Below are 67,749 nucleotides of genomic sequence, written 5' to 3' on the forward strand. Positions count from 1 at the left end.
AAAGTAGGATAGGACATGTGACTGGCAAAGTTGGTGCCTAGGTCATGGGATTCCAAGGTCCAATTAAGAATAAGTTCCACAGTGGGAGTCAGCATTGGTCCTGGAGGGTCCCACAGAGATGGCCCCTGGCAGTTTCCATTCATTCCAATCACTGGACCTGAAAGCCCTAAGCAAGGGCTTTCTGACTTAGCAGACAGATTTGTCATCTCTCCTCAGGGTATTTGGACTGGGAACACGGTAAATTGATACAGGTATGCCAGAAAGGAAGAACTGAGGGGAAAATATTAATAGTAATGATGAATATTGAAGTTGTCTTGGCCTGAGATCTATACTATCAGAGGAAATCCTGGGAGAGGTGGAGGAGGCAGGAAGTTGGATGGGATCCTATTAACAAGGTGCTTAGGTTTACATTGAGAGATGTGGCTTACAGAATTGCTGGCTCTCAGGATTCCAGTTTTAGAGTCAGAAGGACCCTGAGAAGCCATCTAATCCAGCCTTCTCATGCTACAGATGAGGCAACTGAAGCCCAGAGAGGGTCTATGCCTCAGGTGGCATACATATTACACTTTAAAGTCAGGATTGGAACCCAAGGTTTCTGACTTCAGATCAAGCCGTTTTCTTACTATGACATACTTAAGAAATCATAGCTAGGAGGGTCCTCTTCTCCAACCCCCTTATTTTATGGATGAGGAAACTGAGGCCCAGGGAGGTTGTAATTTGCCCAAATCATTCAGGTAGTAAGTAACTGGAGAAGACAACAGAGAAGAGTGTATACACACGCACACACACACACACACATATATAATACATACATATACAAATATATATATCTATAAACAAATAGAGACAGTTGGAGCACTTGATCTATGGATGTGGGTCCTGACTCCAAATATCTGCTACCAGTTTCTTTGGTTAAGTCTTGAATCCAAGCTTTGAAACTAGAAGGGACCTTAGAGGTAATTAATTACTCCAATCTCCTCGTTTTTACAGATGAGAAAACTGCGGCCCAGCCTAGGGAGGTTATAAGTGATCCAAGGTCACACAGGTGGCCCATGGCAGCCCCAAGCATTTAGGCCTACATCTTCCAATTCTTCATCTAGTACTCTTTACATTCCACAGTACCAAAGTATTCAAAGATGGTGGGTGATTGTTTGCTGTAGATTGGAGTATCCAGTTCCCTCTGTTTTACTCAATGTCCTCATCTGTGAAATAGAGTTAATACCTGCATTACCTACCTTATAAGACTATATAATTTTAAAGTATACTCTATAAACAAGATTTTGGCCTTAAACTTGGTAGAAATAAGATCTAGGATTTGTTCCATAGATTTGACAGTTTAAAATTTTGATCTTAATTTTTATAGGTAAGTTTAACAACCTGTTGATACTTCTTAGACTATATTTCAGGTCCAAGAATTGATAGGCAAAGGTTTGAATAAGCCTTTAGCCAATCCATACCGATTTCCATAGTTTAAGGATTCCAAGCATGGTGGATAGAGCACCAGTCCTGGAATCAGGAGGACCTGAGTTCAAATTTGACTTCAGACACTTGACCCTGGACAAGTCACTTAACCTCAACTGCCTTGCCAAAAAAAAAAAAAAAAAAAGACAAAAAGGATCCCATGTACGGGTTAACATAGTATAGCGAGGTAAGAGCTAGATTATGAGTCAGAAGGTCTGAGTTGGAATCCTTTCTTGAGCCCTTTTCTATCTGTGGGATCTTGGGTGAATGGCTTGGCCTGTCTGGCTTCTCTGAACCTCCATTTCCTCATCTACAAAATGAGTGGGTTGGACTAGAAGGCCTTTAAAGTCCCTTCTAATTCTGAATCTTTCATCCTAAGATTTCAGCAAAGTGCCCACACAGATGGCAATTCTGCTATGCCTCACCAGGTGCTTTTCATGGATTGTTGCTGTGTGATGCACCTGCTAAAGGGTTGGACCTGGAGACAAGAAAGCCTGTTTTACATTCTGCTGTGTGACCTCTGGAAAGTCACTTAATCTGTCTGCCTCAGTTTCTTCATCTGTATAATGGAGATAATAATTATACCTATCTCCCAGGGTTGCTGCGAAGATATAATGATATAATATGTGTAAAGGACTCTATACCACAGAAAATCACCACATAAAATTATTGCTGTGGCAAAAAAAAAAAAAATTCCCTCTTGGGCAACCTTCTGGTGATGAGACATGTCATGAGGCCATTAGGCAAAGTCTTTCCTGCTCAGTAAGACCTGTCAGAGCTTGTACTCATGTGGCATCGCCTTCCAGAATTCACACTCACCTTCACATCCTGATGAGACATGGCAGAAGGAGTTTAACGTTGTTAAAAACAATGCCTGGTAGAAACACATCAAAGAGGTACAGACCTGTTGGAGCAGATGTGGGAGAGATCACTGGTGGAAAGCAGGGAAGGCTTTCCGAGTTAAACTGATGGGTGTAGAGGGCAAACTATCATATCAATGGAACAAATCCTAGATCTTATTACTACCAAGTTTAAGGCAAAAGGAAGTAAGGCCACAGAGAAAATGCAAGCTCAGGAGGAAAAGAGTACTCCCGTTTGAATAAGGATTGCAGGTATGATGGAGTATAATAGGAGATTATGTGTGAAAGGCAGGTGGTACCACCTAGTGATGGGGCTTGAGTTCTATGCTAAGGAGTCTGACATTTACTTAACAGTAGGGAAATATTAAATATTATTATTTAATTAAATTGAATTAAAAATGAAATATTAAAAGATTTTGGGCATAGGAGTAAAATAACCAGATCTATGCTTAAGGAACATTAGTAGTGTGAAGAAACAGGTTGGAGGAGAATGATAGAGGAGATAGGGGCAGTAGGAATACACACAAGTAGTCCAGATGGGTTGGGACGAAGGGGCTGTCCTAGAGTGGTGGGGGGTGGGAATAAAGAGGAGGTGACACGTAAGAGTCAATTGTTTAGCCAGTCAGCAGGCAGCTGAACTCTAAGGGAAAAGTACGAAGGAGACAATAAAGAGAGAATAGGTTGGTGAACAAGTATTTATCAATGAGGGCTAGAAGAACGATGAACTCTTTTGTGCAGCCGAGATAGACCTTCCTCAAGGTACAAAGATTCGTACGATTTTAGACTTAAACATTACCTTAGAGATGATCAAGATAATAATTCTTAATCTTTTTGGTCTCAAGACCTCTTTTAAAATGATTGAGGATCCCCCAAAGAGCTTTTGTTTATATGGGTGATATCTATCAATATTTATCATGTTAAGATTATGATGAAAATAACTGACCTTGTGGACTCACTTAAGTGGTCTCAGGGATTGACTGCCAGGAGTTCACATATACTTGGAGAATCAGGGAACTAGCTCAATCTCTTAATTTTATATATAACCTGTGGTCTGGCATTCCCAGCTCTGGGTTTACAGAAACTGGGTTCAGTCTTGAGATCAGCCCCCAGATAACATCACTTTTACTTGTTTTGTCTCCAGAGTTGCCTCTGGAAACTCTTATAATATAATTCAAATAGAGCTTGTGTGAATAAAACCATTCCCACTGATTTAAGATCTGTAAAGGGTTATACATTATTATCTCACTGTATCCTTACAAGGACCTTGTAAGGGAGGTGCCAAAATTCCATTACCTTCTCAGAGGGCCAGGGAGCATAAGATCTTTCGGCTGGTAAATGGTTGGATGTAGGTAACTGGGTAGGGGTTTTCCTGGTCCATGAAATCTTTAAGAAAATGATGTGGCTTGAAATTCCCTTCCAGGTCTAAATCTATGACAAAGATCACAAAGCTGAATGGGTTCCGTAACTGGGCAGTAACCTATAATTTGCCTGCCTATGTATAGTACGTACCCTGAGAAACCTCAGTCCTGTAGTCAGGTTGCATTTATAAACAACTTGCCTGTGTATGAGATGAAGGATGAAGAGCCTGAACACTTGAGAGATATTGGGGAAAAGTTGCAAGGCTTTGGTTCCAAGAGGACTCCCAAGTCCTAGTAAGGTGTACGTGGTACAGTGGATAGAGTGCTGGATCGGCAGTCAGTAAGACTTGAGTTTAAATCCCATCTCAGACACTTTTTAGCTGGGTGACCTTGGGCAAGTTACACACTACTATTTGCCTCAGTTTCCTCAACTGTAAATGGGGATAATAATATTACCTGTTTTGCTTGGTTGTTGAGAGATTCAATTAAATAAACATTTATTAAGTCCTTGCTATGTGCCAGGTACTCTGCTGGGGATACAAAGACGAAAAAGAAAGACAATTCTTGTCCTCAAGGAGCTTACAATCCAATGGGGAAGATAACCCATAAAAGAAAGCTGAAAAAAGAGGGGCTGAGGCACCAGGGAGTACCCAGCTCAGTGGCATGATGTTCCTTGCAGCCCAAACCAGGTAGAGCTGTTGATGGAAAGTTCTGATTCAGAGTCTACAAGGGAAGGATTTGGGAGGGGTTTTGTGCCTCATCACTAGCCTTCCAATTAGAGGGAAGAGACCACAGGTGATGATCATCAAAAACTGAGTCAGTCAGCGTGATGATGAAGTTTCATGTGATCAGGTATCTTCGGTGGAGCATTCTATTCCCTGGAGACCTGATGGAAAGTGGCCAGTTACCTGGAAAATTCTGACAGTTCAAAGGTCAGATGGGATAATATTTGTAAAGTGCCTAGCATGATGCTGAGAACACAGCAGATATTATATAAATAAATGATTCTTTCTTTCTCTTCTCCTAGTAAGAGCTTTATAAATGTCTGTTGACTGGCTGATAGCAACAGCATATGCTAAATGCCTCAGAGAGGTCCTGAATCAGGAGCCATCTATGTAAAGTGGAGGTGATTACATCCTGGAGGGATCTGGGAAGACTTCCTGGGGAGGGAGGTAACTGAATTAGTCATCTGTAAAGCAGAGCTTTCTAGACTTAGGCCACAAGGTAGGTAGACAGGCAGTGACAGACTGTATCTGGATTTTAAAGTGAATGGAGGGGGTAGTTGGTGACATTGTAGATAGTGCACCAGCCCTGGAATCAGGAGGACCTGAGGGCAAATCTAGCCTCAGGCATTTAGTAGCTGTGTGACCTTGGACAAGTCACTTCACCTAGATTGCCTCAAAAAAAAAGTGAATAAGAGAAGTCTAGATAATCTGGTGGTTTGTTGGTTGTTGCCCTTTCTTGAAGAGGACCAAAATGACATCACTATGCTAGAATCAAGTTACGGTGTGTCCGAATGTGGCTGATCAGACCAATATGAGTTCAAAATGCTCTGCCCGAAGTTGGACACAAGTAGACCATGTGAACCTTTGGGGTGGAGTCTTTAAATTTGCACATCTCATGTTTCTTTTATGCTACTGCAATTTTGCTTTGCTCAGAGCACAGCATGCCATGTTTGGCGGTCCTGTGCTAGTGTTTTCTATGTCACACGATCAATTAGATTGTATAGGATGGAAAGCTGAGTAACTTGAACTTTATAGGCAATAGGGAGCCACAGAAATTTTTTGAGGAGGGAGGCACAATAATACAGTGGAAAGAACTCTGGATATAGAGTCAGAGGACCTGCCTCCGACATACTTATATGAGCTGGGACCCATCACTGCAACTCTACGGGAGGGCCTCAACTTTCTTGTTAGTAATAATAATAGCTAACATTTATATAACACTTACTATGTGCCAGATACTTTGCTAAGGGTTATACAATTTTTACCAATTTAATTTGATCCTCAATGCAACCCTGGTAGGTAGGTGCTATTATCACTCCTATTTTATAGACAAGGAAACTGAGGCAAACAGAGGTGAAATGCTTGCCCAGGGTCATAGAGCCAGAAAGCATCTGAGACTGGATTTGAACTCAGGTCTTTCTGACTCCAGACTAGGTGCTGACTTTTAAAGGCCCTTCCAAATTATTACTTTTAAAAATGTACATGTATTTTTTTTTCAATTAACAAATATTTATTTCCTCTCCATCCCTGAAAAACAAAACAAAACTTGGTAACAAATGGCCCCTTCCAATTCCAAGTTTGTAATGCTACAACAAAATATTACCAGATGTCTTATATGCAGTGTGTGCTAAAAGTCAGTGCAGTTTCACTTTTGGCACACCCTGTATAGGTATGCATAATATATAGTTTTATATTTCACCTCAATGCCCTCCTTGCCTAACCTCTCCAGCACATAGTAGTACCTCCCATGTGCTATGCACAAAAAAAGATTTGTTGAATTGAATGGAGAATAAAAGAGGAGAATCCATTATTATTATTTCTCTGATTAAGGGAACTTTATGCTAAAATCTCTTGCTGATACTATATGGTATTGAATCTTGAAGCACCACAGCCTCTGAGAAATCCGAGTGGCAGTCATCCCAAAAAGGCAACAGAGGTTAGGCTCAAGAATTTGGAGAACAGTAGCACCCACTCACCCTGCTTCAAGCCTGATCCCAGGCATCATCCCAGGGAGTAACTCCTGTGGAGAGGGAACCTGGCCACTTGCTCTGGAACTTGGGCTCCAGGAAACTCATCAGCCACAGCTTCGGAAGACCCACAGAAGAAAGTTCTTCCCACCAAAGTCATTGGCATCATCAAATGGTTCAAAAGATCTGATTTCATCAATGGCAATGATGTTCATGATGAGGCACTACCATCCGTTCGTCATTGGACCCTAAGGATCAATCAGTGGCTTTTCCAATTTTACCTGCAGCTGAAACCTCCTGTCAGTTTTGGGAGCTGATTGATAGAAGTCTTCCTTTTTTATTTCTATCCCCAGCTTTTAACACAGAGATAGGCCCAATTCTGATCTTTCTAGTGCCTACTTTCTACTGGTTATTTATTTATTCTGCATATAGCTTGTTTGATTCATGTTATTTGCACGCTGTATCCCCCCATTAGACTGTGAACAGGGCAAGGAGTCTTTTGCCTTTCTTTGCATCCTGACCATTTAGGATATTTCCAGGTATAGTAGGCACTTAATAAATGCATATTGATGGTTATAGAAAGTGTTTAATAAGTGCTTTTTCATTCATTCACTTACTCATTTATAGTGGGCACAAACAGGCTAGAGTATCTTTCCAACTATGACCTATGGATGTGGTCTAAAGAATATCAGAGTTGCCTGATTAGGAAAGGAGGTGAGCCAGTCCTTGTAATGGGAGAAAGGTGTAACAGATGGACAGCTGGAGCATTCCCTAGTAGCCAGCAATGCTTACAAGACCTAGAGGAAGGCCTCCAGTCTATCAGACAGATCCTCTGGAGGGTTTCTGGAAGAATAGACAAGAATCTCACAGTTTTGAGAAGGGAGGGGTTGCCATCTAGACTAGTACATGCATTGTACAAATATAATACTAAGTACTGAAACATGTAGGAAAGAAAATTTTAATATTAATTTTATAAAACAACTGTCCCAAAATATTATTGGATGATATTCAGAGCGGCATGTTTCATCATTAGCCCTATTCTGCCTAAGAAGGAACTGTTCCTTGTATCCCAAGTACAACACAGTCACTCAGTCCATACTTGTTGACTTTACCTGGCTCTTTGGCCAGGGTTCCCCCAACCAGTCACTGGCTGAGCTGGGAGTCGATCCCAGAGAAGAACTTTTGTCTGTTCTCTTCGCTCTGAACCTTTGGCATGGTTCCACAGTGGACCGAGCTTTGGAGATCACTGTATGTGTGATCCTGGGTAACTTTTCTGGGCCTCAGTTCCTTCACGTGTAAAACGAGGAGGTCGGACAAGGTGAGGCCTAAGGCCCCTTCTACTTTCTGATCTAGAATCCTATTTCTAGAAGGGAGATATTGCTAGGCATAGGTAGATTAGATAGATGGACATTTGTAGATTATGGGACAGTGAATAGACTGGAAGGGACTTCAAAGCCCATCTATTCTTTCCCTCTTAGTTTATGGATGAGGACCCTGAGGGCTGAGAGAGTTACCTGTTTCAGGTCATACAGAAAATACTCAACTTCCAAGTGGGTCCTTTTTTATTAGTCTTTCTTTTTTTCTGTGAGATCCCAGGGTTCTTCCCTGCCTCAGTGCATTATACTAATACCTACCCTGGACAAGCAAGATCTCTAGTGGAATACTTACAGGATTGATTGGGGGCCTAGGGACCTGGGTTTTAGCTCTGATTCTACCATTAACATCACTTTTGGTGACTCTATTTCTTACTTCTGTGACTGTGGGTAAATAATTTCTCCTTTCTGACTGTTTCCTCATCTGTAAAATGATCTGAATGAAATTAATAATCTTCTAAGATTACTCTCCCAGGCGAAAATACCATTTATCTATGATCTCTTTTCCCCCAGCCCTTTTCTTTCTTTTTTGGGAGGTGATCAGGGTTAAGGGACTTGCTCAGGGACACAGCTACTAAGTGTCTAAGGCCAGATGTGAATTCAGGTACCCTTGTATTCCAAGGCTGGTGCTCTATCCCTTGTACCACCTACCTGCCTCTGCCTCCTCCCCTCTCCAAAGACCTTTTCTTCAAAACAAAACATTTGGTATCTTTTGTAGTTACATCACATTTCCTAATATATATCCCTCTGCCCTTGCCCTCCCAGAGAGCCACTCTTTAAAATAAGAAATAAAAGGGTAGAGAAAGAAGTTTGGCCAAACTAGCACATCCATCAGGCCTGACATTAGATGATGCTTCCTATACATATTCACAGACCCCCATCTCTGAGATAAGGATGGGAGGTGAAGTCTTCAGTACCTTGTTTTGGAGGCAGAATGGACGGGGAACTGGACTTGGAATCAAGAAGCCCCGGGTTGAAATTCTCCCTTTGATTCTTAAATGTTGACCCTGGGCAAGTCACTGAACATCCTTGAGCCTCAGTTTCCTTACCCTGTAAAAGGAAGGGGTTTGAGCACATGGCCTTTCAGCTCTCATCCATGGGCTGGGGTCTCTTCTTTCCCATCCCTTTTCTAGAAGACCCACCTTTCTTCCCAGAGGGACAGCTGAGTGGGAAGTGTGGGGGTGGGGATCCACTGCTCCCTTCCCTTTGAAAGCTCTTCTGCCTTTTACACACACAAAGGGTTTTTTAGGCTCCTTATCTCTACTTCTCCATTCCTTTGGAACCCAGTTTTTGCCAGTTCTGGGAAAAAGGATAGCTACGAAATAAAATCTCCCAAGCTCCCTGGAGGGAACAGGATGCGATTTGGTTTGACTTGGGGCTTTTTAAAAGAAAACGTTTTCAAGATACTTCCTTTTGGTTTAAGAATCCGGCCCTCTCTGGGCTCCTCAACTAGAAGAAGGAAGTTTTTTGTTGTTGTTTTTTTTTTTTTAGGTGGTGGGGGGAGGAAAGAATGGTGGAGTGGAGGAAGGGTTATCTCCTGTCTTAGAAATCGCATCCAGCTAAGAAGCCTCCTACTCCGTTTGCACAGGTGGGATTCTCCAAGAGAATAGGACTGTGGTCTCCTTCTCCCACCAGGATCTCTCCACCTTGGTCCCATTCTCCCACCACTCCATCATCAAAGGAGTCCTACAGCAGGAAGGCTTCAGTTTAGGGAGCTAGCCTTCTCTGCTTGAGAGTCTGGGGGACAGAATCTAAAGTGGGGACATTTATAAACTCCATGTCCTCTTCCCCTTCTCTCTCCCTCCCTTCCCGCCTATCTGGTCTTTGCGATCTTAGAACAAGCTAGTCAGGGATGAGGTACCTGTGGCCTCGAGGCCACATGTGGCCCTCTAGATCCTCAAGTGCATCTTACTTGAGGATCTAGAGGGCCACATGTGATTTTGAAGCCACAGGTCCCCTATCCCTGAGCTAGAGCATAGGGCCTTCCTTGTAAACATTAGGTGCTTAATACATGTGCATTGAATTAGATTGAATAACATTTGTGACTTTGGACAAATCATTTCCCCACTTGGAGACTGACCTTTCAGAGCTAATATTAGGAAAATCCTTGGCCAGCTTTGAACATGTTATAAAAATGCAGATTCCTAATTTTCAAAAATCTGGAATGAAATTGCAGTTTTCAGTTCTATAAGCTGACTGGACAAAATAAGGGAATCTGAATGCGGAGTGAGGATAAAGGAGAAGAGAAAGAGAAACTTCCTTATATGAAGAGGTGTGTGGGAAAAAGAGGCTCTTTCCCCTGTTCAGCAGCTCTCTCCTTCCCTTGAACCTAAGGCAGCTCACCTTCTCTGGACAGGGAACATTCTCCTCCTAGGCAAAGGGCAATAATCGATCAGACTTGGAGTTGGGAAGGGACCCGGTCTAAATCCTTGATTTCATCAGTGAGGATGCTGAAACAGTGAGGAGTGATTTGCCCATGATGGCACTGTCAATCAGTCAACAAGCATTTATTAATCACCTGCCACATGCCAGGCATAGTGCTAACAAAGAGGAAAAGACAGTCTGAGGGAGGAACCAACAAACAACCTACTGCATATACTCCAGCTGTATATGGGATAAATAGGACATAATTAACAGAAGGAAGGCACTGGAATTAAGAGGGGTTAGGGAGGGAAGGCCTTTGGTAGAAGATGAGATTTTAGTTGGGATTTAAAGGAAGTCAGGGGAGACAGTAGTCAGAGATGAAGGAGGGTCGACCAGACTTGGGGGACAGCCAGAGAAAATGCCTGGAGCAGAGAGATGGAGCCTGGAGGCCACAGACTAGAGATGGCACCAGGGGATGTGTACCTTGGTTGTGTGACCCCAAATGCTCTCAGCTTGGTCCCATGCACCGCCTTTCTTCTCCTTAATAATGACTTAATAGGTAAAACTCCCTTGCACAAGTGGGAGGGGAGTCTACAGGTGTGGAACATTGCGTATAAATGTCAGATTTGTTTCAATGGTTTAGTGAATTTTTTTCTTTTTTGTCTTATTCTTTTAAAAAATTTCTTTGTTATAACATAATTGAGGGGAGGAAGGGTGACAGGTAAAGGGAGGGATCTTGGTTATGGAAAAACAGCAGCTATCAATATTTAAGATGGCAAGAAAGGCATTTATTATCCCTATTTCAGAGAGGAGGAAACTGAGGCCAAGAGTTCTGAAGTCTGAGAGGAGACTCAAATTCAGGCTTGCTACTTCTTTTTGCTAAATCACCTGTCTCATTAATGCTTAGAAAGCATCATTAAAGTTTAAAAAACTTTTTCTTCACAAGAGTTGGGGTACCTGGATGTTATTTTTATCCTCATGTTACAGATTCAGAAAATGGAGGCTTAGCAAAATTGAGCTATTTGTCCCAGGTGTCACCCAAGTAAGCACCCTCTAGATGCTGGTGCCTCTCCTTTCCAGAATTGGGTCTTCTCTACCTCTGAATCTGGAGTCAAGAAGATGCAAGTTCAAATATGATCCTAGCCATTAGCTGGGAGACATAAGCCTCTATCAGCTTCAACGTCCTCACTGGTAAAGTGGGGGTATTCAGGGCTGTTAACAATAACAGGAGCACTTATAGAAACCTCTAGAGTTTGCTAGGTGCTTCACAAATATTACTGTACTTGATTCTCACAACACTGAGTGGTAGGTGCTATCATAATCCCCATTTTACAGATGAGGAAATTGAGGCTGCGAGGTGGCTTAGTAGATTAGAATTCCAGACCTGGAGTTCAAATCTGACCTCAGACACTAGGGTGGTGTGACCCTGGACAAGTCACTTCACCCTGTTTGCCTCAGTTTCCTCGTCTGTAAAATGAGAAGGAAATGGTGAATCACTCCAGTATCTTTGCCAAGAGAGCCAGAAAGGGCGTGACAGTCGGACACAATGAAAAACCTGACCCAAGTCACATAGGTAGTGTCTAAGGCAGGTCTTCCTGATTGCTGGCTCTCGGCACCACATGGCTTACTTGATTGATAAGGGGAGATAATATTGGTAAAGCATTTTGCAAACCTTAAAGAATAATGTAAATTATTTATTAATATTATTGTTACTTTTTTTTAGCTTTAATTGTTAACATTATTTCTTTTGTACACGGCCCCCTGGATGGAGTGTAAAGCAGATGCTTCCTTCCGCAAGGGACATCTCCTAAGAAATTAACAAATGCGTGCTAACTGCAGTGACGTCAGAGCTCAGCCCGCTAGGGTCCCAATCCACAGGTCTCCTCTACAGGAAGAACAAGGTCCTAGGGAGGAGGCTGGGAGAGAGGAAGTGTCTTTGCTCACTGCGCATGCTCAACTAGCGGGAGGGACTCGGGTGAGCTGGGCGGGGCGGAGGGAGGAGGAAGAGAGATGGAGGCTTCTTTTGCGGCTGCGCAGCCGCTTCCCCGGCCCTGAGGCACCTCCTCCACTTCCTCCTGCCCTCCCCAGACAGCCTTTGCGCCGGCTGGCGTGCGCGCTGACGTCAGAGGCGTGCCCCTGCCCGGGAGCGGAGGAGACCCCGCGCAGTGCTGCCAACGCCCCGGCGGAGAAGCTGAGGTGAGTGCTGGGGGCCCAGGGGCTTCTTTTGGGGGGTGAATCACCCCTTTCCCCCCGACCCGAGTCCCGTCGCCTTCCGCCCCGCGTTCGGTCCCCGGCGCCCGTCGCGAGCGCGCGAGGACGCTGGCACGACCCTGGGCGCCTTGGCGGCGAGGGCAGGTCCATCCGGGGCGCCGAGGGGGGCCCTGCTCGGGCCGGGCTGTCACTGGCCGCGGCGGAAGCAGGGGGAGGGGAGGAGAACGGGAAGCGGGGTACCTCTCGTTCGGGTCTCCCGGACCGGGCCGCCGCCGCCCGCCTGCCCTCCCTCTCGCCCGGCTCTCACTTCCTGCTTCGCCGCCCGCCGCGGACATTTTGCTGCGCTGGGGGAGGGGAGCGGAACCGCCGCCGCCGCCCCGGGGAAGCGGGGTCCGGGGGCCCCCCGAGCTGGGGCCGAGGCGGCGACGCCCTTCCTGCCCCACCCGCGCCACCTTGGGCAGCCCTGGGCTCCCTCCGCCCTGCCGGGCCGCGAGCCCCCCCTTCCCCTCACTCTGCCCATCCCAGGTCCTGCGCTGCCCAGGACGAGGGCGAGCGGAAGCCCCCCAGGTGCGGCGACCCTGCCTCCAGCCCCCCCTCCGCAGAACTCACCTGATCCCCGCCCGTGGGCGCACCTCCTCTTTGTTCCTTTTATCCTTTTTTTAAAGCGCTCTAGGAGTGCGGTGCAAAGATGACGTCATTGCCGAGAGCTGGGGTGAGAGGGTTAACTCTTTGGTGGGGTCCTGCCCCGTTAGCTTGCGGCTCCGCTCGTTCTGGGGGGCCTTTCTCTCCAGGCGAGTAAACCTGGAGCCGGGGGGCTGGGGAGGGTTCATCCATTGCTCGCTCACCTCGCAGCCCGGCCCAGGTGTGTGGTAGGGCCGGGTCGGACCGGGCGAGGGTGAGGTTCCCTGGCGGGGCTGCGTTAGCTCCAGGCCACTTGTATAGGGGCCCGGGATTCTTGACTGAACCGGACCGAGTGAAGGTGGTTTTTGTTCCGAGACAACCTCCCCCTCCCTGGAGGAGCCTATTAAATTGCATTTATTTGATCATCGGGCTAAAGGTTTTTTCACTTTTATTTTATTTTTTGCTGCAATCTAGGTGGTGAATGTGAAACGGCTTATTTCACCCATACTTTGTTTACTGTCTGTGTTTGGTAGTTAAAAATGACGTTTGAGAATTTTTAAAATCATGAACTCCAAAAAGAAGTCAGGAGTAGTCCTTGAGCTGGTTAGTTTTTATAGACACCAGGGTCAGGAATGAGCTAATGGCTAATCTTTTGACTATAAAATGCAGTAATAGAGAAGTGTGTGTACTTTTGAAAACTCGACACTCGTGTGATGCGTTAAGTAGGGTCCACTCATGTTTGAACATGTAGCTTGAACTGGTTTTTCCTTTGTGTGCCTGAGAAGAACTTGAGCCTAAGGACTGAAGTCGCACAGGTTTGAGTTTTGAGACGAAATTTTCGAGCATACTTTTTGCGGTGTGTTGTGGCTGATGATCCTTGAGTTGGGATTTTTCACGTGGTCTTGATATTTTGAGGAAGTCCGGAGATACAGCTTGGAAAAGAGTAGTACCTTGTTTTAGAAACCTTAAACTAAGACTCTTACCTGTTTAATAGTTACATATTTCCCTTCTGTGGTAGTAGCATCACACAGTTTAGATTTAGTCACTGGTAGATGACTGTAATCAGCAACTGTGGGTCAGCAGATTCGTTAAAAACAAAATTTCTACAAACCCAGAAAATAAGCTTTGTTGCTGCTGCTTAGTGTGGTGAAATAGAGTGTTTGGTCTTGGGACCAGAAAGATTTGGGTTCAGAATGTTCGCAGTCATTTAATAGCTGTCACCCTGGGCAAGTTAATAATTTCGCTGTACCTTTATTTGTAAAATGAAGGGTTTGGTTTTGATGGCTTCCGAGATCCCTTTTACCTCTAAATTGATGATTCTGTGATTATTTTTGAACTAATTACTACTTAGAAACACCTGTAAATGCTACAGCTGTGCCACTAATTATGCCCCCTGCTGTGCTGAATTAACTCCTTTAGGTTAACTGATCATGAGGGTTTTTTTGTAGGAAGTTGAGACAGGGATCCAGTTTTAGAACTAAAGAAGGCAACCTGGAGGATTTAGGGAGAGCTAACACCAGACAGGTATGGAGTGAACCTCAGTGCTTGGAAATACTTAATCTTGGTTTTAGTAGCTTATTTTTTATTAGTTGTTTGTATCCCTTTCAGGTTATTGTTGAAGTCTCACTAGTTTTTTTAAATGATAGAAGAAATAAAAGGAAGAAAATGTTTTGAATTTGCTTTTCACATCCAGAGAATGTTAAGGAAAGGTCTTAGAAATTCACGATTAACTATGTTGTTGGCTGCATGCTCATAAAATCTCTCAAATACATCTTTCATTGATGCTGTTTCTTCTGTTTGCCTGCCTTGGGGTCATTTCCCTTTTCCTCAAGAAAGGAAAATGGATTGATTCAACTTCCTATGACTAGGAGTGTAACTTTTCTAACTATGTTAGAATTGCTGAGTATGCCTAGCAGTTTCTCAGATGTGGTAGAGTTTAGCCCCAGTCCCAACCCCTCCAGCTTGAGAATTTTATCTAAGCTTCCTTAGGCTGGTACTTTCAAAAACTCATCTGCTTTCTATTCTAGACTTTGATGGTATTGCTTCATTCTAGTTTATCTTGTATAATGGAAAGAATACTGATCTAGAGTCAGGGGTCCCTAGTTTCTTATTGAGACTTGCCCCTTAAGCTTTGTCAACTTTGAGGGAGTCATTTAACCTCTCTTGAACTTTTATCCTGTGTAAAACTAATTCCTGTGTAGACTTTTAAAATAGTGTTGTAGATGGAGTGAGGAGTATTTTTACACCACTTTACTGTTGTAACTCTTTACTGACTTAGTAAAGTCCCGTTAATGCTGTAAAGACCTTGCCAAAAGGGTAGGTAGGTCTTGTATTGTCGATTTTCTGTACTTTTCCCTTAACTTTTAGGATTCTTAAGTAACTGTAATTTGATTTTGATTTTCATATGGTTCTTCCTAATCTTCCTTTCACCATTGTCTCCTGCTTCCTGTCACCATCCATTGATTTTACTATGACCTCAAAAATATAGTAACCCATTCCCTTGTTTCTTCTAGGCTTAAATTATCTTCACTGCCTCATCTTCTTGGTCATTTTAAAATTAATAGGCTTTTTAATTTTGACCATAACACTCGTGTCAAAGTTCCCCTCCTCCCCTTTTAAAACCCAGAATCTAATTCTTGCTTAGAGTCCCCTTTTCATCAGTCATCTAAAATATTTCATCTAAAATCTTCATCACATCTTAGATACTGAAATCTTCGTGTACGTTATGTTGCTTTATTTTCTCTTCCCTTTTTCACCTTCCTTGCTTCTAGAAGGGAATCTCTAGGATTGTGACAAGCTTTTCCAAGTAGAGAAATAAGTCAGTGTTCTGAATAGCTTCCAGACGTGACAATACAGATAAGGTAACTACTAAGGTCTTAGGAATTCTCAGTAAAGTTAGTGAGAAATATAATTGTTGTGGCAAAAATGAGATAAGCCACAGTGCAGATCACCTATATTGTACCAACTATTTTTGTTAGATTTGATTTGTTTGCAGCAAGGGTTTTGTTAGTAGAAAGGAAATCTGAGGTTTCTTTAAAAAAAAAAATATATATATATATATATATATATATATAATATATAACTTAAATTCTTATTAGGGATGACTTGAGAATTTTTCGGAGTATGGCATATAAAGAATTCGGTTGCTTCACTGAGTGCCATGAGTTTCAGTGTCTAAAGTGGTTTCTGACACCATTGGCATGTTCAACCTAAAGTCTGTCTTAGTTAGCCTAGTAAATACTAGATTTGATATAAATGTTTTTGAACTATTATTCTGGGTTATTTTACTTTTGGTCCCTTAAGTTATTTATTTAGCTCTGCTCATTATATAGCTATTGGGAGTGACTCATTAGCATTTAAATATAATTTGGTAAGTGACAGATAATCTTTGTGGGGGTGAGGGGATAGGTGCAAGAGGAGGGTTCTGTTAGTTAAGGCTGTTTTATAGGTTTAGGAATCTCTTTTTAGACTCAGTGGTAAGAGCAATTCCTGTGAAAGAAGAGGTGATTTTTACCTTGCTTTTGCTTCTGCCTCCTAATAGGTACTATGTCCTACTGAAGAGAGGTTTATGGCTACCCTAATTTGGAATTACTTGGGAGGAGTGTAGTATTTTCTAGGTTAAAGAGATTTAGTGGCTGAATGGAAGCAATGCAGAAGAAATAGACCTGACCTGGGAAATCTTTCCATTCCCAATCTTCTACTCATCCTATTCGGCTCAAATGAAATAGCCACAATAGGGTTGGTTCCTCACCTATAGTGACTTTGGGTCAAGGTGCCAACTTTTAAGGTGTCCTGGATTTTAGCTTTCCTGGAACATTAACAGTAAATGGCTTCAGTCCTTTTCAATCTTTTGAATGGAGTTCTGTAATAGTGTGGTACAATGGAAAAAGTGCTGGAGTTGGAGTCAGAGGACCTGGTTTAAATTCTGGCTCTGTCACTATTTATGTGAACTTGGGCAAGTCACAGAACTTCCTGTGGTCCCCAGTTTCCTCATCTGTAAAATAAGAGTAGAGGAGAAGCTGGACTAGGTACACCTTCCATAATTAAACCTATGATTAGTCAACAGCCTTTAAGTACTTGGGACAGCTTTCTTGGCTCCCTTAAGTCTTCTCCAGTTCCTTCCTTTGATGCTTGAATGGCATGAGCTCAATGTACTCTGTCATCCCAGTTGCCCTCTAGCTTAACACTTTTTCTGTCCCAAATGCCCTTCTGACTCAAAGCTGATTTGCATCTTCACCTCTGTTGTTGTTGTTGTTGTTGGAGTATGGGGTTAGGGAGCAAAACAGCTTTCAGAATGTTTGGTTCTGAATTTAGCACAAGAGCTTTTCTTCCTGAATGCTTTCTGCTCTCTGGTGTTAAATGGTCATGGACTTCGGTAGTTTCAGTTGGGTTGTTCTAGGTTAGGAATGGAAGGTGCTCTAGGGGAAAAGACTGATCACACTTAGGGTGAATGGAGGAAAAGGACTTGAATAGTTCCCCATCCATGTATATTTTGTATTCAGATATGGTATTGTATATATGTTTTTCACTTATATCCATTGTGCTTCAATGGAAAGGGCTCTAGAGTCAGAGCTTCTGTGTTCAAATTCTGCCTATCACTTTTACTACCCCTTTGGCCTTGGGCAAGTCATTTCACTTTCTTAAGCATCGATTTCCTCATCTGTAAAATCAGAGGGTTTGTCTTTGAGTTCTCTTCCAGCTTTCCTACTGTTGTGGTTGAACAATCAAGTCTGTATTTTGGTTTCTCCATGTAGCAGATTTCAGGTCTTGCTACAATTCTTTCTTTAAGGTACGCTGCTGGCTAACTTTTTTTTTTTTCAGTTATTTTAAACGTGTCTTAAGAGCACTAGTCTTGGACACATTGCTTCTGAGGACCAGACTAGCTATGGTTTGTAGTAGTTCATCACCAATAACTGGGTGAATTCTTGGCCTGTGGCTACCTCATGAAACAAAGAAAAATGTAGAAAAGGCCCTTAGCCCTTTGCTCCTGCATTGAGGGACAGAGAGTGGAGAGTGCTAAAATCAATCTTTAAACTGCCTATAAATAGTATCTTAAAAACTGAGATCCTTGTTCAGTGATGAAAGAGCAGACAAACCTACTGGAGGAGCTGAAGGAATCATCAATTTTGGTGTTCTTGCCACAAATGAAACTAGAAGACAAGTATGTTGCCCCTTTTTGAATAAGGTTTGTAAAGGGGTTGCAACGATCTACTATGCATGCAAAACCAACAAGATTTATTTCATAGGATATTTTCTCATCTTTTGTTGAAGTGCTCCTAATTAGCCTTTCCAAAAAGGATAACCAAGATAATTGTTATTCATGTGCTACTCTGTTAGATGAGGAGGTAGATAGTTCTACTGGAGAGAAAACTATGATCTTCCAAATGAAATAATCATATTCTTGGTGACCTTGATGCATAGTTGGGAAGGGCTTTGGAAATATGTTGGAAGATAGGGGTCAAGGAGTAAGAAAGGAGGCAAAATAGTACAGGACGTCCTCTCTGCAACACTGTCCCTGACTCTTCCTCCCCCTCCCCCAATTACATTGATTTGTAGAGCAAGTGTTCTCAAACAGGATGCCTTCCCCACCCCCAAGAGCTTTCTTTATGTGGGTTATATCAATAATTTGCAAAGCATTTTACGTAGTAACTCATTCGAGTATGATGAAAATACTTTGACCTTTGATCTTGAGACTTCCTTGAAAAGGGTTTTGTGAATCTTTCAGAGGTCTCCAAACCACACTCCAGGTGAGAAAGCTCACTCAGCATGTGAAGATCAGCATCCATTTTACTTCCTTTGGGGGGGGTGGTGGCAGGGAGGATGGGCATGGAGTTGGGGCTTAACTGAGATTGCAAAGAGTAACACAGCCAGTGAGAGTTATCTGAGGGAGTTGAATCTAAGTCTTGATGGTTCTCTAGTAACTCTAACTTGCTGCCTCTCTACTGCTTTATGTCATGCACATCTGATGGTGGTGATGGACTTAACATCACAAGAAAGTTTTGCAACTCTCTTTAGCAAATAATGGTTGTCTATATAGTCTTATCCATTTCCCATTTTTCTCATCTTGTTTAAATGAGTCACATTGGAATCACCTCACTTGCATTTATATGTATTTTTCCTCATTTTTATTCTGTTTTCGGTATTGGTTTTGCTCTTTGTCCAGCTTGTGTCTGAAATGACTCCTACATCAACCAGTTATTTCCTGTCTATTAAGTGATTATTATCAGTTGCCAAAAAAGAAATCCAAGGAGCCTCGCCTCAGCCAGCAGAAGATTGTCTGGAAAAGTATGGCAGCCACTGGCAACACCAGTTTACAATAAAATTGTTTTAAAATTCTTACTTTGGAGTATTTTTTTGGTGTCTCCTTTATAAACAGCAAGTAGGTTTCTAGAAAGTTTAGTGAGAGACCTAATTAAGCTATAGGACCTTTAATAATAAAACTGGAACAGATAATGATCACAATAAAAGTGGAGCAAAGAATTATGAAGATTTCTATAACTTTTTGTCTCCATTGACAGTAATGGAACTACCACATTTGAACTCAACAGTTCTTGATGTTCAACATGAGCAAGTAGAAATGATCTTAAAGTACGAAAAGATTGGGAAGAGCAGCTGGAAAATACAGTGAAACGCACAAGAGACCCCTGTTGAGGGGGGTGGGGTGTAACTTGATTTTGGTTTATTGAGAATTTGAGTCTGTATAGCTTGAAGATAAAAGGGTACCAAACTCTTTGCAAAGCTAATGGTCCATTTTAAAACCACAAAAATGTAACCAAGAAATTATGAAAATTTCTTGACCCATATACTTATTTTTCCATTTCTCTAATTTTTTTCCTAATGGAGTCAGGAAGACCTGAGTTGAAATCTTGCTTTTACACTTAATGACCTTGATCCTGATCAAGTCATGTAAATGGTAATCTAAGTGACCCTCTAAGACTATTATATTACTGCATTAGGAAAAGAAACCTCTTCCCTGGCAGACTCCTTAAACTGATAAAGTCACAAGTGTAGGACCCCCCAAAAAATCTCAGAAGGTATGAGAACAAAATAAATCAGGCTTTCCCAAAAGATTACTTAGAGCTGATTGTGTATACAGTTCTCACTGGGTGTAACAGAGATCTTTTTATTAATTAAAAGCAAAGGCATAAAGTGAGAGATGTCTGTCAAAGATATTTGTCAATCACTTCATGAAGGACAGCTCATTGCAGACCCCAAATGGCTTAATGTTGAGTCCAAAGAGCTCAGCTGTCCAGACAGGAAAAAAAAAAACTTAAGTGGATATTATCCATCTGATTTGATGCTCACAATTGAATTGGAAGGTAAAAGTGGCTGACTGCAAAGCTGTTTTGAAATAATTAGATTGCAAATAAGGTGAAGGGCAAAGGAAAGCAGCACTTTGGATGTTTAATAACTTTCCTGTGAGCTCATGTATTACCTGAAAAGGAGTTAAGGCTGAACTTGTAACCAGACTACACCTGTTCAGCGTTATATGTACTTCAGTACCATTGAGATTAAAAGGTGAAGAGGAAGGCGAAGCCAGTTGAGTTGATTCCCTTAATGAAGGCTTTATGGATGGCACAGGGTATGTATGGAAAGTGGTAGTCCACAATTGCTGTGGTTTATGAAGTTAAATTTTATTATGTTCTTAAAGCATTACTCAGTTTACCTCAATTCATTGTATTAAGGAATTTGTGCTGGGAAGCGTTATTTTCTTTACTTAGCTAGCCCTAGGAATGTAAAGCCTACTAGGAATGGTAAAACAACAAATCATTTTAGTGTTGTTAGATTTATTGTCCTGTTCCTCCCAGTCCCCTACCCCCAAATCTGATTTCATAGATCAGGAAGCCTGAGTATTCCATGTGTTGAACCCCCTATTACTTATAAAACCCTCAAAAAATATTCTAGTACCCTCAGCTAAAAGCAGTTTCCTAGTGGTTAAAAGCTGTTCAGGAGATAAGCTGTCTGCTGGAGACATCTATCTCCTCCTGTTCCCTCTCTGCCCCCCAAAAAAGGAACAAAACACTTTTTATATTCTGTCTAAAGAGTCCATAGTTGGTTCCCATATTGATTCACCCGGGGTGAAGTTAACCCATATTGCTGTAGGTTTGTGCTACAACTACAACTTTTGCCCTCAGTCCAGGCTAATTTTTTGTGAATATGTGAGATTAGCTCAAATCTCCTGAATTCCACACGATGACTCAACAGATTTATGTTCATTACAGCCTCATTGGTAATCTTGGTCCTTTTTTATGTTAAGGATAGCTTTCAGTTGATGTAAAAAGTCAAAGTTCCAGGTGGGACTGCTTGCTAGCTTGTGGGGGTCTTGTAGAGTCTTGAGTTAAAATGCTTCCATAATTTGGTTCCAAAGTTTGATTGTTTACCAGACTTAAAGCCTTTCTTACAGTCTGCTACCTTCTTAAAAGAAGGGAGGGGAGGTAGTTTTTCACATCTTTTTTGGAACCATCTTGATTATTATAATTATACAACATTCAGATTTTTTCCCCCTGATGCTGTTGTCATTGTTTATCTTTAGTGGTTCAACTTGCTTCATTTTGCATCAGTTGATACTAGTATTCCTGTATTCCTTGGAATTCTTCAGTCATCTTTTTTGTTACATTCATGTACTGCAATTTATTTATCTTTTTATTGTTGAATGAGTTATCTACTTGGTTTCCAGTTCTTTGCTACCACAGAATGTGCTGTTGTAAATATTTTGGTATCTGAACCTTTTTCTCATTGACCTCCTTAGGGCAGTGGTGGTGCCTAGTGGTGGTATCTGCATGAGATTGATACTTTCTTAGTCTTAGCATTTCACTGGTCAAATAAAAGTGACCTATGCTTTAATAATAGTCATCAGTGTGTACATTTTCTTAGGCAATGAAGATTTTTGTTCCTTTTAGAAATGGGGAAGGGGGCTAGATTTGTGATTTCATGGATCTGGGAGTTCTGAGATGTAGAAACTTTTTTAGAGTCTTTCGAGGTTAAGTGGTTTGCCCAGGTCACACAGCCAATATGTGTTAGAACCCATGTCTTTTTGGCTCCAAAGCTAGAACTCGGTCCATTATTCAGCAAGTTGCCTTGTATCTCTTATGAACTTCATATTTGGGTCAGGACAACTCCATTATTCTGGGTCTTCTGGGTTAGCCGAATTAAGCATTGTTTACTTCTCTGATGCCTTACCAAGTTCTGTTTCTTGCTTCTCCCTTAGTTCATCTGTATCATGGCAGTGGTGGTTGGTTTATCGCCTCAACTTCTCTTATTTTCACTTTTCCTGGTAGTTACTCAGTAAGCATTCATTAAGCATCTGCTCGGCTCCAGGTACTGAGCTAAGTGCTTAGATTAGGAAGGACAAAAGATAGTTCCTGCTCTCAAGGAATTTATGGTAATGGGAGTGACAACATCAAAACTTACACATATTCGAATGAAATCAACAGGATACATTTGAGATAATTAATAGGAGAGACAGCACTAATGTTACTTAGAGTTAGGAAAGACTTCTGGTAGAGAGTGGAATTTTAGCTGGATCTGGAAGGAGGCAACTAGAAGGTAGAGCCAAAGAGGGAGAGAATCCAAGTCATGGAAGACAGCCAGGGGAAAAAGTCAGGAGATGGAGTGTCATGTTCAAGGAACAGTAGGGAGGCCAGTGTCACTGGAGTATGGGAGTGAGGTATAAGAAGACTGGAAAGCAGAAAGGGACTAGATTGTGAAGGGCTTTAAATGTCAAACAGGATTTTCTTTTTTTATTCTGAAGGTCATAGGGAACCTCTGCACTTTATTTACTCTATGACCATGGTCAGGAAGGTTAATTTGACTTATGAATGGAAGAGACTGGTAAGAAAGACAACTGAAGGTTATTGAAGTCATGGATGTGAGGTGATGAGGGTTGCACTAGGGTGGTAGCAGTGTCTAGAGGAAAGAAGGTGTTTGTTTACAAGAGATGTTAGAAGATAAAATTGACTAGCTTTGGTAACAGATTGGATATGGGGAGGGGGTTAGAGAGTGAGGTGTTGAGGGGATGGTACAAAGATGACATAAAGCTAGGGGTTGAAGTGTCCAACAAGTTAGAGAAGGAAATAGCAAACGGGGATCTGAAGAGTCAGACCTAACTGGAAATGACCACCAACCTAGGTTGACCTGGGGGACTGGGAGGATGATATTGTCCTCACAGTAACAGGGAAGTTTGGAAATAGGAAGTGATTAGAGGGGGAGAGATAATGAATTTAGTTTTGGACATGTTGAATCTCAGAAGTCTAGGGAACATCAAGTTTGAGATGTCCAATAGGCATTTGAAGGTTTGGAAGGAAGTTAGGGCTGGATATGTAGATTTGAGAATCCCCTTATTAAATCCATAGAAGCTGATGATCAAGGAAGTGTAGCGTAAAGTGAGAAGACAACTGTTGCCAGATTAATCTTCCACAATATCTCTTTGATGATTCTTTTATACACACTTTAAAATGACTTTGTGTGGTCTCCTCCATTGAGTCTCAGTTTCATTGCTTTGCTTTTTAAGGCCTTCCCTCTATAATGTAGCCCCACCATATATTTCTAGCCACTGCTGAGGACCGATCCATGTCCTCCATGTAGGCTGTTTGCAGTTTCCTTCCTCAATTGACAAGCATCTATTAACAGACATTCTACTGGAGATATTAAAAAAGAATGCAATTAATTTCTACCTTCAGGGAGCTTAATCTAATTGTCTGAGGTACACATATAAAAGTATATATAGTTTAGTTATAAAATGCATGCCTGATTTTTTGAGGAAGGCATTAGTGGATCAGGAAAATAAGTCATGTAGAAGGTGGCACTTAAGCTGAATCTTGGGGAATGGAGAGGAGTGGTGTGCGGGAAAGCTGGAAAGGAAGTTGGAGTAAGGTTATAAAGACCTTTATATACCAAACAGATGGGTTTATATTTGATTTTAGAGGTAATAGCCTTTGGGCTTTGATGTTTTCCCTTATCACTTGACTCTCAGTGCTATTCTTCTGGAATTACTTCCTTTTACACTGTAATATCTTGTATGTAAATATTGTCACATCCATTAGACTATGAACTCATTGAGGGCAGGACTCTCTTTTATTTTTTTACTTTTTTTGTATTCCCAGGGCTTATGTCAGTGCCTGAGATGCAATAAGAGTTTAAAAAATGCTCATTGATTGGTTGACTTTGTGGAGAATGGATTGAAGTGGTTAGAGACTTGAGATACAGTGAATAGGAACGGGACTGACTTTGCTACTCTTTCACAGGCATAAAGAACTACCCTGCCTGGTGAGGAAACTACCAGTCCAGGTAGAGTTTCTTAGCAATGCCTAGAGCACTGAGAGGTTGTGACTTAACCAGTTTTACAGTTATTATGTGTAATGGTAGGACTTGAACTCAGGTCTTCCTGCTTCCAAGGCGCCCCCCCACCCCCACTTTCTACTCACTATATCAGTGCTGACTGCAATCCAAGCAGGGATACTATTGCTGAAATCCAAATAAGACTTAAGGAGCGTCTGAGGAGGTTATGTGATTCAGGATTTGAAAGATATGAACGTAAAAATTACACAGATTTGGCAACTATGGGTGAATATGCAGACTGAAAGAGAGTGAGGGGTTGGGATGACTGACGTTGTGACCCTGAGTTTAGAAAGGTGACTGAGCAATTAGAAAGATAATGTTGCCTTTGAGAGAGTGTGGGTAAAGTTTTGGAAGAGGGGTGGGTTTTGAGGAAAACACGGTTCAGCTTTGGACATGTTGAATTTGAAATGTCTAAAGAAGTTCAATTTCAAATGTTTCCTGTGTATCCCTTACCTTAAATACTAACTTTTTCTGCATTGTCGGATTACGACATAGGCCAGGTTAATGGTCTTAATGTGTTGGTCTTATCTGCTTAAAAAGACTATAAATTCTGAGATCCAAATTCATAATTGGCACAGTTATAGTTCTGAGCACATAAGTCCTTAATAAATATTGGACTAATTTTCTTTGTGCTTTGCCACTGCTAAAAGATGTCATTCTATCATCTGCTTGTAGACTTTTAAGTTTGTTCTTGAGCAGTAAAAATTAGATACCATCTCTATATACCTGTCCTTGCTCCAGTCTGTTCCTTTGGTGACCAGCTATACTCCTTCAGAGTAACAGGTGTAATTCAAAATTCTTGTTGAATTTTGTTAAGTAAAGGGAAGGCACTATACATTTATGTTTTTATATTTATTTAGTGCCTGCTTATGTCCCAGGCACTGTGCTGAGTGCTTTAGAGATAATATCATCTGAGATAAAGAGCAGAGTTAGCTGCCCAGAGCCTGCCTCTGCTAATAGTGTCAAATGTTTTTGACAACATTATGGTACAAGCAGATTCTGCTTCAAGTTAACTTTTTGGTGGTAGGGAGAAAATGTATTTGTAATGAGGGACTGAGAACTACTGAAGTTGAGGGGAAGTTTGTGATACTGAAAGGTGGATTATATTAACTACCTTTTATTGACTACGTTACAAAGTTGTGCTGTTTACTTTCTGTTGCTTGTGCAGTTATCTTTTAGCAAAGATTAGTCTTGCTCCTTGTTCTAGTCTAAAAGCGACATTGATTTCTCCTGGAAGCATCTTTAGGTAACCAAATCCTTAACTGATTGTTTCAAAGCACGTGCCTTGAAATTAGTAGGGGCTCAGTAAATATTTGTAGAAAGACCTAAATAATTGAGAATTAGTTTAAAAAAAAAAAGTGTAGAGGAAACTTACATGCCTCAGTGTAAAATTATAGAACATCCTTTTGGCTAGAGCTTTAGCTTAAGGCTGTACGTAAGCCATTCGTTGAGATTCCAGTTCAGGGATTTCAGATAACATGAACAAGTTAAGGTAAGAGCTGCCAAAGAAATCACTTTGAAAAAATATTTTTTTATATTGTCTAAATTTCTTCCAGTCTCCATCCTAGAAAGCTGTCTCATTTAACAAATGATATTTTGAAGAAAAAATGGAAGAAGAGAAATAAATGAGCAAAACCAATTAATACTTATGTGTCTCCTACCTCTGCAAAGGAGTCCAGGGACACATCTTATATTTCTCCTAGGAGTCATGCATGTTTTTTGTAATTATGAAACATTTACTTAAAAAAATTTTTTTATTGATATATATATTTTTACATTGTTTAAATTCTAGTATCTTACCCCTTTGCTTCTTCCAGGAGAGCCATATAACGGAATAATTCTTTTCTTCCTATTCCTTCTCAGAACATTGCTGGATTGTCTTCTAGGTTACGTCAGCTAAACATAAGTATGCACCAGGGCTCTGTCCTGGCCAGGACTTTTCTTTATTTTCCTCTGCTGATAGTACTATTTTAGCTAGTGATTGCATCAGCTTTTGTGGAATCTGGTGTCACCTCTAGGCTGATGATTGTCAAATCTGCTTATGAAGCCCTAGCCTCGTTGCTGACCTCCAATCTCCAGCTGCCAATTGGGCATCTCAAACCGAGTGTCTTAAACTTGGCATGTCCAAAACTGAATTTCTTGTCTTTTCCCCCAAACATATTCCTCCACCTAACTTTCCTGTTACTGTTGAGGGCACCACCGTCCTTCTGGCCAACACAGGCTTATAACCTAGGTGTCCTTAACTCCTGATGTCCAATCTATTGCCAAGACCTGTCAGTTTTACCTTTGGAACAATTAGACCCCTTTCGTGGAAGCAAAAATATGCCTATACTTTACCTTCTCAAACGTTAGGGCCAGAAGAAATATTTTAACTGTGAGGCATTTGAGCACTTCATGTATCATGGGAGCACAGGATCTTAGAGTTAGAAAGGGATCCTAGAAATCTAGTCCATTGTTTTATAGAAGAGAAAATAGACTGAGCTCTGTGAGGCCCAAAGGGAGTAAGTGATTTGCAGAGTTACATAGGTAAATGAGTGGTAGAGCAAAGGAATCCCTCAGGTCTTCAGATTTCAGATCTATTTTGTTTCCATTATGCCCTGCTTGCTTATGTAGTAATGGTACATACATCATAGGGGTTTGGGGAAATAATAACATACAAAACATGTTCCCCGCTGTCATGTAGCTGAGATTTTAGTTGAGAAAGGAAAACTGACAATCAAGCATTTTAATAAGTACTTATTATGTGCTTGGGATACAAAGAATGGCAAAAGCAGCACCTCACCTCAAGAAGTTTATATAATGAGGGAGAAAACATTTAAAAAACTAGTAGGTCCATACAAGATCAGTACACAATAGATGGAAGAAAATCTGAGAGGGGTAGGAACAACTGTCTGCTGAAGATGGGATTTGTTGTTGCATTTTGGAGGAAACGGGGGAAGCTAAGAGGTTGAGGTGAAGGGGTCAGAACCTACCAAGGGGCAAAGGCATAGAAACCAGAGTTGGGGAAATGAAAATGTTCTCCTATTAGAGAGACTGCTGGGAGGACAGTGTAGTTCTGTTAGTAGTAAAGGTGTGAGAAGTCTGGAAAGGGGCCAGGTTATAGTTACATGGCAGTGGCATTAAACATTTGATCCTGGAGTTGTTCTAACTAAAGCTTATGAGTGGGGGGAGGGAGGAGAGGTGAGTTAGATCTGCAATTCAGAAAAGTCATCTCCATAGACTGTATTGTCCAAAGGGTTTTCTTGGCAGAGATACTGGAGTGGCTTGCCATTTCTGTCTCCAGTGGGTTAAGGCAAACAGATTAAATGACTTGCCCTGAGTCATACAGGGCTCTATCCACTGAATCACCTAGCTGCCTCCTGGCACGTAGTAGGTACTCATAAATGTTTATTGATTGATTATTGGCTCATGTTGAATACGAGATACATATGAAATATTGAGGTTAAGATTTCTGCGAGTCAGTTGGGGATTCATGACTGGCTCAGCAGAAAGATTAGGACCAAATAGGTCTGGGAATCATGTGCAGAGAATACCAACCATGAGTTCTAATGAGATCACTCTGTGTATAGTATATAGACTAGAAAGGTAAGAGAACCAGGAGGGAACAGTGTCACAGAAATCTAGAGAGAATATGGGGAAGGTGATCCCTTCAGAGTTTGAAATTGAGAAATGCCTATTTGATTTGACAGTTGGTGACTTTGGAGAGCAGTTTTATTTGAAGGTTAAAAAATCCAGGAGCCAGATTGCAGAGGCTTTAGAAGACTGAAAGGGTGGGGAGATAGCCGATGTAGACAGTTTTCTCAAAGAGTTTAGCCACAAAGGAGAGGAGAGAAAGAGCTAGAGGGATTGGTGCATTTAGTGTGGGTTTTTTAAGGATCGGTGAGACAGACATATTTCTAGACCTTGGGGAAGGAGTCAGCAGATAGTAAGAGGTTGAAGATGAGAGTGGAGTGTGATTGTGGGGGGCATTTTTGCTGCAGAAGGATGGAAGTAAGAGCATACAGTGAGGTATTATTAGCAAGAAAAAGATCTACCTTTTAACCTTAGATATGAGCAAAGAAGGAAATAGTGAAAGACTGATGTCTAGTGTGAGATGAATAGAGAAGAGGGATATCTGCAAATATTATCAGTTTTGCTAGTTAAGTTTGAAGTCAAAAATTCAGAAGGTGATTAAATTATGTGGTTATACAGATTGACATAAAATCAGAGGAGAAGGAAGTTAGTCATTGCTTGATAGGGTTAGAAAAGGTTTCGGGGAGGGAGGCAGCCTTTAAAGGAAGGTTGGGGAGGATTTGAATGTGCTAAGAAGCCATTCAAGGGAATTTTGGGGAGGAATAAAGAGTGGAGAAATATGGGAACCAAAAATGTATTGGATGACTGACACTGCTCAAGCTCAGAGCGTTTCACTAAATGGGTGTTTGGAAACTACTGAGAAGACTGGGGATTCTGACAGCCTATTTCTCTGCTGCCACAATTCCTGATGGTGACAGCTCCCAAGATTTAGGGATTGAGCTAAACCATCTGCCAGTTCCATCTGGAGATGAAGTACAGTCCCTGTTTGCAGCTAGAGGCCCGAGGGGGTTGTTTGCCACTACAGGTCTTTGTTTTCCATTTAGGGATTGTTTTCTGTTTCCATGCCTTTGCTCTTATTAATTAGGTTCACAGGAATGGAGATACTTCTTGTGAGGGGAGCCGAGGACAAATATGGATTTAAAAATAGAGGCATACTGTTTGCAGGGATCTAATTCTTGGTCCAACACAATTTTTAGAAAAATTGAAATTCACTTTTACTCTTGCTGTTGATTTAGGAATATGTATATTGAAACACAGTGCAGATTATAAACTTGATTCAGTTTTTAAAATGTTGAAATCTTTTGTTTTTACATGTTTTAGTGTTGTAGGAGCAATGTATCTGTTAGTTTAACAAACATTTATTAAGTGCTTAGTATGTGCAAAGTACTATTTGAATTAAAAAACAGTTTTTGGTAGAAAATTTCAGAATCCATGTCTATACCAAGTATCTTAAAGATATTTTGTCCTGGGCAATATTTGAAAAGCACCTTTTCAAAATTAAGTTCTAAGTTTCCTTATTTGTTTTGAAATTTAGTCAAATGCAATTTGAAATGAAATTTAGTCATCTTGTTGTTGCATCTACTTGGTTTCCAGCCCTTGGAGCACAAGAATTGTTCCAACCTATAAATCATCATTCAAAGACCTTCTAACTATAGAGATAGTGAATCCTTTTTGAGAATGGCCTTGGTATCTAAAGTTGAAATGCGCTATATATAGTATTAGAACCATACAATCTTTATGTAGCACTTTAAGGTTTATAAAACACTTTGTCATTTTCTCAGTTGATTTGGTTATAGAAAAAACCTTAGATACTTATCAGAACTTTGTGATCTTGGGTCAGTTGACTTCACCTTTTCTGGACCGAAGTTTCAGTGGTTCAGTGGATAGAGAGTGCAAGATTTGGAATTGAAAAGACCTAAGTTTGAATTCTACCATTTTACTGTCTATCTGTCTGATCCTGGACAACTTTCTTAACTTCAGTTTCTGCCATTTCTACCTCTCAGGGCTGTTGGGAGGACAAAATGAGACATTATCTGTAAAGTACTTTGCAGATCTTACCACACTATATAATGATTTGTTTTACTAAATAAAAACAAGGCTGTTTATTGGTCCCTAACAGTTCCTTCCAAGGCAAGTATGAATCCATCTTACTTTTCATGTTGAAAACTGTATTGTGGAGGATAATTTATATAATTTATTTTGTAGGAGGGTAGAGGCCAGTAAATGCATGATAGGGATAGATTTGTGATTTCAGTGGTGGAGGGAACTCTTAGTTGAGGAAAATCCTTCTACCAATATCCTTTAGGAACTTTTCTGCAATTTATAGTCTAGAACAGTTGTCCTGAAGCATGAGAGGTTAAGCACCAGACTTGCCCAGAGTCGCACAACCAGTGTGTCAGGTAGGACTTGAAAACATGTATTCATGGCTCAGAAATAAGCTGGCCAGCCCCCTGAGGAAGTTAATGAGTAATAGAAAAGGAATTGATCCTTCCTGCCTCAGTGGGATGCTTGGAGGAACAGTATATGACCTTGTATTTATCATTTGAAGTTAGTGATTCAAAAACTCAATTTTCCAGAAGAGAAAATGTTCTTAGGAAAAATGAAAACAAAACAACTCCAAACCAAAGTCATTATCAGACAGTCTTTCTCTTCTCAAGAAATACGGAGCCATTTGTTAACTTTTGTCTTTTATCCTCACGTGTTCAGCCAACCAACTTTTGGTGAGATGCTTACTTCTGTGTAATATAGAGTACAGTTATCTTTGGGCCTGCCCAGGGGTTATTTAGAAGGACAGAAAAGTGTAGATGGGAATGATGGGACTCTTCTGCTCAGTGGGTCAGGCAGAGCTTGTTTTGCCAATGACTGGTAGAAGGTTAGTGTGGTCACTATAGTCAGGCCTGAAGGTTTGCTCTAGGGCTTGGAAATTGTCCACTACTCTCAGAATCCAATTTATTAGATTCTAACATTCAAATCCATTTGTCAAGGGATTGATTTCTTGAACTTTGCTTCTGTAGTGAGGATTTAAAAATTCTAGAAAGCCTACTTTCCAGTCATGTTAACAGAAGGAAAACAGGAGGAAAGGATTTTTGGATAACTTTGGTCTGCAAGCCAGATCTTGAGGATTGATTTTTTAAAAAAAGTTTTTAATACTGCTTTTTGGGTTTAACACCAGTCATTTTTCAGTTACCTTTCATTTTACATTACATAGAAATCAGATTCTAGATTTATTACTTGCTACCTATATAACTTTGGATAAGAGACAATTTTGAGCTTCAGTTTTCTCATCTATAAAGTGAAAGGACTTGACTAGGTGATTTCTGAAGTCTCTTTATTAAATCTTATTCTCTGCCCCCCAGCACCCCACTCCCTCCATATTGGCAAAAAATAAGTGAACTCAAAGACTGGAGCTATTATGGACAATTACTAATCAGTAGTACTAATATGCTGTATATGTACTCAACCGTCCTAGTATCAAGTGGGAGGGTGATGTCTCCTTTCCAGATTCAGTTTGTAAGATGAAAGGATTAGAGCTTTATTTCTCAGGCAGAAACATTTTTGCTATTTAGCTGACTTTTCTTCAAATCTACCAAATTTATGGGTTCTTATGGGAAGGAAATAATAATAGCTCACGTTTTTACAGCACTTTGAAGACTGGAAGTGCTTTACATATTTTCTCATCCTACCTTGTTTTTGTGGTCCCTGGCTTCCTATGGGCAGTTAATACTTGTTTATTGATTTAAGGATTATTTTCTTCCTGTAAGGTCATAGTGGGTGCTACTTTTTTCTTGGGTGGTTTCTCAAGGTAAGTATCCTGTGCAGCCATAGAAATCTCTGTACTTAGTGATACTTGCTAGTACTTATTGACTTGTTAAGCAACACTACAGTGGATTTTGGACAATTGTGGTAATTTGATCTGTTTTATGCTCTTGAACAGGGGTTCTTAATCTGCAGTTCCTGAACTTATTTAAAATCATTTTGATAACTATGTTTTGATGTAATTGGTTTCCATTTTAATTATAAATATTGTATTTAAACATTTAAAAAAATCTTATGAGGAGTCCATCGGCCACCTGCCTTAGGGATACGGGAGTGGGGTGGTCAGTGACACAAAGGGTGAAGAGCCCTGTAGTACAGAGATACCAGTTTTTAGCATTCTGGAATTAGGGGGAAGAATGTCAGATAACTAGTATCAAAGAGGTCCTTGTGTGGCCATTATTATCTAGTTCAGTAGTCCTCTTCTTACCCAACATCTTCTTCCCCAGTTCTTTTTCCTATTGTGAAACACAGCTCGAGGGAGACTTTTGGGGCATTTGATTGCTGTTATTGCACTAGCTGGAGGTCGAAAGTAATTCTAAGTGTGTAATTTGAAAATTGATGAGAAAATGAAGAATGGGTTAATTCTTTGAAATTTATTTGGAGTTATTAAAATAAGTAAGATGTTCTGTTTTTCACTGAGGAAAATAAAACTTTTCTAAAATTAATTTAATTTGGTAATTTTCAAAGTGGAAACTCTTCTTATTAGTGAAATCTGCAGGCAATACACTATAAATCCAGCCTCCTGTGGATTTCAGAAATAAAGTTTTATCGAAGAAATACTTATATTGGGGAAAACACACCTCCAGTAGGCCTGCATCTGGCTTTGAAAAAGTGCCAAAAGTTTTCTAAGATTACTTCCTGTTTAGTCTGTATAGTCTGACAGCAAATTATAAGGTTCAAAATAGATTTCCACATTTTATTCTGGCTATAAATGAAATACTCTAGAACTCCTGAGAAGCTTTTGGCTCTTATGAAGTTCAGTTATCTATCTCGAGGTGGATAGCTTTTATATCATGAATCCTTTGGTGTTGTGGTGGATTATTGTATTGATCAGATTTTCTAAGACTTTCACAGTTGCTTATCTTTACAATATTGCTCTTCCTGTGTGGATTTTTGCCTTGGTTTTACTCACTTCACTTCAGTTCATAATAGTCTTTCTGAAACCATTCTCTTCATTTATTTTCCAGAAAAGTTAGACCAGTTCATAACTCCACCAGCAGTGCATTAGTGTACCTGTTTTCCCACAGCCCTTCTGACATTTGTCATTTTACTTTTCTGTCATCTTAGACAGTGGGATTGGTGTGGATAATAGATTTTTTAGATAATAGAGTTAGAAGAAATCTTGAGGTCAGTTAGGCCAACTCCTATTTTACAGAGGAGGAAATGGAGGCCAAGAGAGGTAGATTGACTTATCCTAATTATGTGGGGTAAGTGCTCAAGCTTCAAGATTTGAACCCAGGCCCTCTGATTCTTAATTCTTTGAATTACCCTACACTGCCTCTTCTTTTGTATACTAGCTAAACTAGAAAATATTTCTTTTGACAGTTTCATTGAGAATAGAATAATTGTTTGTGAAATCATGGCTTTTTAGAAAGGACTTTTTAATTTTAATTTTTTTTTTAAAGGGAACAATTTTCCCATTCATTCATTCATAACAGAGTAAATGCTTTATGTCTGTAATGGACTTAGAGGAACAGCTGAGAGTAGAATTCTCTTTAACATATGTAAATGTTAAAATTACTTTGGGTTTGGGGCCTGCAGCGTTACCCACTTATTTGATAGCTACATGAAAGAAACCCAGGGAATTCAACAAATTAATTAGGACATAGTAAGCATTTACATTGATTGATTTATCAATAAACTCCCTAAGTTTCTTTACCTTAAAAAATTTTACAATATGTCCTTATGTGGCATTCCATTAGACTGCAAGTTCCCTGTCCTGATCTTCGTTCTCACACTCCACAGCTTGGCACATAGTAGGTGCTTAATGCTAGTTGATGGTTTAGTTCCAGGTCATGGGGGATAGTGAGTAAAAATTCGTGGAGCTGTGTAGATAGTGTCTTATTCTCTCTCCAAGAATCAAGTACCATATGTTCATTAATTCATTTGCAATGTGTCTGAGAATGGGGTCTGGCGACTTATAGTACGAAGTGGCACTGATTCTAGTGGTCACTGACAAAATTATGAAACTGGCAATCCCCACTGTCCTAATATATTAGGACAAGAGGAAGGGGGCCCGCTAGGCTGTGAAGGGCTCTAAAAGCCAAATAGGATTTTCCCACTTGATCTTGAAAGTAATAGGGAGCTACTGGAATTAATTGTGAGATAACATATGCACAGTGCTTTGTAAATCTTAAAAGTGCTAAATGCTCATAAATGCTATGATGAAGAGGAGGAGGTGAGTGACATGGTCAGCTTTTACGCATTTCCTTGTAGAGTAATATCCATTCTAAAAAAACCACAGAAATAAAATACACACACACACACACACACACGAAATTCAGCACTTGAGCACTCAGCTAACATCAGTTATCAAAGATGAGGAAACCGTCTTAGTCCAGCTTCTTTGGTCAAGGTCACATTTTGTGTGAATCAGCTTAGTTTAGTAGAAGCACACCCATGACTATTGGCTGTCACAAAGTAAAACCATATCTGAATTATTGCTTGTCCCAAGTAATTCATGCAACTGTAGGCTAAGAGGGAGGGTAATGTATTAGGACAGTGGGGATTGCCAGTTTCATAATTTTGTCAGTGACCACTAGAATCAGTGCCACTTCGTACTATAAGTTGCCGGACCCCATTCTCAGCCACATTGCAAATGAATTAATGAACATATGGTACTTGATTCTTGGAGAGAGAATATTGAATGCTTTATGCCAAATAAATTTTTTTTAACATACTTAACAGTAAAATCGCAATTGGTAATATAGTTTGCTCTTGCCTGCTACTGAACTGACAGTCTTTTGACAGAAAGTATATACAGGATGCATTAATATATTAGGCCTAGTCTTCCCCCCCTTCCCCCAGCTCGGTTGCTACAGCTGGTATGCACATTGCAAAACTTTTGTGATTTTGCGTTAATCTTTTCTTTTAAGTATTTGATATTTTCAGTTCAACTCATTAAGACTATACAATTAGTTATTATGTCTGATGCTCTCAAATTTGCCCTCTAAGCAGTGCTTAGGGTTAGTCACTCCCGAAATTTAAATTTTCACATATAACTGGTTGTAGTCTTAGCTAGTATTGCACCTTGATGCAATTAGCCTTGAGTTTTTTCCCTTTTTTAAAACGTGCCTTAAGCTTCATGAAATGCCTTCCTCGTAACAATTCTGTAAAATAGGTGAAACAAGTATTATTATTCCCTCTTTATAGATGAGCAAATAGAAACCAAGAAAGATTAAATAACTTTGCAGGGTCACTCACACAGGATGTGTGCTAGGACTGGATTTGAGATCTTCTGACTCCAAGACCAGTCAGTGCTCTTTCCACTATACCACCTTGCCTCTGAAAAATGTTGGTATTCAATTCTTGGCTCTTTTAAAAAAATGCTTTTTATTCATATGCTTTATTTCCACATCACCTGTATTATATTTCTTCTTACAGAAAGCTATGCTTTATAATAAGAAAAAAACAGTTTAGCAAATCTAAACAGTAAATCAAAGTAATTTATTGTATCCATACCCATAGTTCCCTTTCACATCCCCACCCTCCTTCATCTCTGCAAAGAGAGGAAGATGAGTCTTCTCATATCTCTGGTTGCAAACCTTGGCTATACATCTAGTGCAGAGGTAGGGAACCTGCAGCCTTGAGGCCAGATGTGGCCCTCTGGGTCCTCAAGTGTGGCCCTTTGAACCCAAACTTCACACAACAAACCCCCTTAATAAAAGGATTTGTTCTGTAAAACTTGGACTTAGTCAAAAGACCGCACTTGAGGATCTAGAAAGCCACATGTGGCCTCAAGGCCACAGGTTCCCCATCTCTAGTAGGATATGGACATTTTAGTCACTTTGAATAATTCTTGATACCATTCTAGGATAGGTTCTTATATTCCACGTGTTAAAAATTAGGTAGAATGAGTTGCTAGATCTAAAAACTGTTTAGGATTGGGTTAGGGTTGCATGACAATCATAGAATTTTAGAATTGAAGGATTTCAGAGGTCTTCTTGTCCCACCCCTATGGGAATCCTTTATTGTAACATACTTTAAAACTTCTTTTTAAAGCTACTTCTTGAAGGCTTAAAATGAGGGGGGGCCCACTACCTTCTGAGCCAGTCAGTTCCATTCTAGATAGTTCTGTTTGGCTGCTGAACCTCAGTTTACCTTTTTTTGCAACTTCCACCTATTGCTCCCAGGAGAAGTCTGTTCCCTTTTCTGTGTGTTGTTGAAAGCTATTGTCTTTCCTCTCCCTTCCCTTCCCCTCCCCTCCCCTCCCCTCCCCTTTTTCCCTTTTCTATGCTAATCATCCCTAGTTCTCTCAACCTCCTCATATAACACAGACTCAACTCTTCACCACAAAATGTTGAAGTGTGACCTTTGGGTCACACTTCTTAGAATATTTTCTAACTTACAAATAGAGCATGGGACTTGGAGGCAGGAAGACCTGGATTCAAATCCTGTTTCGGACGTTTACTAGCTTTGTGACTCATGGCAAATCACTTAACTTCTATCTATTTAATTTTCATTTTCATACTTCATTTTTCTCATCCATCAGATGGGGATAATTGTGCTTATTTTACAGCACTGTTTTGAGTATCAAATGAATAAAAACGCTGCGAACTTTAAAATGCTAATGGTATTATTGTTAATGCTACCGCTAATAATAATAAACTGACCCCCCCCCAACTGAAGATACGTAACCAGTACAGAGTACAGAAGGACTCGCAACCTTAATGTTCTTGGAAGGTATGCCTCTCAGTGCAGCTAAAAATCATGTTATCACTCTCCTATCTCATAATTCTCATTTTGAACTCTAATTACACAAAAACATAACACCTAGTATCTATATGGTAGAGTTCTTTGAGGGTCTTGGGGGGGGGCCTTCAAATATAGAGTGAAAAAAGTGTAGTAAATAGAGATGAAAGACTTTGGGGCAGCTGTAGAGAAGAACATCCTGGAAATTTTGAGTGTAGGAAAAATGTGTAGCCAAGTGGGGAACATGGAGTTAAGGAAGTGGCTAGCAAGCCATAAACCTCCACAAAACTAAGGGAGATTTCTGATTTGTAGGGAGTAGCTTTCTGAAAAGGGTAGAACTCTTTCTATAGAAGTCAAGAACATGTTTTTATGAGAAACCTTTTCTGACAACTCAAGTCTTAAAACTGCCATTAACTCTACCCCCATACCTGCTGCCACATCTTGTTCAAGTATGACATTTTTTCCAGAGTTTCAAATTCTCTCCATCTCTCCCTCCTTTTCCTTCTTCATTGAGAAGGCAAGCAATTTGATAAAGGTATACATGTGCAGTCATGCATTAGTCTCATACTGTGAAACATGACCAAAAAAATCCCCAAGAAAAATAAAGAAAAAGTATGCTACAATTTCCATTCAGCCTTCAGCAGATCTTTCATCTTAAGTCCTTCAGAATTGTCTTGGGTCTTTGTATTGCTGAGAGTAGCTAAGTCATTCACAGTTGTCATCATACAATATTGCTGTTAGTGTGTACAGTGTTCTGGTTCTGCTCATTTCACTTTGCATCAGTATTTCCAGGTTTTTCTGAGGACATCCTGCTTGTGAGCGTCATACCTGTCCTCCATCTAAATCCTATAGTTCTTTCAAGGCTCAACTCATTGCCTAGCTGCATGGCCTCCCCTGCTCCAGGTTACTCTATACTTAATGTATCAATTTCGTATTATGTGTACATGTTGTGGGGTTTCCTCACAAGAATACTAACTGAAATGCCTCCTGTGTGCCAGACATAAGGCTAAATACTTGATATATTTCTTATTTGATCCTCGTGACAACTCCTGGGAAAGAGATGCTATTATTATCCCCATTTTTACATTCTAGGAAACTGAACAATATCAGTGATTTGCTCAGTCACACAGCTAGTAAGGGTCTGTGACTGGATTTGAACAAAGATTTTCCTGATTCCAGACTCAGGGCTCTTCCCTGCACTGCTGAGCTTAGTGCCTGGCACATGCTTAATAAATGCTTCTTAAGGGTCAGTCTTTTTTCTGGGTCTTAGCAAAAGGTTTGGACTGGAAGACTTCTAGTTCTTTTTAAAAAGTTATTTTTTATTTATTTTGTTAAATATTTTTCAATTACATGTAAAAATTCATTTTTTAAAATTTTGAGTCCCAAATTCTCTCCCTCCCATATAAAGTCATGCAAAACATTATTTCCATATTATCCATGTTGTAAAAGAAAACATATATACACCCAAAGAAAAATAAAGTAAAAAAATAGACTTCAATCTGTACTTAGTTTTCTGTTCTCTCCCTTGAGATGAATAGCATTTTTCATCATAGACATTGCCTCTAGTTTAACTTTTCTACCATTTCTATAGTCTAATAGTTTCATCTCCTTTTCACATCCAACCTAGAAAAAGTTGTCTGTAATTCTTTTGACTAAATCTCTCACTTCTTTTCTCAACCCCTTGCAGTCAGTCTACTGTCCTGTGGAAAGAGTTTTATCTAGAGTTCCCAATGATTTCTTAATTGCCCAATCTGATGATGTTTGTATCATGCAGCACTATTAACCATTCTTGTCACCTAGTTATTCCCTTCTGTGATTACGACTGTTGTCTCTTGGCTTTTCGTCTTTTTCTACCATTCCTGTTCAGTTTCCTTTGCTAGGTCATAGTAATCCCCCTTTAATTAGGAGTATGCCTGAAGAGTCTCTCTTGAGCTTCCTTTATAATCTCTACAATCTCTTGGTGACTTCAGCGCACAGAAGTTTCAGAGCTATATATCCAATCTCTCCTGAGCTCATCACCAACTACTTTATTGACATTTTGGAACTGGATGCATCTCAGATTCAACTTGACCAAAATTTTAGAACACATTATTTAGAAAACGTTTCTCCAGATTTCTTGTTTCAGTAGGAAACTACCCATCAGTCACTAAAGAGTCATCCTTGAGTCCTTGCTCTCTCCAAATCCACATGTCCAGTCAACAGTCAGAACTCATCCTTTCTTCTCTCCATTCACAAACTACCACTCTAATTCAAGCCTTTAATAGGTTTTTAGTGAGTAGCTTTCTGCAAAGAATGTCTGTACTTGACCTGCACTATTGCAATTTCATAGCCTCCAAATTAGTTTCTTTTCCTCATCTCTTCATCTCTTCATCCCAAATCCACCTTCCTAATAACGCACAGGTTTGAGTGTTGCAGTGCAGGTTCCCCCAACCCCTGTATGTGCTACCTTCTCTCCTTTACCTCTTAGAATACTTCTTCCTTGCAGGTTTCATTGCATTTATTTTGTTTAATGTTCACATTGTCGTTTCTTAAGAAATATAAACTTTTTAAGGACAGGACCTTTCAGTTTTATTTTTGTGTTCCCAGTGCTTTGGAAACAGGTACTTAATAAATAAACTTTGATTTTAATCATTTTATTACTTTGTTTTGGTGTAATGTCTTAGAATTATGTCTTAGTTTGTATTCTAATTGAGGCCTTTATCCTTGGTTGGAACAAAAGAAATCTTACCTCATTTCCCTATGACTACAAATTTAGTGGTAACAAGTCCTACCTTTGACAGTCACTGCAATTCTGGGCAAATCACTTGGCCTTTCAGCGTCTCTAACAAGTGTCTAAGGACTTGTAGAAGAGTTGTGTAGAGTCACCTGGTTCCCTACACCAATGAAATGAGCAGATCCTGTCTTTGGGAATGACTGTACTAAGAGTGAATCAGGCAGTTGAAATTGCACTGTGACCTCAGTTTCCTGTGCTTTGCTCCCTGTCCTGATATACTTCAGTTCTTGAAAATATGCTTCACCTATCAAAAAGTTTCAGTGCTATTTTATATTCTCTAAACTTTTGGGTTTGTCGTGTTTATTTTCCATTCTTATTAGAAGAAGCTCCCACTTCTATTTGAAGAGGAGGGATCATTTCTCTTTTCCAAGGGTAGGAAGTTTTTGGCTAATCAGGTAACCTCCAGTTTTATGTTCTACCTGAGGTCCAGAGAGTGCAGTAAATTGTTGGAGATTTTGGGGAGCAAAAGCAGTTGCTACACTCCCTTATTTCATTCTGGGGTTCCCTTCCCACTGAGTTTCAACAGGAAAGTTGGGGGTGTTATAAGAAGTAAAGCTTGCCTCCAATTCTTGAATTTCCTTTCCTCCTTCCTTCCTTGAAGAATATACAGCTCCTACAATATTGCTGTTAGGTTAGGTTTACACTGACTCTACTGTCTCTGTAGATTCATAGAGTGGTTCTTTCTGCAGTCAGTGAGTTTTTCTATTAAGTTAATGAAATAAGTACCACGATATGTTACCACATATGCTAATCTAGTTTAGACTTTTCATCTTAGCTGTGTGACCTTGGACAAGTCACTTAACCTCTGTGTGCCTCAGTTTTCTCCATTTATAAAATGGGGGGATAATAGTAGCTACCTCCCAGAGTTGTTGTGAGGAGCAAGTGAGACATTTGTCAAGTGCTTTTCCAACTTTAAAGCACAGTGTAAACACGAGCTGCTGTTGCTGTTAGTATTTTATTAATGTCTTCCAAAGAGGATTGTGATGTAGTAGAAAATACTAGGGTGGGTTCCAGGCCTGCTATTTTATTGCCTCTGTTACCCTAATAAAAGTATCACCTTTTTTGTGAAAGCCTCAAGGGTCTCCATTTCTCAAATGAGGAATGAAGTCCCTTACAGCCCTTTTGTGTGGAGGAGGGAGATAGGCTGCTATCCTTCACGAGCCTGCGTGATGGGCCCCTGGGGCACTCACTGTCTCCTGTTGCCTATGCATCCTTTCTCTGAAGAGTATTTTTCATTGCATAACATACATGCGATTGCAAAGGAAGCCACTTATATTGAAATTAAATTCTACAAGTAGAAACAGCAAATCAAATTCTTAGACCTCAACTTAAAGACCTTTGGAAACTGAAGGGTTCACAAAGTGGGAGTCGTTGTCCTGACAAACTTCTTGTATTTTTACCCTACTCTCCCTTCTGCTGTGTGGTGCTAGCTTGCCAGCATATTTTACTTTTTACAAATGCAGACTTTCAAGAGAGCTATAACCAAGGGTTACCAAAAAGGGAGGATTAGTATATTTAAGTCAGTTATTAGATATTTACTTTAAAATTATCTTAACAGATGAAGTTCAGAATATGGTTCCTTCCCCTCCCCCCAAAACAAAAAGTAATTAGCTATGGATGACTTTATTTTTGCTGTGCTACCACATGAGGGAAGTGGTGCTTTCATGCAAAATATGATATTAGGGCTTCAGCTTTTCAGCCCTAGGTCCAATTTGAATATCATATTGGTTTTAGACTCAGGGTTTTGATAGTTTGAAGAATAGTGTCTATCATATTCAGGTACCCTTCCAGTATTACTTACTCTTTCAGTTTTTAAACTTGTTTTTTTCTGCCATCTCAAAATCAGATTAGATCTTTAACAAATAGTTTCTTTTCTCCTTGAATCTATTTAAGGCTTCTGTCAGATACCATTTGAAGGGTGGGCTTTTCCCAGATGGTCTTAAGCAGTGGGACTGGTATGTTTGGAATTTTTTTTTTTTTACAATCCTTACTAATCTATCAAAGAACCTTTGTTTTTGCCTCTTTTTTTTTTAAGTACTTGTGCTAGAAAATAAAAGGAGAAATTCTCTAACTAGAAAAACCTAGTTAATCAAAATAACCAGAAAAGAACCAGGAATTTGGAGGAAGCAAAAGATGAGGAAGAAGGTGTGTATTATATTTCTTTCTTTTCTTGCTAGTACTCAGCACTTATTTAAACAGGATGTATGACAACTATTTCATTGCCTTCTTCTGAAGATTGGAAATAGGACTTGGAGTAATATAGACTCCACAATAGAATTTCAGAACTTCCCAGGAGCTTATAGTTTTGAAAAATGAATTTTGATTTACTGCATCCTATTATTTTGATTGTGACTGATAATGCATACATTTGCATGTCAATTTACATCCTTTGAAGGATGCTCCTGAATTTTGATAAAGTTAGTACCAATGTTATTCTTGAATTTTTGAGGTGAAGAGAATACTTTGCATTGTGTTAAGGATGATGGATAGAGTTGACACCTGAGTGGTGATGGATCTTAAGATAAGAATTTTGAGAGGTAGAATTGAGGGAATATATTCTAGGAAAGGAAGATTATTGTAGGTCATAGACTCCAGTTTGACTCTATCATTGAAATGAAGTGATTATTGTTAAATTAGGTTGGAAAGTAGGTTAGAATCTGGCATTAGATGGCCTTGAATGACAGGCTTAGGAGTTTGTATTTTTTATTGTAAGCAGTAGGAAGGGTCAGTGTTTTTGAGCAAGGGAGTGCCATGGTAAAACCAGATTATTTTGATAGCTGTGGGAAATATTTCCATACAAAAATTTTTGCTGGTTCCTTATTATAGTGTGGAGGTGACCTTGTGTTTTTCAAAGCTTTTCTATCAGAAGGTAAATTCTGGTAGATCATTTTGAACTAGTTAAATTCATCACCAGAGATGAAGTTTTTTTGACCAGATTCTCTTGAAGAGGATTTAGGAAGTCTGTAGATTTGTAGTCCAGTGATGAGATCACAGGAAGGATGGAGGAATAACTGGAGATAAAACTGCTTGAAGCATGAACAGTATGAATTGAAAGGGGGATGGATGGGAAAGATGCTGTGAAGGTAGAATCTAATAGTAACTGGCAGCAACCAGTAGAATTTGGGGGATGATGGAGAGTGAACGGGGTAGACTCGGAGGTTTTGATTGAGTTCGGTTGTATCACCAGAATCCAGGAATTTGGGGTGGAGGATGGTGAGATTAGATTTAAATATATGCATTTGGGAGGCTGCTGCTTAGATAAATAAACTCTTGGGATGAGATTACCTTGGAAGAATGTTGAGAGATTAGAAGGATTATGACTGACCTTTGATCAATCACTGGGGTAGGTTGCTACTGAGGGCAAAATGTTAAGAGTTTAGAATGTGTGAAGGTAGGGGGATGGTCAGATACTGAAAGAATGCTGGATTTTGTCAGATGATATTAGTTCATTTCATAATTCTGTTGCTTTTCTTGCGAAGTCTTTTTTGCCTCAGTTTTCACATCTGTAAAATGAAGATTGTTGGACTTAGTGGTCTCCAAAGTCTTTAATTTTATGATTCACAATCTTTGAATGGAGACTTGTCCCATGAGACAATTAGCATACATTTTATTATCAATAAGCAGTTGATAAAAGATTAATAGGTTAGTGGAAAGAAGAGACAAAAGAACCTAAATTTTAAAATAAACAAGACCCACCAAGGCTAGAGAGGAAGTAATGGTAGATTGACCTCTTCACACTTCTCTTACATGGCTAATTGTTGGCCTTAGTTTGAATTAGTTAGGAAGATATGTTCACTCTTTCTCTACCAAATAGTTCCACAGACAACTAGACTCCTGGTGGAGTTTTTGGGTCCCATCAGAATAATAAAATTGTTGTTGTAACTTGACGTTTCATAACTTCCTTATTTGGTTTGTTTTTTGTTCCTTGATTAGAGAATCCAAAATACAATTATGGGCTTTCAAAAATTTCTGTCTAATTTTCTGGGACTTTCTTTCTTGCAGTAAATTTGCCCTGCTTCTTTGGAGCTCCTTGCCTGTGACATCAGAGGTAGGAAATTAAATAAATGCCTGATGAGATTGACCCATGGGCCATGTTACTAACCCTGTAGTGTATGAGTATAACACTCTAACTTAGTAAGCCTGGTATAAACTGGGTGCCAGGTTGGGCAAAACCCTTTTCTATTTGGGTCATCAGTCTCTCCTTTTTGGCAAACATTAGCCTGAGGATCATCTCACTCAAAATCTAGTGTTTCCCCCAGTAGCTGAGTTGAGGCAATATCCTGATAGTATCCTGGGTCTGGGTGTGTGTCTCTTTCTTTCCCTTTTCCCCTTCCTCCTCCTCTCACACTCCACCTCCCTTCACCTCAAGAAGTTAAAGAATTGATATACTACCCCTTTAGTGGATTGTATGAACTCCAATTTGTTGTGTACTGTATCAGAAAGGCTTTTATTCTATTTTGGTTTGATATTCAGCACTTACTGAGTGTCTGTAATATAAAATACTGTTACCTGGGGATGAAAAGGTTGGGGGGAAAAATCCTGTCTTCAGGAGTTGAGATTGTATATAACATTTATTCTACACTGTATACAGTGGGGGTGGGGGTGGGGGTAGGGAAGGCTATTGGATTTAGAGTGAGCCACCTTGGATTTGAATTCTGACTCTAACTATGGCAAGTCACTAACTTTCTGGGTCCAGAGTTCTTCATATGGTTAACAAAGAAGAAAAAAGCATTTAGAGTAATGGGGCATCATAGAAGGCTTTTCTGGTGGATTTGGCATTTGAGTTGAAGGACAGAATGATGAACACTTTTAGCCATGGAAAATAAATTGAAGACTTGAGACCAGGGCATGAAGTGGGTGGTTTGATGTAGAGTAGACCACTTTGTATAGAGAGTTAACTGGCTGATATATTCAGTGTATTGGTTTCCTTCAATGGAGCCAATAAGAATTTTATGTTGCTTTCTCCTTTCAAATACATTACCTCATTTGAATCTCAACCCTGTGATATTGACAGGGAAATGTCTTTTTTTCCATTTTTGAGTAGAGAGGAAGATAAATGGCTTGAGCGGCAGGTTTTTAGTGGTAGACATAGTTGAGTGTTGTTCTGGTGTTCAAATCATCCTGCTTTCCGTGAGCACTAGCCTGGAAGCAGGAACCCAGGCACTGGGACAAGTTAATTCATGAACTCTTGGAACCTCTGTTTCCTCCTATAAAATGCCAGTTTTAACATGCAGTGATTATTGTGATTAAAAAGTACATTTTTACAGATTTTGGAGGAAATTCTGTTAGAGTGAGTTTTTGTAAACTTCCTGAATTTTATCATTCTTTTCAATATGTTGGGAAATAAGTTATAGGGTATGATGAATGGCATACCCATATTGAATGTTAGAAGACCAGTCTAAAATGAAATGGCATCATCACTGAAACATAAGTAGAGGGATAGAGTTCTGGGGTTACACTGTGGGACCCAGGAGAAAAGGGCAGAGGTTAGGACTTGGGCAATAGAGAATTCTTTAGGGATTAACCTAGCTTTGTTTTCTAAATTTGTCAGCACTAAGGGAGAGTTGTTTTAAATGTCTTTACTAGAAACTGTATGGTAAAATGGAAAGGTAGTTTCAATATAGTGCAAATGACAACATATAGGAAGTGATGAGTGTGCAAGGGAGAAAAAGTTTACATAGGTTTTGTTTGTACCCTGGGAGGGAAATGCTTGTCTTGTGTGTGTTGACACCAGTTTTGGGCAAGTTCTTAAAAAGCAAACATGAGGTAGCTAGAGTAGAAGTTCTCATAAGGGTCCTTCTAGCTACTTTATGTGGGGAGAGAGGATGGTTCTGATGGCTGTATTTTGAGCAAATCTTTATCTTAGCTAGTGGTAGTGGTACTATCTTCCATTTAATTCTCAGGGGATATGGGGTAAATGGCTTTAAAAGAACAATAAGCTAGCCTGTTGTTGATCAATATACTTAGACGAAAAAGTAGTAATATATTTTTTTACTCTTTCCATAGATTACATTGATTTGAAATACTGAAAGTGGATACAAAAAGGCTTCAGCAATGCAGACTATTAAGTGCGTTGTTGTGGGTGATGGTGCCGTTGGTAAGACATGTCTTCTGATTTCATATACAACAAATAAATTTCCATCCGAATATGTACCAACGGTAAGTGTTAATGCCTTTATCAATGAAATGTTTACTAAATTCATCTTATAAACCATTAATTTTTATGGATATTTGAATTTTTCATGCAGTTGCTTTCATCCACTGCCTTTAGAGACTATTTGACATCTCAAGGATAGTTTTACTTCTTTAAAATTTGGTAGAATAGTAGGTGAGGGAGATGGAGTTGTTAGGGGTCTCAGGAGACATTTTCAGAAATAATATTTTAATGGTTGGTGTGTGATATTTAGGGACGGGTGGTCTATTTGGGTTTGACATTTACGTCAGTGAATGATTGGAAGGGGCACTACTGCAGGCAGTCATGGTGGAGCTTGACTTTGCTCTTTCTCCTCGAAATACAGTAAGCTTAGAGCTGTTTTCTTTTGGGGTTTTAAAGACCTCCATTTCTACTGGGGGCCTTCACAACTTCCACTTCTCAAGGGTCATGTTAGGGGTGTGTGTCTGTGTGGGTATCTGTGGGTGTGACAAAGTTTTCACACATTGAACCAAAGGGGAACTCCAAACTTTAAAGGAGTAGTAAATAGGTTTTGGGGGGTAAGGATGGGGTAGGAGGGAGATTCTGGAATAGGTATTTGAGAAACCCAACTACTAGAATGGGGATCCCTTTTGGGTACTGAATTTGAGGTTTGGTTTGGGTGACATCTTGAAGTTTGAGCAGGCTATAATTGATGGTGAGAAACTACTATTCTAGGGGAGAGGTTACACTCTAATTTAGTTTATCTAAAAGCAGATGATCTTGGGGATTACATTCAGTATGAAACAAAATGTGGTAAGATGAAGAATGGTTCATAAAAGGAGAATTCCCAGAAAGATGAAAATAGGGTGAAAGGGTGAGACATTAATAAAGATATTAAGCAAAAGGTTAACAAACTGGAGGGCAAGGCCTTCCTTCCAGGAATTTGTAAGTCAGTTCCTCTAGTAATTTGCCTGTCACTTCTCTTTCTTTTGATAGCCTATGCTGAATTCCAGAACATTTCCCAAACTGCTATGGATTCTTAGTGAGAGGATAGTAATAATTGTTTATAATATAGCTATTTTTGTGCTATGGTTGTTGTTTTTGTCTTTGTATCCTCAACATCTTGCACCCTAGGCCTCTTAATAAATGACTACTGATGGGAATCCATTGTATAGGTAGATGTGATTGTCCACCCTCACATTGTTTGATACTGCTAGAACCTTGTATGTGTGGCTTCACTCATTGGATAACATTATGATGTCCAAAGCAGGGAAGGTAGTTGAAGATGGGATTGTTTTATGTTATCAGGCAGTGACTGTTACAAAAAAGGGGGAAACTTAGTAGTATTTTATTCACAGGGGCCCTGGCAGTGAGTTTCCATTCATTGACCAAGGAAGAGTTTCAAGGCCCTCTTTGCCAAGACAGTGTACTGGTTACAAAGCAAAATGAAACCAGTCCCTTCTGTTTGAAAGGAGTTCACAATCTTATTCAGTCAGCAAGCATTTATTAAGCACTTAGTCCCAAAAGTTGTGCTAAGCTCTGAGGATACAAATACAAGTCAAAAGGACAGCTCCTGCCTCCAAGTTCACAGAAAAGATCCAGGAGTGAGAATATATAATAGCAATAATGATAACATGATTTATCTTTATCTTACAGGATTCTGCAGCATTTGTTTTTACTTGCTAACTCCTTGCGAAGTTATTTTTTTTCTCCTACAGACTTAGGGATATGATTTCTCAGAGTACATTTAAAATTTTTGTTTATTCAGCTTGTTACAATTTTTTTTTTCACACAAGTGGACCATTTTTGGGGTCAGTTATACCCTGAAATGCTGAAAGATGGCCACTATAATAGAAAATTCTTTTTTAATTGAAAGGAAATATATAATAAACAATCTTTTAGAAAGTGAATGGACATTTAAATAAAACAAGTAAGTATAACCAAGACTGTTTTCTGCCATAGAAACCTGAAGGTTTCTACTCTTGAGTAGGAGTCTTGAGTATTTTCCATTTTTTATTACTGATTGCTACCTTTTGAATATGAGTACTTTAAAATCTCTCCTGCTTATTTATTTCATAAAATTTGAAGAAAGTAGAATTTTAGTTGGTAGTTATGGCTGAAGAAAAATGACAGGCAATGGGATAAGAATCAGGAAAGAAGTACGTTTTGGGGTCTATAGGCTCCTCTTCCCTTAATTTTTTGTGTGTTTTTCTAAGGTATTTGACAACTATGCAGTCACGGTTATGATTGGTGGAGAACCATATACTCTTGGACTGTTTGATACTGCAGGTGAGAACTTGTTTTACTCTATAGATGTACATATTACTAATGTTTCATATTTGCTTTGGATCAGATTAGTATGTTTGAGTTCTGACAGTCAAAATCATAGAACATGAGAATAACCACTAATTTTTCTGTAGTATTTTGCTCTTGTGTATAAGCACTTTTCTTCACATAAATCCTGTAATGTAGATGGGGATGTTGATCTAGGGAAATAGAGCCTTTCCTGGATGGAGTAGGTACAGATGGGAGAACAGTTGGTGAAATCTTCGCACAGTGAAATCTAGGAGGGATGGAGACTGGAAAAGATCACTAAGAATATCAAAGGAACCAGAAACCTGACTTGGTCCCCTACTGACGACCCTTGAATTGTTTGGTTTAGTAAATTACTTAAAATATCTATGATTTCATCTGTGTCAATGGTCCCCCTATTGTTAGGGCATTTTGAACTGGTGTCCATGGACCTCTTAGGGATTGTGGATAGACTTAAGGGTTCATGAACTTGGATGGGAAAATAATTAACGTTTTAAATTTTCAATAAATTCGAGCTAACATGTAGCATTTCCTTAAATTATGATTATTTCATATATGTACACATTCACACACTTAAATTATGATTTTTATACGCATGTACATTTGCACTATACCAGAAAGTATACCACACACCTGCATCATACACCAAATCCTCAAATCTTATTGTGAGAAGGGGTTCATTCCCATTCATGTTTACAGTCCCACTAGGTGGCTAAACCCTCTGAACTTGTCTAAACTTAGGCTGCTCTTACTTCTAGCTTAGACAAGAACAAACTGGCCCTTTCTGAGATTATTTAGTCTTTCAGGGCCTGGGGACATTTTACTGTGGCAATAAAGCATTGTAATAACACTTTGGTTTATTAGGGTCAGAGATGGGTCAAGAAACTGATGGAAATAAATAGAATTTGGCTTTGTTGTCTTTGGCCACCTTGATTTTGCTAAAGATTTGTTTGCATGGTGCCTTTTTTAAACATTTTACTGCAGGTATTTTCCAAGTAATGACATGGAGTTGGTGGAATAGCCTATAGAGCTCACCCATCAGTATATATATATGTGTATACACACACACACACACACACATACACATACAATATTCAGTTCTGTTGTATAACAAATTGCATTGCCTTTAAGAAATTGCGTAACTCCCTTAATACTCTCAAACCTCACTCAGAATTGAATGCTTATTGTATTAATACCAACATTCTACTGGTGTTTTATGGCTGCCGATCATACAACCATTGTAGTTATAGTTTGATAAGTTAAAAAAAGAGAATCGCCTAGAGTGGATGGTAGGTAGAGCAGACTGTAGCATATAAAAAAATTAATAGAATGGTACCGAAGTGTAAGAGATGTTAACAGAGAAGCATAATTGAAAAACAAAGGTGGGCTGGTCACAAGGGCAAGAGGTGGATAGTTCATGCCCTTTTGGCCTCCCTGAGATGTCACAAGAAAGCCAAGGTTGCCCTTGCTCTAACCGTGAGCCCATCACCATCCTCCCCTCCCTCCCAAGCAGTGAGTTTTTGAGAAGTATACATGATAGACTAGCATGGATGAATTGTGGTCTGTGCAGTTAAAGGGACACACAACTGCAATGAACTGCAGATTATATTGTTTATCTGGATTTGTCATCTCAAGTCCTTAGAAGGTTATTTAACTGGAAGGGCTTTGAGTATAACAGTGGATTGGTGCATTCCTATTTTCTGAAGAGAGGCTCAATGCAAGAAGATTAGCCGTAGCATCTTTCTTAAAAAATGGGTTTTTTGATGTCTTCTGCTTTTACATATCACCATAATTTCCCTCAGTATTATTCTCATTTCTCGTGCTCCTCTCAGAGAGCCGACCCATATAAAGAAAAAGCATATATATTTTTAACAAGGAAGAGGGAAAAAGAAATCAGTATAACTGCACTGAAAGTGTATGCAATGTGTACTGTATCTCTGCCAGAGATTGGGGGGGATTATCCTCTCATGTCTCTTCTTTAAGGCTATGCTTATTCTTTATGAATTTTTTTTTACTCATTTCCATTTACATTATTGTAGTGTGATGCTTGCTTCCCTCTACATTAGTATGTGTAGATCTTTCTATACTTGTTTGTATTCAGTCACATTTATTGGTTCTTATAGTCCAGTAATATTCAGCATATACCACAGTGGTAGCCTTTTCTCAATCAGTGGACTTCTACTTCGTTTCCATTTGTTGGCTATCACAAAAAGTACCACAGTAAATATTTTGCAGTATTTGCAGATTTTATTCTTATCAGTGGCATCCTTTGGGCATACACCTAGTAGCAGACTCTCTGGGGCAAAGGTTATCCGTATTTTAGTCACTCGCTTTGCATAATTCTTAGTTGTTTTTAAAGCATTATGTTGATTCCCAGCTCCACCAGCCCTAGTATGCCTAATATCCTTCCAATATCAACCCTTCTCATCTTTTGTCAGTTTTCCCAATTTTCAGGGTGGGTGTGAGGTAAAATCTTAGAGTTGTTTTGATGTTCATTCTCTTACTATTTTGGAGAATTTTGTCATGTGGTAATAGCTTGCTATTGTTATTGAGAACTTTGGTTTGTGTTTTTTGACTATCTAGTAGAGAATCATAGTGGCTTATAAAGAAAATCTGAAGAGTTAGGATCTGTATCAGTGAAAAGTATGTCCATACTTTTAAATATTGAAATAGTTCCTTTTCCTGAGTGTGCCAAGGGTTTCAAAGGAGAAGGAAAGTGTTCAGATAGATCACATAACAAAAGTAGAATTTCAGTAGTAGCATCCTTTGGGACAGCTCGGTAGCACAGTGGATGGAGCACTAAGCCTTGAGTCAGGAAGAGTTCAAATGTGGCCTCAGACACATTGCTAGGTGAGTGACCCTGGGCAAATTTCTCTACCCTGTTTGTCTCCATTTCCTCAACTGTAAAATGAGCTGGAGAAGGAAATGGCAAAGCAGTCCAATATCTCTGCGAAGAAAACCCCCAATGGGGTCATGCAGAGTTGGACATGACTGAAATGACTGAACAGCCGCAAACAAAAGAAGTAACATCCTTTATTCTTCCTTTTCTTTAACCTAAAAAAGTCACCAAACCAAATCTGTGCATTCTGAATGTTAAAACTTAATCTCCCCTTCTACCCATTTTGCTTCTAAGGAAATCTATTTAATTGGCATTTTCTGGGGAGTCGTCTAATATCAAAGACTTATAGGTGAGTGGACTTGTAGGCTAACATCCTCTTTTTTCCTTTAGTTTTTATACACATGCACACACACACACACAGAGTGCTTTTAGGGTCACATAGTTCTTTACATACATGATTTCATGTTAGCCTCACAGACTTGTGAATCATTATAGCTGTTATCTCAGTCTTCCAGATAAGTAAACAAACTGCAACAGAGGCCTAGAGAAGTAATTTGGCCAGCTGGGATTTAGACTTGCATTCTTTGACGATTGACTCTAGCTCTCCTTTCTTTGCACATTGCTGTCTCTTTTTTGAATCCAAAGAAATCTGAAATATTGTCTTCTTTTTAAAATGTAGAGACAGTATGGTGTAGCTGGCTATCCTTGGAATTAGAAAAAATGGGGTACAAGTCTTGTCCTACTGTTGACACATACTGTGTGAGTCAGGAGTACTTAGCCTCTCATTTTCCCTTAAAACTCTAAAAGTAATTTGCAGAGTATATATTGGTCTTTGCACTGGAACATGGGAACTTTGCTCACCTGTAATTCCATTTGCCAGTAAAATAACAGGTTCAAACAGAACAGATATCAATATTGCTTTCAAATCCATGTGAATATTTTCTTTTCTGAACACTTGTATCCTATCCCTATCAGTGTTTGACTGTTTCCAGTGCTTTACCAGCCTAATTTTTCTTGGAAGGAAACTGATCAATACTAGAAAAAATGCTTAATTTTGTATTTGAAATTTGTGTTTGAACCCTAGCTCTGTGATTTGCTAGCTGGTCAGTATTTAATCTCTCATCTTGTTTCCTCGTCTATATTTTTATTTCTTGCGTCACAGGGTAGTTGTAGAGAAAGTGCTTTATAAACCCTACTGCATATACATACATATACTGCAAATATAAATTTTTAACGAAGGATTGAGATTTGCTTATAATATGCCTATCGTAAGTCTGATTCCATGATTTGTTGGAGGATAATTCTTTATATCAAAGTCCTCGAAATACAATCCTAATTGTGAGGCTGAATACTGCACAAGTAGAATAAAATGGCTGTTCCATTATGATAAAAGTGGTAGACTTGAGGATCAGGTTTGGGTTTGGATACAAGCTCTACCAACCAGCTCTGACTTTGAGCAAGTCACTTAAATTTCTCTGAATCTGGTTTTTTTTCCCTCACCTTTAAAATGAGGATAATATCTACTTCAGAGCTGAAGATTTTCATTTTATGTAAAGTGCTATAAAAATATCAACTCTAATGGTGTTCTTAAATTTGTAATAGCAGTGGCTTCTTTCATTTTATATAGAGGTGACCTGATGTTGCCCTGAGGTTACTTCCATTTCTCTGCTAAGTCTTGATAAGCTGTACTCAGACAAGGATGAAAAGACAGTTTTCAACCAAGAGAATTCTTGCAAATATCTGTGTTGATATTCTTAACACTAGTCACTGTCTCCTCTTAAGTCCTAGTGTGGAGGTTTATTAATGTGGCTTTTATTAAAGTTTTGATTTGTCCTTCAACTACTTGTAACTAGTTTGGTTTCCTGGGTTTGAGTCATTTTTAAGTGTTAGTATGTAATAGTCTAAAATAATTGTATTATTGTTATTAGCCAGAAAGTCAGTCAATAACATTTATTAAAAACCTATCATGCATCAGGAACTGTGTTAAATACTGGGAATATAAGTATGAAAAATAGTTTCTGCTCTCAAGCTTATAATTTAATGGGGGAAGACAACATGCAAAAAGAGGCAGCTGAAGCAGGGAGGAGGATAAGGTGGGGCCTTCTTAAATAAATGGAGGTTTTGGATGAGTTGAGCACTTCACACTTCAGTCAGAGAGTACTGATAAAACATTAATACCAAGGCTGCTGTCTTTGCAAGATTAAGTTTCTAGTGATGTGATTGAATAATTCTAAAGAGTATAGCTGGGAGGGAAATGGTTTTAAGTCAGCCATAGAAATCCCATGTGATAATGCCATTAATTTATTGTGAGGCAAATTGCTTTTTATATAGCCAAAATGTTCTTACTAAGTTTATAGGTGCTGTGGTGAAAGCTGGTTTGTGTGTATATTCATATATGTATATAATTTTCATGCTATGAAATGATCTAGTTTCAGTACATGATGATTTTCCTTTTTCCTTGTAGGACAGGAAGATTATGACAGATTACGACCTCTCAGTTATCCACAGACAGATGTGTTTCTTGTCTGTTTTTCAGTGGTATCCCCATCCTCATTTGAAAATGTGAAAGAAAAGGTGTGTTGGTCAGATATTTCCACATTCTTCTCTAGGTTTCCTTGCTTTGTGAACTGTTTTGGAAGCCTCAAAATTAACTGGTATTTGTATGTTTCGTGCCTTTAGTGGGTACCAGAGATTACTCACCACTGTCCAAAGACTCCTTTCTTGCTTGTTGGGACCCAAATTGATCTCAGAGATGACCCTTCTACTATTGAGAAACTTGCCAAGAACAAACAGAAGCCCATCACTCCAGAGACTGCAGAAAAGCTGGCCCGAGACCTGAAGGCTGTCAAATATGTGGAGTGTTCTGCGCTCACACAGGTGAGGCCTTATTTGGAGACGACGCACTGTACTGCAGTTCACAAGTGATGGTACTTTTAGGTCGTCTTAGCATGTCAGGGCTATTTCTACTATTAGTTGGTCATCTCTGTCCAGAATAGCTTCCCAGGAAGAACATGAGAAGACTCATCAGAATAGTAAGTGACAGTTATGTGAAAGCCTTTTTGGGGGTGAAATTTATAGCTTTTAAGTGTATTCATTATCTTGTTATTTATAGAAAATTTAACCTTTTTCTCTCATGTGGTATTCTTGATATATAATGTTTGTAGACATGAATGTTTACCTTTTAGAAAAGGGAAAATGTTCAGTTATTGAAGTTTTTCAATTCTGTTCTCCTGGGCCTAATGTTTTTTCAAAATCCATTTTTACTCTTAGTGTTACCATGTGGAGAATAACTGTTTTGATGGTTAGTAGAGTAGAGAATTTAGTCACAATAACCGAGAACTTTCTTTTCTCAAGTAATACCCTTTTGAATATTGCTTCCATACCTAGGTCTAGATTGTCTTAATATTTTTGTTTACTCTCCTCCCCAATTTCCAAGTTTCCCAAAGTTAAACCTTTCAGGTCCTTTGTGACCCCCTTTCTTTCCCATTGCCATAGTTTTATGCTGATTCTACTTGCCTAGTAGATGCTGGTTGTGGAGGTACTGGGATGTGTATGTGTCTGAGCTTTGGGGCCTTCATTGGTGGTCAGATAGTAAGGAGTTTTAATGGATGTGTTACATCTCCATTATTTTAATTTAGGTTTTTTTTCCTGACCATCTTTTTTGGATTTGGGAAACATGATGTGAGAAAGGAACTAATATAGACATCTCACTGAGACCTTGGGTTAGATGCTAAACCATTCATGCATGGTGTGATGAAGATTATGTGTTTCTGTTAACTTTATGGTTTGCTTTTATCTGTGGATGCAGATGTTGTTCTTTGATTATTTTGGCGAGCAGTGGTTATCGTGCACTTGTGGATATACTTTAAGGCCATTTTTCTCAGTTATTTCAAAGATGGTTTTTTAATGTTGATTTGTTATAGCATAGCTGTTATATAATTCCTTTTTGCTATCTATATGTGGTTGGCATGTAGTACATTTTTAATTTTGGTTTATTCTATGATTTGGTAGTTCATTAACTTTGGCTACATTGGGCATTTTATGGGAAAATGCTAAATTTATATATTTATAGAAAAATTGCTCATATTTAGGCCTTTGAAATGAGTAAGATAAAATTTAATAGTAAGAAACATAAAGCTTTATGCTTGGTTGGGTTAAAAAATTTTGTTGGAAAAGGATATAAATATTTTGTTTTACTACATGCTCAGTGCAAGTCAGTGGTGTGATGTGGACAGCATGCATTTCCTTCCCCCTCCCCCCCAAAAAAAGAAAAGAAAAGAAAAGTTAATGTGATCTTAGACTGTTAAGAGATACTGATTTTCTAGGAGTAAGGAGATGATAGTCTTGGCTGTACTTTGCCCTGGTCAGACCACACTTGATTTAAATATTGATTTAGTTCTGACATCTTCAGACTAGGAAGGAGTTTGATAAAGTGCAGAGTGTCAAGAGAAGAGCAGCTGCACTGATTGCATGTCATGAAAATTAGTTGAGGGAACTTAGTATGAGAAGACTTAAGCGATTTTTGTTGGATGGGGGCATGGATGGATATGATAGCTATTTTAAAAAATATTTCAAGGTCTGTTATATAGAAAGGTGATTAGACTTGTTCTGTTTGGCTGTAGGGGGCAAGAACCAGGAGCAGGAAAGGCAAATTTAAGCTTGAGGTCAGGAAAAGCTTCCTAATAAATAAGGCTGTCCAGAAGTGTCATGAGCTGTCTCTGGTAGTGGGTCCCTCTTTATTTGGAAAAATTTAAGAAAAGACTTGTCAAGTATAATGCAGTGGAGATTTCTTTGTTTGGGGTATGAGTTGAACTAGATGGCTGCTGTTCTGCCTTCTAACTGTGAAATTCTGTATTTTTTTAATGTTACTGTTCAGTCTCTAATACCTAATTTTAAAAATTGCCCTTTATTTGATATTCTAATAGCAACTCTTAATTGTCATATTTCACGTCTCTCTGGTGAAGTATATCCTGTTCTCCCTCCCTTTTTAGTAGGTGAGTTGCTTTGGTTTCTCTTTATTATTTCTCCACGTAATTTTTTTCCACATAATTCATTTGAATTGTTATTGAGCACTTAGTTGTTTGAGGTGTTACAGCATTCTCGCCATCTCAGTGTTCAAAGTGACCTCAGCCATCTAGTACTACCATAAACTAAAGGACAAGAGTCTCTTGTACAGTGTCTCCAAAAAGTCTTTGACTCTAAAAAAAGTCTTTCCTCCACATAGCAATGACATGACCTTTGTACTTGAGAGGCCTATGTTATATCAGCATACACTAAAATGCTCTTATTCCTAAGTGATAGAGCACACGTGAGCTCTTCTTGGACTTAAGCATGTTCTTATATTTTATGTGCTTTAACATATATGTCAGTTAAGGAGAACTGGAAGTGACGGATTTATCCAATTCTGATGCAGAGATTTGGTGACACATGAATTTCTGTGTATTGGTCTCTTGGTCCTGGAGTGGGTTGGTTGTGCAGCAGGCGACTCCTAGCATGCTGTGGGGAATTTTGGCAGGCTTTGGCTCTTCCAGGGGTTTCAAGGCTTTTGAGATACTCTTTTGGGGGGAGTTACCTTTAAATTCATTCTCTGTAGAGGAGACCTGAGTGAGTGTAGATAGTCACTATTAGGCTTCTAGGTCTCGCTGTTGCATTCAGAGTTTCTGGCTATAATGTAAGTTGATTCCTCTCTGTATCTATGGATCCAGGAGATGATTCTGTTTCTCTACTCCATGTTTTGTGCTCTGATGCACATGTGCATAGATCACAAGCACGTTGGACCCGCTTGCTTTTATAGTATAACTCCTTTGTATCTTTCTTTGTTTTCCTGTAACTTGAGTGATGATGATGTGCTTAAGTATTACTTAGTAACTAAAGCTGGTGGCATTTCAGAGCTTTCTTCTCTAAGCTTCTACTAAGCAATTAAAACTAGTTCGAAATTGCTGAGAGTTTGTATTGGGAAGGATGACCTTATTCAGAAGTCTGGTTTTAGTCACAATGGGTATATTGTTAACATTTTGAAACAAATAGCATGCCCGTATCAGACTGCTGTTTGTGTTCTTCAGTTATTCAGAGGCTGAATTCACATAAGTCAGAAATTTGAATTATCATTTTAAACTATTATTTTTGGACAGTCATGAGCTTTCTTCCCAGACGAGCAAAATGAATTTGCAGGGATATTCCATATGCTTAATTATCCATAACCTTTGTGTTCAAACACCTGGATTTCTGCCCGCCCTTTAATTTCCATTCATTTGTTAAAAAGAGCAGATGTATCTGTCTGAAATACATTAGGATTTGGCATGTCCACACTGTTTCCATTACAATTGGGTTCTTGCCCTTTACCATGTTGACAGCATGGTGCTGTGGAAGATAGATCATTGTACTAACCCTCCAAAGAATCTTAATTCTGCTTTAACTCTGCTACTCTGCAGTATTTAACGAGAAGCAAATCACTCCTTTTGAGCTTCGATTCCCACATGTATAACGAGGTGGTGAACAGAGGCCCAAAAACCTTGTCTCGATCCTGTCTTCTACCCTTTAATTCTTTTATATTTCCAGGTGTAGTATGTATTTTCCTTCAAATCTCTTTTTAAATCCTGTACTCACCCACTTGTTTATGTGCATTCAGCCCTTTTTTATCCTTGGGTGCTGTTTGTATCTGCCAGTCTCTTTGTAATCCTCTAACCTAGCTGCTGTTCTCTTTCCTCCCCTCTGTCTTATAGAGAGGTCTGAAGAATGTGTTTGATGAGGCTATCCTAGCTGCCCTCGAGCCTCCGGAAACTCAACCCAAAAGGAAGTGCTGTATATTCTAAACTGTTTTCTCCTTTCCCTCTTTGCTGCTGCTTCCTGTCCCACCACTGTAGAATCTCCGTTTTAAAAAACAAAAAACAACACAAAGGAATAAAATGATCCTGTTTGAAAGCCTCTGCGTCTTTTTACTTATCACCTTAGAGCAACCTCTGTATTAGTTTTCTGGTTAAAACTGCATTATATATCTATCTCTATCTTAGTAAAACATAAAATACTTTGTTATTAGGCAGATTTGGACTGGATGAATGCTGTCTGTCCCTTGGTTGCCCAGTGCTTGGAGCTTTATGGTTTCTTGGTACCTGGAATAAAAGAGGGCTCAGGTTTAACATTAAAAAATGCCCTCTAGGAGAAAATGAAAGGAATACCCACCACTTGGCTGTGGATGGAATCATGCGCACATCTCATTTTATACTTGTGAAGCTGTTATTAATTGTACTTGCATGACAAACTTACAAGGGAGGAGGTGACTTGCTAGTTGGCGCTGTAATGTGATGGATTCTTCCTGGTTTTTTCCTTGCGCATCAAACCCTTTCTGTTGCTAGTGCTTTGGCTGTCTGTGCTGTAGTGAAGTTATTTGTTAGGCTTGGGGGGTGGGGAGGGAGGAGGACAAGTTGATGTATCTGCTACTGCTTTACAAATGCAATTGTTACAGTAACTTTTAATACCCCAACTCCATTTTGAACAGTTGAACTTAAGGTTTGTTAATGTTGACTTGTAAAGTTCTGCTGCTTTTATTTTCATGCTTCTTCTGATTTGTCATTATGGGGGAAAACTAATTGTAGCTACCTTAAAATTTGAAATTAAAAGAATTGCGATTGTTTGTATGAATGCCTGATGAAGCTTTATTCCTGTTGCACTGACTGGCTTTAGATTGACCTGTGGACAAGGTACCCATCTTTCTTGCTTTCCATATGTCTGATTTTATGCTCACACATTCACTGCTCATGGTGTTGGCCCAGCTACTTTTAGTGGGTGGGACAAGGGGGGCTCTCAGTGAATGACCCTTTGGTAACTTGGGCGTACTGAAGTCTGTCTACTTGATGCTCTTCATCAGTGCTTGCATCTCCCATATAGCGAGGATGCCCCTGCCTCATATTCTGGACTTCCTGAACCCTCACTTGAGTCCATATCCTGCTGCTTCATTTGAAGGCAGTCATTACACTATATCTCTGTATGCCAAGTTCTAGTACTTCACAAACTTGCCTTGAATTGAGCAAGTTACACATGTGCTTGTTTGCTTCCTGTGCCATATGTTGATTTGCAAAAAAATCCTCAAAAGCCCAGTGTTTCTGTCATGAATATCTTGGCTACCCTGCTGCAGAACTGTCTAGTCTTTGTAATACATACCTTGGACCAAGCTTGATGGAAAGAGGTGGAAGGAGATGATGGAATTGAAGCCTGGGTGGTTGTTCCCTGTTCTCATACCTTGTTTATCATTCTGGGGGTGTTTGCTTTCATTTTGTCTAATTATTATACTGAATCAGACTGCCCCTTTTCTCTCTCTGCCCCTTTTCAGAAAGGCCTAAAGAATGTATTTGACGAGGCGATACTGGCTGCCCTGGAGCCTCCGGAACCGAAGAAGAGCCGCAGGTGTGTGCTGCTATGAACATCCCTCCAGAGCCCCCTCTGCAAAGCTGGTGTCGGCATCATACTAAAAGCAATGTTAAATCAAACTAAAGAGAAATTAAAATTCGTTTTTGCAATAATGACAAATGCCCTGCACCCACCCCCATACTCTAGTGTGAGACCCGGCCTCTTCAGGCCCCTAGTTTCTCTCCCAACTTGGTTTAAATGCTAGTTAATTTTCAGTAATTATGTATTGTCAGAAAACTGATCAGTACTAGTTTTTTATTTTTGTTTACTGTTTCTAATTTTTTTTTTTTTTTGGTTTAAGAAGCAAGGCATGCTTTTGTGATGACTCTGTAACAGACTAATTCTAGGCTCAAAATTTTTGAAGCTGCTCCCTGGTGCCAACCTGGCAAGTAATCTGGGATTTATTAGGTTTTTTTTCTGTTTTTTTTTGGGGGGGGTATTGTGGTTTTTTGGGGGGGATGGTTTTTTTTTTAAACCTATTAGCCAGTGAATAGTTTTTTTTTTTTTTTTTTTTTTTGAGGGGGGGTGGTTTGGAGGGGAGGGAGGAGGTTGGATTCTCCTTCCCAGATCTGGTTCAGGAAACAGATAATCCCCTCCTGGTGCTCTTTAGGAAGGAGTATAGGGAATGCTCCCCTCAATAACTTATACTCCTTTTTGAAAGTTGCCTTTTTGTTCCCCACTCTGAGTAGGTCCAGTGTTTAATGAAACCATCCCAAGTGGGGTGAAGCATGTATTGCCCCTTCTCCTTCCCCCTATTATAGGTTGCACTGTATTCTTGACTATGATTGAGGAGATTTGCCAGTTGCTGCTTTTAAGGTTAAGGTTCAATCTTTATTCATCAATAAGTGAAGAAAAGCCTGTACCTTTGGAACCACACCAGATGGGTTTAGATTAGAATTTTACAAAGAAATCTAATTTTGTTTTCCTGCCACTCCTGGTCTAATCTGAGCCAAGATGTGCAGTTTATTATGGTTCATAAAACATAGCTGATGAACCTGGTGTGTTGAGAAGAAAGGTTAGCAAGAGTCATGCTGGCAGCTTGGGATAGATAGCCAACTTCATTAAGAAGCTTGGTGGGAGGGAGACATGATACCATAGGGACCAGTTGGGACCCATTTATCTGTGTTTTGCATATGAGAAACCCCAGAGTCAGAGGATGGGGCTCTAATATAATAAAAATCATGGGGAGAAGTCTTGTTGAAGACTCCAGTGTTAATAGGGATTTTATCAGAAAACTATTGGTTTGCAGTTTCCAATTTTTTAAATATCTAGGGACTCTCATTCATCTTCCCAAAATCCTAATTCTTGTAGATTCCTTAGTATTGAACCAATGCTTTTCTCATGTCTCAATTCTTTGTATATGCATTCTTTTCAGATGTATTAAACAAAAAAAAAAATACCTTCACAAACCCGCCTGAGGGTTGTTATTTCCTCCCCTTTCCACTGCCTCTCACTTCTCAGCTTATATAAAGACATGGAAACTTGACTCTCTCAGGCACCAATTTTTAGCATTGAATAAAAGAGGCAAAACTTTAAAAGCTTTATTTTTGTATTTCCTTTCCTGACACTTGACATTATTTTCTTCTTTTTCACATTCATTTTGACATTTTCACATTCATTTTGACTACTAGAATCCTTTCCTTCAATAAAATATGGGAATTCCCAGGGCCTCTTTTTGTTTGTAGTGAGGAAATGTTCTATGTGTTGGTTCCTGGATTATTAATACATCTCTTATCGTTGGATTCAGATCCTGTGAGTAAATCAGGAAAGAGCTATTGTAAAAACTGTAAAATAAAAAACCTGTTAAGGCTTCTAGAATATCACTGTGAATCTGCGTACAGGACAGATGTCTATATGTAATAGGAACAGTTACCTTCCTTGAGGTTTAATTGATCTGTATCACAGTCTTGTGAGAAGACTCCTCTCCTGCCCCCTTCACATCTCAGTATCCACAGAAAGCTCTTATCTTATGGAGTAGCAACATTTTGCCCTTTTGTAGTCCTGCCAGAAGGGTCACCAGATGTGGGAGGGAGGGGCAGTTCTAGGCTTTTACTTGCTCTTAGCCCTTAATAGCTTCCATTTCTGCTTATAGTGTTGAGGTGGTGATAGGGGTTGGGGTGGATTTCCTGTCAGTGACCCTTTTGAAGCAGGAATCTCTGGCTCCCTCTTCTCCTTCTACCCAGCTTGAAATTATCCATGTATGTCTGGCTTCTCCTTTTCTGCTCTGCTTCCTTTAGGGAAATATTTTCATTACTGTGATTTTTAAGTATCTTTTTTGGTCCACTTCGCAAGTTTCTCCATTTCAGCTGTCAAATCCTGTATTGAAGTATAAACTTCGAGAAGTTAGATGGTTTCTAAGATCCCTTTTAGTTTTGATAGTCTGATGGTCTTTGTGCAAAGCTCATAAATGATCTAAGAGTGGCTAATCTCATACTAGATGTGGGGATGGGGGAAACTTTTTTACTTCATGTTCAGGAGATTTAATCCATTTTATGAACCAGTTAGGAATATCTCTTCACTATCTTCTTTTTTGAATAGACTGTTTTCTTAGAGGCAGCTTCATAAGATACATTTGAGGGGACCTACCAAGCATGTCTGGACCTGGACCCCATTGCATGACCAGGCTAGAAAATATCTTTTCAAGTGAGCAAGATCCTACCGTTACTGCCAGAGGTAGAGAGAGCATCCACCAATCCGTCTTGTGAGCTTGGTGTTGTCTGGGTCCCATGTTTGGGGTTCTTTTCTTTTCATCTTGAAGTTTTTCTTTTTGGCAGTTTCACAAAAATGCTGTTTATTCTATTGCCAGAGAGGACCTGACATCATGAAGATGGGTGACAGAAATATAGACCACTTTAGGTGCCAGATGTGTAGTGTATTAAAGTGCCTTGGTATGTTTTTGGAATTGTTTGCCAAAGATGTAGTCTTTACAGTTGTAGACCTATAAATTGCAGCACACATGCTATCCCTTGCTGTTCTTAATTGTTTTAAAAGTAAAATTTAGATAAGCATTTACTGTTAAATCTACTTCATTTCTAGAGGTGTCACAGGAGGCTTTTTTCTTTGTTTTTATTTTTTAACTTTGTTTCTATGGGTCTTGAAGTCCATTTTTGGAAGTTTAATCCTTGACTGTGAACCCTGGCAAAGAGAACCTTTCCCCTTTCATATGCCATCATTTGAGGTATTGTCCCTGAGAGTCTGTCTATAAAACCTGTAGCAGCTGATCATTAGGGCCTCTTAGTAAGCTTGCATTTGTTTATATCCTTTGTGTATCTAGGAGGGCTGCACTGTGCCTCCTCCCACAGGCTGTACCTCTTCAAAGCTTCCACTGCTTTTCAGCTAGGATGTTTAAGAGCCCAAGACCTGATTCCATTCAGGCCTAAGTTTTCATCTTATTTCCCAAATGTAGCAGAGGCTTTCTGAAAAGCAGAGGTACACCTGCCTTTGGAGTGGGGGTCAAGGTTGGAGCAAGGGGTGGGGAAGGGAAGATCCACAGTCTCCTTTTTAACTCTTTTAAGTCCAGAGAAGGTTAGACAATTGTCTGGTTGAGAGAACAATTACGTACTGGGAGTTGGGAAAAGAAGAGTGGGATAAAACCAAATGTGGGGAAGAAAATTAGGATAGCACGTAAGTCTTAATATAGTACTATCAGGTTTTGGAAGGAGGAAGAAATACAGTACAAACCAGGGAGGGAAGCTATATTGTTGTTCAAACACTGGAAAATATCGCATAGAGAAGCTTTTTGATGAGGAAGCTTACTCTGTTTTACTGGAGTCTTGGGACCTTGAGAAAGGGTATAGCTGCCAGTTGTATGCTTTGGGCACACCATGTGAAGCGGAGTGGTGTGGGGGAGAGTTGCATTATCTGTCTCTGGATTTCTACCAGGTAAGGCTTCAAGTTTTGTGTGTAGATAAATTTCCAGTTTTCAAGATTGGTGACCCTTGGTAGAGCCAGGGATTCTTAATTTTTGTGTCTGTGTCACAGTCTTCTTTGGCCATGTGTTGAAGCCTATGGACCCCCTAACAAAATGTTTTTAAATGCACTAAATAAAAAAACATAGGATTACAAAGGAAACTAAGTATAAAATAAAATTATCAGTGTGTGCGCACTTGCATGTGTAACTTATCCATACATGCAGAGAAGCAAGCTACTGGCCCCACCCCCTCCCACCCCATCCTCCTCAGTTAAGGCGTGGGTATGTACACATTGATCCTATAAAATCCCGAGTCATGGGGGAATAGTATTTAAAAAACAGCCTTGCAAGTTAGTAGGCAATGTTCCAAACATGCCTTTCACATTTATTAAGAGTTCTCTGAAGAACATGAAAATGAATATGACCAGTACACACTAGTGGTAAGTAACAGCTGCCCCCCTTAGGAGTGGTTATGCCCAAAGAAGGGGTTGTATTGAGCTGAACAAAGTACTAACTTATACTGGTCAAATTTTGGATATTTGAGCTATTACTAAATCTATTATTTAAAACAAAAGTTGCTGACTAAAGGATTTGGGAGTGATACAATACAGTATATGGCAAATCCAAATTGAGTAGAGAGTTTGCTGTAAATACATATTTATATTGACCTGGAGCCAACTCCCATATCTTAGGTAATTATAACTTTAGCACTAATTCTAATGCATTCAGTCACTTCCTGGGTTTCCATTTGGTATTGTTGGATGCTACTAATGATGCATAATTTTATATAACGTTTTGGGGTGGGCAGATCCTCATCATGAAGTGACATTCTACAGGAGATATGATTCTCCTTTTGGGTTCTGAGACTGAATAGAAATATTTTATTAGAGGAAGTGGTTTTAAGTTTTCATTTCTTATTTCAACATTCATTGTTCTTTGTCTAGACCGTAACTTTTCAAGACCTGTGATCGCCCTAAGTTAAATGCCAGAGGATTTAATTTGGGCTCTCTGAAACAAGGAATAAGGGCTTTTCTAGGACTGCCTCAGTCAGTATAGGATACCTTGAGTTAGTGTTTTTTCAAAGCATTTTTATGTTTTCTTAGCTTCTCAGATCTCTGTTTCACAAATGAATACATTGAGGCAGCTTAAGTGCTGTCGTAGATGGAGGACTTGGACCTGGAAGTCAGTAACCCTTGAGTCCACACCCAGCCTCAGACCCTTCACTAGCTGTGTGACTCACTTAAGTCGCTTAACCTTTCTTAGCTTACAGTTTTGCTCTGAGGTTTGAATGAGATATGTAAAGAGCTTTTGCACATCTTGAAGCTCTTTCTATATAAAAGCTGCTGCTGCTGCTTGTTGCTATTACTGCTACTACTGTTATTTAATAATAATAATGACAGTAGCAGGCAGGACCAGGAGTTTGAGATTGCAGCTCTTTTTTCTTCTTAGACTTTGGACCTTGAGCAAGATAATTAACTTTGAGATTCAGTTCATTGATCTGCAAAATGAAGGTGCTGGTCTAGTTCAGGGATTCTTACCCTTTTTTTGTATCATGGATTTCTTTGGCAGTCTGGTGAAACCTGTGGATCTCTTAGAATACTGTTATTAAGTAATTGAAGAAAATGCAAAAATTTAGTTTAAAAAGTCAGTGAAAATAAAAATTCAAAGATTTCCCCCAATCCAAATACAGAGGTCATCTGCTGTATGTCCGTGGAACTCTGGGCAGGGTCAGAGGGAATGTCTTTGGATCCCCTGGTCTAGATGGTCTCCCAGGGTTACTGTATTTCCACATCATGTGATCCTATAAAATGAGGTGTTATGGTTACATAATTTGTGGTGGGGTTACAATTGGAACCTTAACTCTTTGCAGAATCAGTGGTATAGTTCTTGACAGATTCTGGGGAACAAGACTCTCCCACTTATTTCTAGCATTTTTTTCCCTTGAAATGAAAGATGTGGAATATCCCGCAGTCTCAAACTAATTAGTTCAGCATTTTATCACACATTATTTGTTAATCAGCAGAGGTTCAGGAAACTCTACATTAAGTAATCCATCACATTAGTGAATTAATACTTAGATATGTTGGGTAGATTTAATAGTTCTCCTTGAGTTTCTAAGCCAAACTATTTTATAGAATTTTAGCATTTTGGAGCTGAAGTTACTCTTGTTCACTTTTTAAAATGGTGGCATTTTGTGTCAGGAACTACTTTGATCCAGTCCTCAGTATGGGAGGAGAGAAACTAAAGCAGTTCTCCAGGGCTTGTGGGTTTTCTTTCTCATTGTTAGACTGACCCCATGATTATTATGATTTAACATAACCATTGTCTCATCTGGTGTTTAACTGACAGAGGAGCAGAGATTTTTTTTTTCCCTTGTGTCTACTGTTGCTGAGGTCAGAGCTGAAGCCTACAGTTTTTCAGTGTCATCTCCCTGAATGGGCCTTCTAGCAGGGAATAGCCTCAGACCAGGGCCTTGCTAATCTTCAAAGTGCTTTTCACCTGGCCTTTGACTTTCTTCTTCCTTAGTCACTGTCCTGGTAGGTATTTGGGTTGACAGCTGGGGCCAGGTCTTGTTTAGCTTGCAATACTTCTGTCTGATGGAGATGACCTCAAGTATCTACTTGGGAACAGGCAGAGCAGGGTAGCATTTTAGCTTGCAGGGAATTCAATGCAGATCCTACTAAACCCACTAGTGGCCAGTTCTTTGTGTGATTTTGCTGTAAGAAATGAAATGGAAGGTGAATCTGCATGGAGTAGGGAATTGGCCAGCCCAGATTTTGTTGAGTTCAAGGTGTTTAAACTGACCTTTTCATTTTACTTTGGAAGATTCAGTACTTGAAGTTAAACGAATGATTTACGTAGGGTCACTTAGCTAAAATTGGGATTTGAAGGCTTATCGTAATGTCTTAAGTGTATTAGTTACCCTCCATTTTGCAGATGAGAACATTGGGGCTTTGAAAAACAAACAAACTTGTGACCCCAAACACTATTTTGATTTGCAAGTGTTCTTTTTGTTATATGCTGCTGTTCTAGAGTTTAAGAAAGTACTTCCAAGAGATGTCTAGGGAAGTCTCAGCTGTGTAATGAAAAGATAAGCCTTATATAATTGTTTATTATTAACAATAGACACAATGATCATATCTCTTGTTTTTCAGATTAGATTTAAATTAGACCAAATAAGGTCCTGTAGGGATGCTTTGTCTGCTATTATATTGTAGCAGGAGAGATTTAGATTAGATGTTAGGCAGATATTTTCTGGTGGTAAAGAACAGCCTGAATATGAGGGTCTCTGGAAGGCCTCTAAATTCATCCCTGGTCATTATATGCTGCTTCTGTGGAGGACCTGAAGAATTTTAATCACAACATAATCTAGATAACAATCAATAGTTTATCAAATGTTTAAAACAATCCTATGAAATGTAAGTAGCAAGACTAGAAGAATTTTCATTTGCAGATGTGGAAACAGACTCAGGTATATGGCACAATATGAACACAAAGCAAGTGAATATCAAAGCTAGTTATCCAGATAACCAGGCTCAGTTTCCTTTCTACTATATACATGTTGTCATTATATAGTGGTTAGAAATGGGAAGGACCATCTTCAGGGGTGGGGGATTGGCCACACATGGCCTCAAGGCCACAGGTTCCCTACCCCTGATCTAGCCCAGTCTCATTTTTCACGTGAGGAACTGAGACCAAAGGAGGGTTTAGAGCTTTACCTCTAGAATTGTTTGATATTACATTTTCTCTGAGCATCTCCATGTGTCTTAAAAAAACATTTACCTTTTAGATTTCTTTGCTGCTCCCTGGGAGATAGGAAATGCCAGGTCTGCTGAATATACTAGTTGGTATCATTTGTCACTAATTTCAGAGTTGCTTATGTTAGGCAGTCACTAACTGACATAAAAAAAACTGAAACATCAAAATTTCATGGGTTCTGAATGTCAATCTGATATAGTCTATGAGTAGCACAACAACATTCAGCTAATAGTTTAACCAAGACTTGAAAAAGCCTATCTGAGTTTTGTGTAAGAGAATGGGAGCTTGTGTGTAGGAGTCAGTAGCATTTCTAATTGCATGCATATAGTAGGTACTGGGAAACAAAGAAAGAAGCTTCTTACTTCTTGGAAGAGGTCAGTCTAGTTCCCAAGTGAAAATCTTTATAAACTAGCCTTTATTTAACATGTAGAAGTGCTGAAGTGATGGATTTATAGTCTTGAGTGTGGTTATATCCATTTTTGAAGTGTGACACTTAGAGAGTTAAGTGACTTTTTCATCTGTAATTTAGGGGTTGGACTTGTTATTAAGAATGGTTCTTTCCAACTCCAAGTTTCTGTAATTAACTGGCTCCATGACTGTAGGCCAAGCAATTTCACCTTTTTTGGCCAGTTTCTTGAACTTGATTCTTTCAGAGAATCAGCATTCTGTAGCTGGGAAGAGACTTTAAGTATTGGTTGACACCAACCCTTAACTGAAAAGCAACCATCTCTGTAACTATATCTGGCAAGTAGTTGTACAACCTCTGTTTAGAGTCATCTTATAATGAGGGTGTCTGCTTAAGTCACTCCCTCTGGACACATTTCCTATTTTGGAACTACTGTAATTGTCAGTTTTTCTTTTTGTCCAGATAAAGTCTACAACTCTGCAACTTTTACTTGTCCCCAATTCTGTCTTCTAGGGCTAACCACAACAAAAGTCTTATTCCGTTCACCTGAAAGCACTTCACATAGTTGAGGAAAGCTGACCCAGTTTCACCAAGTCTTCAGTCCAAAAATTTTCCAGTTCCTCATATGTCACGGTT

General features: G+C 39.4%; 1 protein-coding gene across 4 annotated transcripts; it reads left to right on the forward strand.

Moving 5' to 3' along the window:
* The first annotated feature begins 12,211 nt into the window (after nucleotides 1-12,211).
* Nucleotides 12,212-60,576, forward strand: CDC42 (cell division cycle 42). Of its 4 annotated transcripts, none has more exons than XM_072609221.1 (7): nucleotides 12,212-12,304; nucleotides 43,353-43,398; nucleotides 45,357-45,509; nucleotides 47,700-47,772; nucleotides 53,100-53,209; nucleotides 53,315-53,512; nucleotides 58,962-60,576. In XM_072609221.1, exons 3-7 carry the CDS (start codon nucleotides 45,405-45,407, stop codon nucleotides 59,049-59,051), a joined length of 576 nt encoding a protein of 191 aa, XP_072465322.1. In that variant the 5' UTR covers nucleotides 12,212-12,304; nucleotides 43,353-43,398; nucleotides 45,357-45,404; the 3' UTR covers nucleotides 59,052-60,576. The 4 variants fall into 4 exon arrangements, with proteins under 4 accessions (XP_072465322.1, XP_072465324.1, XP_072465323.1 ...); XM_072609223.1 differs by lacking the exon at nucleotides 58,962-60,576 and adding an exon at nucleotides 57,358-58,269; XM_072609222.1 differs by lacking the exon at nucleotides 43,353-43,398 and having other exon boundaries at nucleotides 12,218-12,304.
* The last annotated feature ends 7,173 nt before the right edge of the window (nucleotides 60,577-67,749 follow it).

The sequence above is a fragment of the Notamacropus eugenii genome, chromosome 5 (assembly GCF_028372415.1).
Source record: "Notamacropus eugenii isolate mMacEug1 chromosome 5, mMacEug1.pri_v2, whole genome shotgun sequence".
Taxonomy (NCBI): domain Eukaryota; kingdom Metazoa; phylum Chordata; class Mammalia; order Diprotodontia; family Macropodidae; genus Notamacropus; species Notamacropus eugenii.

Coding starts and splice junctions, on each gene's coding strand:
- CDC42 (XM_072609221.1), top strand. CDS start 45,405: ATGCAGACTATTAAGTGCGTTGTTGTGGGTGATGGTGCCGTTGGTAAG. Junction 45,510..47,699: donor CATCCGAATATGTACCAACG/GTAAGTGTTAAT, acceptor TGTTTTTCTAAG/GTATTTGACAACTATGCAGT. Junction 47,773..53,099: donor TGGACTGTTTGATACTGCAG/GTGAGAACTTGT, acceptor TTTTCCTTGTAG/GACAGGAAGATTATGACAGA.